The following is a 72089-nucleotide window of genomic DNA, read 5'->3' on the forward strand; positions in this document are numbered from 1 at the left end:
GGTATGGTGCCGGTATCAGTTTATTTTTGGCTAGGGCCCTTTCCACCCCATCACAACAAGGCAGATAACAATGGTGAGCAAATAATCTCATCTTGCTACATGAAGCCAGAGAGCAGGGCGGAGCTAGCCTCAAGTTCTTAAATTAACCCTCTCGTGAGATCGACCTTAGTCACTTATAAGAGCAGGGCTCCTAATGACCTGAGGTTGTCCCCCTAGGCCCCATCTCTCCAACATTTCATCAGCTCACACATCTTCACACTGGAAACCAAGCCTCCAACAAATGAGCCCCCAGGAGCCACTCAAACAAGATCCCACCAACCAGAGCAGCTCATGAATCCCCCTTCACCACCTAACTACTTTAGAGGCAGCTGTTAAATATGTTTGCTCCACCTCCAGGACTCAGATTTTCCTGCAACCCATCTTCTCCCTAAGGGAATGCTGAAGCCTTATTTGATTTTCCATCCTCGTGTGCAGTTTCAGTTACAAGTACCAGGTCATCTTTTGTCAGATCTCTGAGGCAAGTATCAAACATAGAAGCTAGCAACAGACTGAACTGTTAAGAACCAGAAAGTGAAAGAAACCCTAGCCAATCCATCAGTTCCCAAGGAGATTCCATACTTGCAAGCATCTCTTGGAGGCCCGAGAGAAAAAGTTTTTGTAGATAAAAAAAAAAAAAAAAGATCAATAGAAACAACTTTAAAGATGTTTAAATATTTAGCATAAAAAGAACAAAGTCAATTTTTTCAACCACAAGAAGTCACTCCAATTTTCTTGATAGTGCTTATTGAATAATTTGAGCTAAAGGGGTGGAGGGAGAGGGATACAACATTTTCCCTCTCTTGCCCCCGCTCTTTGGGCAGTACATTAATCAGCTTCAGTTGACTGTCTGTCTCATTTCTCTTTTAAATAATACCTGTACCCAAACCCGAGATGATGCATGCGTTTAATTCCTAGAAGAGATGGCTGTAGATATGGAGTTCAAGGGAGAAAGGATGCAATTATAAAAGTGTGGTCTAGGAAAGATTGAGGTGGGTATGAAGATGCTGAATTTTATTCTCTTGTTTTAACTGATTTCTTGAAACTCTTGAAACATCAATTCTTAACTAGAATAGGCTTTACAGAGAACTCAGTTTAAACCCCTGATATTACAAATAAGAATCTCGGTCCCAGAAAGATAAATGATGCTGACAGCATAAAGGGCCTCAGACCTTCTGATTCTCATCCCGGCAAACAATCAACTAAGCCACATCATTTGTGAGAAATAATAGAATTCTATTAATAATGATGTTTTTTTTTTTTTCATCATAGAATCTTTGTTCCATTCTTCGCCATTTGGCTAGTACTTCATTGGTAGTCTTTGTTACCTTTAGAACACATCCATAGTTGCCAAAGTCAGTCACACCTCTCAGACATCCTAAACCATTTGCTTACTAGATACCCTGTTATTTATTTATAGATTTATCTATCTATCTATCTATCTATCTATCTATCTATCTATCTATTTATAATAAAGATTGAACTCAGGGGCACTTAATTAATCACTGGGCCACATCCCCAGCTGTTTTATAATATTTCATTTTGAGACTGGGTCTCACTAAGTTGCTCAGGAGCTTTGTTAAGTTGCTGAGGCTGGTTTTAAACTCTAAATCCTTTTGCTTCAGCCTCCCAAGACACTGGGATTACAGGCATGCACACCATGTGTGGTGGAAACACGTATTTTTTTTGTGTGTCAATTTCTTCTCTGGCAATCAACCAGAGAAGAAATGTTTTAGTAAACCACTCTGGTTCCCTCTGTTCAGTATTCTAGGTTAACAACTGGCTCTCTGAGGTGCTGGAGGACTTTGGCCTGATTTCTTGTTTACTGATATCCATGGTTTATATACCCTCCCTGTGGCCTTGGTCAAGCCACTGATCTTCGAATTTAGGAAACACCGAGTTAGGAAGAAACATGTAAAATCTACTCAGGGCAGCCTGGGCAGGACAGGTCCTCTATGCCCTGTTCTTCATTCTCTAGGTTTAATCCCTAGATTTCTCATGTCTTTCTGTTTCCACAAATATGTCTATTTTCATACTCTGGCATTTAAATATTAATTTTATTTAAATGACTACCAGATACTTCACTGCAGGTCAGAATTTCTCTTTTGTTTCTTTCCATCATTTCCACCCTTCCCGTTGTATTTGCATCTGACTCAAATCATTATCCTTCCCCCAATGACTCTGCCTCCTCAATTGACAGACTGTGGTTCTTTACTCAGGGTATCACAAGGCTGAAAGTAAAATTTCACCAGATTGAGTTCTATTCTGGAACTTGTAGATAAAAATAAATTTAAATTAAAAAAAATTTAAAATACCTCTGTTCCAATCTTGTTCTTGTTGACAAAATCAGTTCCTTGCAGTTGCAGGACTGAGGTTCCTGTTTGATAGCTTGTTATCAAAAAGGTATTGCTCTGAGGTTGATGCCACACAGCCACCTGGGTCTTCCATTCAGCAGTTCTTCTCACGGCTCAACATCATTGGCTTTCTCTTCTGCCACCAACTAGCTCTGGACCATTGGGGCGATCTCTGAATCTCTAGGTCAATTGATTCGGGTCATTAATATATTTGAAAAATACCTTCACCTATCAAGAGTAAGCTTTGATTGAACAATGAAGACAAGTTGTGGAACTATCAGAGACCACGAAGCTTGAGAGAATATCCTCGATTCCTCTCTATCAGATTTCCAATAATGTTCGTTCAGTTCCTCTTTTGTTTTCTTCACAGTTAATTATTGAAACTCATTATAATTTTGTTTGCTTGATTCTAATTTGTTTTGCTTGATCCATGAGGCAAAGAAAAGTTTTTGTCTTGTACAGCAACACATCTGTACAGTGGACTCTTAACATATATATTTTTGCATAAATTATTAATGAAATAATAGCAATTTAAGATAAATCATTTCATTGACACATTTAATGCTAGGTGATCATATGTGAAGGACTGAGAAAGCACTGGCAGGATACTACCCCTCCTCATTGAAAATTTTCCATATGGCCATCTGAAATCCGTCATTCAAAGGAGGTAGGCGTTATCTCCCTTTTCCCGCTTTATTTTTCTATTTTCATTATGAAAAGCTTCACATATACCCCAAAGTAGATGAATGAACCTTAAAATGCCCATAATTCATCTTTACTAATTACTGATATTTCATCAATCTTGTACCATCTAAAATTTTATTTTCTACTTTCCAAAGTATTTTACAACAAATCCTGGGCATTATATCATTTCTATTGGAAATACTTTGCTTTAGTTTTCTAAGCAACAAGGTCTAATAGAGAATTTCCCTATATTATCAGTTATTATCTAATATTCAATGAACATTAAAATTTTCTTTTTTTTGGTATGTTTCACTCAAGATACAAATAAGATCTACATTTAGAATTTTGCATTTATCATGTCTTTTGAATCTATTTTACTCTATACTTGAAACTTTTATTTTTAAATGTAATTGATTTGCTATTGTTCTATATAATATCTCACCTTCTAAATATGTCTTACATATTTGTTTACCTTATTTGTTTCCCTCTCTACAATGTCATTGCTCTTAGGTTTTTATATAGATATAACATGGAGTTTTTATAAGAAAAAAATATCATGATTTTACATTTCCAATTCAACTTTAATATTAAGAGCTTTAACATAATGTCTTTGTTTTTAAATATCCATCATATATCTGCAATGGTGACAATCTTTTTTTCTGAATAAAAATGATATTACTTAATTACTTCCTTATATTTTAATACATAAGCATATGTATGTGGGTATAAAATCACTTCAAAAGATCAGCATCAATATTTCTTCTAATGAGACTAACAAATGTGGTTCAAAGATTACTTTCTACAGTTTGCTTTAATTATATATACATCAGAAAAAAGATGAATCAAAATTCTATATTATAAAATTACTTGAGTAACTTTTATTTTTTGTTGCAGTGCTACCAACTTGATAAGCAATTTGGTTCATTTGTTAAAATATGTTTTTATTTATTTCATTTTCAAATTCAATTTTGTTTTGTTTTACATCTGTATTGAGATAAACTTGCCAAATTTTTAAAATTACCCATATTTATGGTATACAACTTGAAGATTTGATATATGCATACATTATGCAAAGATTGACACAATTAAGCTAATGAATATTTCTACCCCATCATATAGTAGCCATTTTCTTTCTTCTCTTTCTTTCTTCCTTCCTTCCTTCCTTCCTTCCTTCCTTCCTTCCTTCCTTCCTTCCTTCCTTCCTTCCTTCCTTCCTTCCTTCCTTCCTTCCTTCCTTCCTTCCTTCCTTCCTTCCTTTCTTTCTTTCTTTCTTTCTTTCTTTCTTTCTTTCTTTTTGTGTGTGTGTGTCATGAGAATTCTTAAGATTAACCCTTTAACAAATTTCAAATATGTAGTATACTACTCTTAACTACAATCACCTTGCTGAGCATTGTATTTTCAAAACTCGATTACACCATGTAGCTGTGACTGTATGCCTCTTGGACAACAACTCTCTGTTTCTCTTCCTCCTTGCACCAGGCAAAGGTAACTCTACTCTCTTCTTCTTTGAATAAGACCATTTTAAATTCCAACTGTAGAAAATTTACCTAGTTTATTTCATTTAATACAATAAATTTTGGGCTCATCCACTCTGTTGTGAATGAAGAATTTCCATTTTTATTACACACACGTACACACAAACACACACGCACGCACACACACATCTTGGCTATTGCAAATAATGTTGGAATGCAGCAAGAGCATGGGGGAACAGATGTCTCTTCAACATTCAAATTTAGTTCCTTAATAAATACACAACATTGAGATCATATGGTAGTACTACTTTTAGTTTCTTGGTAACTTCTGCTTCCCATAAGGGCTGTACCAATTTACATTCCCAATATTCATGTGCAAGGGCTGTCTTTTCTTTACATCCTCACCAACACTTGTCATTGTGTCTTTTTTGATAAACAATAATCTTGACAGGTGTGAGGTGGTAATCATGGTGCTTTGATTTGCATTTCCCTGATGATTGGTGATGTTGAAGTTCGCTTCATGTTCTTGTTAACCCTTTGTATATCTTCTTCTAAGAAATGTCCATTCTGGTGTTTTGCCCATTTTTCAAATGGGTTATTTTGTCATTGAATCATATGAATTCTTTTTTTCCTTTGGATATTGACTCATTAAATATATGGGATTGCAAGTATCCCAATACTGTTGAGCAAAGTATTTTATTATTTAGATAGTATCATTTTCTTCTCTGTCCCCCTGTCCAATCTGTTTCCTCACTGATCCTACAGTTATCTTTTTTATTAGATTTGGGTTATCCTTCATCATTTCTGTGTGGGTGTGCAAGCACCTGTCCACATGTGCAGGAATATATGTTTCCCTAGCAGACATATAGATAGCGACACACTCAAAATACTGATCAGCATCTCCCTTCTATCCAAGTTAACCATATTTCTTGGAACTATGACTTACTCTGTATAAAAAGATCATGTTTATCTTTTTGTACACTTTAGTAGTATCTAATTGTAGTAATATGGAATAGTGTATTTAGGAAGAGCATTGTTGAGGAATGTGTGGTTTCTTTTCAGCCTCTTCTAATTATCTGAAGAATAAATTAAGGTGCAATAAAAAAAAACGGAAGCATGTGTCATTTCTTATTTCAACAGTTTCACTAACTTTTGAGAAGTTGCTGTGAATGGTAGCATAACTCACTGAGTTTTCTCTTCCTCTAACTTTTCAACAGTGCTTTCCTCCCCAGGGAGGGATGTTTTTCTGCTATTCTGTGTGAGCTCTATGAAAGTCCTACTTCAGAATCTTTAATATGGACAAAAATTATTTTATTTCACACATCTGTCTAGCCATCTTTAATTCTTCATGCAGGTCACATATTGAACTCCAGCTTTTCCATATAGTGTTCCATGACCAATTCATCTACTATTGCATTCTCTCTGCTTTGAAATTGCATAACAGGATTACTTCTCTTGGAACATAATCAGTAACCATCCTAGAATTTTATTGAGATGTGGCATATGTCAGCATCATATTATTACCATGAAATATTACATTCTTGTAAGGCAGAAACCATCACATTTTTTTCTGTATCTCTCATAACTCTATCATTGGATTGATTACAAGATAAGCATGCAATAAAGATACTTATTGAATTGAATTAAATCAAATTGGATTGATTCTCCTGGACCATCAGAATTTTCTGAGGCATGCTGTGGAGTTATTTTACTCTGAGAAAACATACTTTTCTGATGCATAGAGTGGAATTTAAAAAAAATATTTTCAAGATGTATCATCCCCAACAAAGAAAAACAATGAGCATATAAACAGAAATGGGTTAGAACACAGCCAGAGGTGAATGTTACTGTGCGTTTTATTTAAAATCATAGGCACTGTTTTGTATCGATGATATAATAAACTCAAAAACAAACTTTTAAAGTTGCTAGATAACATATCATACTTAAAGTGAGTAGAATCAATGTATAAGAACAAATGAGAAACATATACTTTTTGACCATTAGATCTTTTTCTAAATTGTGGCTTTTTTCCTTCTAGGTATGCTACACTGGAAAAATAACTGAATCTAACGGATATGGAAAGGATACTAAAAGAGTCCTACATACCAGATAAAATAATTGGATATCACAAAATATCAAGATGTTTTACTGACAATGCATATGCTAATTATAATAATGTAAATAAAGAATTAAAATAAAGAAAGATGAAAAAACTTGAATAAAATTAGAGAGTTGATGATGCTTTAGGAACTGGAATGCAATGTCCTTATTTTATGTGCGATTGTACTTCACTCTTTTCTAGGACCTAATATTGATGGTGTACACTTGCATTACCTTCCTCCAATAATTTAGGCAGACTCATAAACAATATCTAAACACTTTGGACTTGTCAACTACATTTTAACCTAAAATTAGCATAACATCTTTGCTTTTTGAGCTACCTGATGTGCATTTTTTTTTCCTATTAGAATCTGAGCTTTGGCCTATAGCTTCATTGGATATGAACTAAAATGATCACTTTCAGAGTCATGACTTGCAATCACTTCAGGCTGTCAGCCCCAGAAGGGAAAAGCTCTTCCTTATAACTTATTCTTGAACTCGAATGGTCTTCCCAAATATATTTTTTAAATTATTTTTAAGACACTGGTATAGAATTCCCAAGTCTCTTTGGCTCCTAAGGCTCCTATGTCAGTTACTGAAGTAACTGGAAAACCTGCCAAATCTGACCTTCTTTAAACAACATCTCTCTCTTTTTTTCCAGAGGAAAACTGTAAAGATCAAGTCACAGCTGCACGTAGTACCTAATTAAACAAGTGTAAGAAAGCTGAGAAAGGTCAGGTTGTCAAAAATCATTGCTGTATCTTTACCAGATTGTATTTAAAGACTGATTGCAGCAAAGAAAATAACTCAATAAGGTGATTGAGACCAGAATAACAAATGAACTCAAGGGGCAGACTTGTGCCCAGCATATAAGGAAAGATTTCAAGATAAAAATTCAGGAAACAAACAAAGGAAAATGAAAGAGAGACAGTGGTGAGTAAAATAGCAACATTAATATGGAAAAGAGGTTTCATAAGCCAAGTTCAAAGAGGAAACAAGATAAAATTACAGATGATAGTTCTCTCAATTTAGTTTTTTTAAATTTTCGTTTTTAAATCAAGGAATAAAAAGAATAGGTATGTGAGAGATAGTGCAATAAGAATATAGGATCAAGATAAAACAAAATATAGGGGACATTAAATATTTTAAATCACTGACACATTTCATCAGTTTTGTAGTATATTTTTAATCACCTGCACATACTCAGACTTTCTAGGTTGCATGTTGGTTATCTGAGGGGACACACAGGCATCTAGTTTCTTTTCCACCTACTCTTTAAAAATGAGTTGAAGTCAGAGAGACCCCTAAAGATTTCACCCCAAGGAAAACAAGGTATACAAGCATTGCTCCAAATAGTCAGCTTGTGTCTTGAGAAAGAAAGAAGTGGAAATATTATTTTCTTCCTCAACTCTACTTTAGTTTTGAAATTTTGTAGACATAGACCCACTGGGAAATTCTGTGGGGTGCTAGTTAGCATCTGAGTGTAATTTCCAGTTCAGTAAACTTTAGTCTGTTTTTAAGCTCTTTCCTAAACCTCTGAGGACATCGTGTAATCTGAAGAATAGGCTCTGTGGCCTGTGGGAATGAACTGCCTGTGTTATTCTAAGTGAGCTAGAGTATACAGTTTAGAAGTTTTGTAAGAAAGAAGAGATATCTATTCAGGGGAGAAAATACACAAAATCAAAACTGTCTAAAAATAGTTGTGTGTGTGGGTATGCATGTGTGTTTGGGTATGCATGTGTATAATTAATACATTTCTTCGTGCAGTCTACTACAGGTCCTTTGGTCTCCTCTCTCCACACATAATTTGAATATTTATGAACTAAGCTATAATAGAATCTGTAACTTGCAAGAACAAAACACTTTTATTACTGTGACAGATGAGAATTCAACCTTTTCTCTCAACCTGCAGAGTGGCATGGATGCCTTCTTGCCACGAACAACTGACAATGCATTTAAATAGTGCACCATTGCAAGTATAATTGCAATTTGTTGTAATTTCTGCTTAAATTCCTCCCTGACACAGTTGATTTATTTTGCAAATCAGTGCATCTAGAGGGTGTACTGTGTCGCATTATGGGCCTTTGATATAGAACCTTTGTTTTATAACAGGGAAAATAATTAGCTTTTGGATAAGCTTGAGTTGTGATGTCAGGCGCTATCCGTGGTGCTGAAAGAAGTTATTAGCGCTGAGCTAATGAAGGCTCTCAGCCAGGCTCTGCCACCTTACTAATTTGTCTCTCTGGGATTTTAGTAAAATTAAAAATGAGATAAGCACAAAATGGGATGAACTTCACAGAAAAAAAACAGTAAATTTTTTGATAGAATCTATTGAGACACGGGTAAGGCCAAAATTGATGGAAATTTTCATTTACCAAATAGTTCATTTGCCATTCAAATACTAGCTCTCTTAGAGAACTGTTGATGATGAAATTGTTTAGGCACATATTAATTAACATTTGTATAAATTTTCGTATGTGTGATTTCAAAGTTTCTTTGAAATTATCAGAGAGTCTCAATGCCAGCATGCATCCTGTTTTAAACAAGGGTCTAAACTTATATCCTTTTTAAGACTACAAAGTGGATATGTATTGAAGGCAAATATATCATGAAAAGTAGAGTTAACAAGAGATCATTGGGTTTTAAAGGCAATATTTCACCCAAGGATAACCCATAGTTGCTTTTATCCACAGAAATCATTAAAATAAAATCTAATATTTGAAAGCCCCCTACTGCTTTTGACAGGATGCATTGAAACTTGTTTGCATTGCAACTAGTAGCATGTTTAAGTTTATGCTGGTTGGGGGGCATTTAGACTCAGTTCTAAACAAAATCATCACCAGCTGGTTATGTTATACATTTATTAGGTGATAAAAAAGCACTAAGGTATACAACAGTAATCACAAAGCTGTGATGTTGGGAAAAAATAATCACGTTAAATTGACCTTCATGAATAACAAGTGAGGTTCCATTTCACTTCATTTCTGTTCATTTTAAAACCAGCATTAGCTTTTCTGGCACATAATTTTTCATTGTTTGCTGAACACAGCTCTATTAGAATGATTCACTGTCTTTAATATTAGTGATTATGGTCCATTTCAATTACACAGTGTGTTATATGGTTTGTTGTATTACTTTCCAGATCCCTGCTATTTAACTGTGCTGGAAAGGATTAAAAGTGGCTGTAGAGGTAAGAAGTTGGGGTTCTGTGAATGGGAAAGAACCCTATAAACATTTATAAGGTAACATGGAAAAATTTCATATGTTAGTAAGCTTTTGAAACGCAAGTGTATCAAGATGAAATTAAGTCAATTTTTTATGTCATTTGATACTTATACTTTGGTTATTCTAGAATTTGTGTATATAATTTTGCATAAATTTCATGGCGATATAACTTACATACAATAAAATCATCCATTTCAAATATATATTCTGAAGGGTTTGACAAAAGTATACACCCTGAAAACCACCCTACCAATCAACAAAATACTTCCATCAACCCCAAAGTATTGCTTCATGTACTCTTCCAGTCCATTTTTCCTACAAATAACCCCAGGTAAAATGATATTATTCTTGTTGCAAATAATTTTGACAATTTTATAAGTTTAAATAAATGGAATAATAGATAATGCATAACTTATGTATGGCATACTTATGAAGTTAATTCAGTTGTAGAAATAGTTTTAAATAATTTATTTTATAGTTTAGTTGTGCACCATTGTATAAATATGCCATAATTACCATAGTCTGACTATACATTCTTGAGTGATAAAAATTGACTATTTTAATTTTGTAGCTATTTTCATAGAGTGGATATGAACATTTGTGGGGGGGGTTTGTGTATAAATATATATTCTCATTTGCTGTAATTCACAGGATTTATTTTATTTTTCTTTCCTTTCTTTCTTTTCCTCTCTCTCTCTCTCTCTCTCTCTCTCTCTCTCTCTCTCTCTCTCTCTCTCTCTCTCTCTCTTCTCTCTCTCTCTCTTGTAACAAGGATTGAACCCAGGGGTGCTCAATCACTAAGTCATACCCCTAGCTCTAGCTCTTTTTATATTTTATTTAGAGACAGGGTATCACTGAGTTGCTAAGGTCTCATTAAGTTGCTTAGGCTGGCTTTGAACTCACTATCCTCCTGCCTCAGCCTTCCAAGTTGCCCAGAAAATGATATTTACCCCTAGGTAAAATTATATTATTCCTGTTGTGTGTGTCACCACTCCTGGCAGTACATAGAATTTCAATTGTTGATTCATATATGAGTATGTTTGTCTATTCGAGAAATTACAAAACAGAACTATCTAAAATATCTTTTTTAATTCTATCAGCTTCATACAGCATTTCTATTTATTGCTCATAATAATCAACACTTGGTATAGACAGACTCTTAAATTTTGGTTATTTCGGAAGGAGATGGTACATTTTTGTGATTTTTAAAATAAATTCCCTTAAAACTAATGATGTTGATTTTTTATATGCTTATTAGCAATTATGTTATCTTCTTATTTCCAAATTTGGGCTTAAATTAATTTCCCATTGCATCGGGTAGTTTATGTATATTTTGGAGTTGTAGAATTTTTAAAAATATTTTCTGCATAAAATCCATTGTCAAACATATGGGATTACAATATTTTCCACAAATATTCAACTATTTAAAATTTCATTAACAGTATTATATATGAGGTTCTCATTTACTATTTGTTCTTTATGTGCGCTAATGAATTTTGTGTATCTCAAAGTCATTACGTTATTTTTAAAAATTTTATTCCATTATGATTTATGTTTCCACTTGTGAATTATCACCACAAACAACAATGAACATACTCATTGCCTCTTTCACACCTTTTTGCATACTTTTGGTTATGACTCTCCCAAAATCTACCTGTCTGGGTACCAGACAAGAGATGACCTGCATATTGTAGCTATGAATTAACTTGTATGTTCTAAAAATCTACACAAATAGAATTACTCTTTTTTGACTGATTTCTTTTACTCAGTTTATCTATTTTGAGATTGATTCATGTTTCTGTGTGTGTCAATAGTTTGTTCTTGCTGAGTGTTATTGATTATACTATTGCATAGTACTCTAGTCATGAATGACCCACATCTTGTGTATCCAGCTACCTGTTGGTAAACATAGATGTTGCTATCACAAATTAATATGCTGTGGATATGTGTATATAAGTCCTTAATTGACAAATTGTTTGTGTTTTCTTGGGTAAATATCTAGGTGTATGGCATTTGGATTAGATGGTACATATATTTTAACCATTTTTAAGAAATTGACAAGCTGTTTTTCAAAATGGTTGTACTATTTTATTTTCTGCTTAACAATGTAGGAGAATTATATTTTGTCCACACCTTTACCATGATAGCTAATCTTTATTATATTTAGCTATTCTAATTAATTGGTAATAGTATCAGATTATGATTTTGTTTTGTAATTCCCCAATAACTTACAGCCTTAAAGGTTTTTCTTTTTTTTTTTTTTTTGTGTGTGTGTGTGTGTGTTAACTTACTATTCGTTTATCTTGTTTGAATTATTATTTTTTTCTAATCAGTCACCCAAAGTATTAGATCATCAGGTTTTCCTACTTGGTTGGCTTGGAACCAGAGCTATACTTGCTTCTGCATGAACACTATGTTCTTCCAGTCCTTTAGTTTGATTCCTCTCTTGGATTCAGGCCGTATCCTCATGTACCTGCTCTGATAACATCTTACTGAATGCTCAAGGGAGAACTCAGCAAATTTCCAGGAGTCTATTTCAATACTACTGTCTCTTTTATGTTACTACATCCAGCTGACTCTGCCACTGTATTCTACTTCTACTGGTATCCCAGGAAGTGAAGGTGTTCTGCCTATTTATGTGTCCTAGGCTTCATTTGTTCTCCTGCTCTCTTCTCTCCTTCCTGAGTATAACTAGGCCCAGGAACAGATGGGCTGAAGGGGTCAAGGTGGAGTGATCTGGGCAGGAAATGTCAGTGAACACCAGGAAGATGAGAGAAGCCAGTAATCTCTTACCAGGATGTGAAAGAACTGAGAAGTTGTCCCCACATAGCAAGGCCAGAGAGGGCAAGGCCTTTATTAGGTAATGTAAATCTTTAACAAGGCCAGAGCTACCAGGAATGTAAACACAACATTTAACTTTTGATGTCACAGATGTCCATTCCCATAAGATATAGTTAATCTATTTAATTTCATCTGATTTGTTAAAATCTTTCTAATGTATAGCATCAATTTCTGAGTAAAGTCTGCTTACATCTGAAAATATAGCAGTAGATTTTTGTTTTCCTTCAGTGTACAGTATTTTTATTTTATGTTTATAAAAGTTCCTTCATTTGATGACTTTCCATAATTTTTTGATAAATTGTAACACTATGAAATGCTGTTCTTGTCTGTGACAATGTTCCTCAATCCAAGTCTCTTTTCCCAGATTTATACATCCATTCCAGCATACTTACATTTAAAGTGTTTCTGATAATCTGACTTTTAAATTGCCTGTAGATTCATAGCTTAAATGCCTTCTTGTAGAAAGCATACAGTTGAGACTTATCATTTCAGAATTGTCTGATTTTAAACTAGTGTTTTAGACCACTTTTATTTAATGCAATTATTGTGATTATTATGTTTTGAGTCTGTGATATTACTATTTTTCTAGATAAAAGTCTATATAGTCTTCATTTATTCCCCCTATTTTCTTGTCTTCTAATGATTTGAGTGTTTTAGTTATGATTTTGCACTTACACTATTATTTTATTTGACATAGATAAGTCAATAAATAACCTGATATAACTGTTTATTTTCATTTTTTCTCTAGGATTTACAATGTGCATTTTTGCCTTATCACAATATATTTTGAAATAGTATTATATAAATTAATACATTAGAAACTTCAGTCAGCAAATTTCCATTTCTTTCTTCTTGTGCTTTGTGCTATCATTTTCAAACATTAACTTTTGGATGTGATAAATCACTCAATACCTTATTATTAGTTTATCCCCACATGGCAAATTATCTTTTAAAGATATCAGAAATGACCACATTATTTTATATCCACTTAGATACTCATTATTTTTTTGCATACTTCATTCATTTGCTTAAACCTGTTTTTTTTAAATATCTTTATTTTTTAATACCTTTATTTTATTTATTTATTTTTATGTAGTGCTGAGGATTGAATCCAGGGCCTCCCACATGCAAGGTGAGTGCTCTATAGCTGAGCAACAACCCCAGTCCCTAAACCTGTGTTTCTATCTGACATCTTTTTCTTTAACCAGAGGTGTTTTTTTTTTTTTGTTGTTGTTTGTTTGTTTTGTTTTGTTTTTGTACTGAGGATTGAACTCAGAGTTGCTTAACTACTTAGCCACATTCCCAGCCCCTTTTATTTTTTAATGTAGAGACAGGGTCTTGCTAAGTTACTTAGAGCTTCGCTGCTAAGTTGCCGAAGAACTTGCAATCCTCCTGCTTCAGCCTGCCGAGGTGCTGGGATTACAGGCATGGGCCACAATACCCAGCTGAGAATTTTCTTTTTAACTTAAAAAATATTACCATTCTGTTTGGAAACAAATATTTCTCATTTTTTGATGTCTGAAAAAATCTCCATTTAATCTTCACTTTTGGTAAGTGATTTTAAAGAATCTTTTGGAAGGCAATATCTTAAGTTATATATTTTTATTTTATTTTATTTTAGTTCTTCTAATTAGTTATACATGGTAGTAGAATGTATTTTGACATGTCATACATCAATGGTATATAACTTTTCATTCTTCTAGTTACACATGATGTAGAATCACACTGGTTATATAGTCATATATGTACATAGGGTAATAATGTCAGATTCATTCTACTATTCTTCCTACCCCCATATTCTTCCCCTCCCTTCACTCCTCTCTACCTAATCTCTATTCTTCCCTAGTCCCCCATCCCTTATTATGAATTAACATCCACATATCAAAGAAAACATTTGGTCTTTGGTTTTGGGGGGATTGGTTTATTTTGCTTACCATGATATTCTCCAGTTCCATTCATTTACTCATAAATTACATAACTTCTGGAAAAATTTCTTTTGTTCCTTTAACATTGAAAAGGCTTGACCCTTTAACATTGATTAATTACCTATGGGCTTGCACTGATTGTAATTTAAATTTTTCTCTTAAATACCTTTTTATCCTATATAATAAGTCCTTATTCTCTGAAATAATTTAATATTTTCTAAGTATTACTCATTTAATAAATTGTAAACTGGTATGAGTGTTTTGTTTTTTGTCCGTGTACATATATTTTTTTTGCATGTGTCTTCACTGATATACATGTTTCCTTGTTCTAGGTATTGATATTTTCACCAAATATGAAATATTTAATCTCTTGCATCTTTAAATATTTTATGCAAATTTCCTCTTTCTAGAATTCCAATTAAATTATCTAATATTGGTTAATGTTTATGTCATAAATATCTACAGCATAACAATAATAATGCAGCATATAATGAATACAAATATACTCTCTAGAGTTTTGTTTTCTTGTTTTCAGACATATTTTTCTCTCTGATACCTTTGAATTGCATTTGTTACCCTATAGTAAATTTACTGACCATTTCTTTGTTGTTTTAAAATATTGTATAAAATCTTCCCTTTGACATTTTCAATTCAGATTTTATATTTTCTTTTCTTCTTTTTTTCCTCTTATTTTCAGTGCTATGAATTGAACCCAAGGTCTTAATTATGCTAAGTGTGCACTCTACCAATGAGCAATATGATCTCCAGCTTCATGATTTCATATTTTTCTCTTCTACAATTTCCATCTGGATTTCTTTGAATTTTCATTTTCCCAACAATTTTTCTCATCTCTTTACTCATAATATGTGCATTTTCCTTTAAGTCCTTATTTATCTGTATCTTATCTGTGTAATAGTATTTTAAAGTCTTCTTTAGTTTAAACATCTCTAACACTTCTGTATTTGTTTTTATTGCTACTTTACATGTCTAGATATTTTTGACTATCTAAAGGACATCAGAGAAGTCCATCATTTTGTTTTTTTTTTGCTATTCTGAATTTTTTTGCTTGTTTTCTTTCAAAGAATGTTAAATTTTCATCAAACAGAATATTTTCTCATTTCAGAGCTTTATCCTTTGTTAATTGAATACAATAAACTTTTTTAGGTCTAAAGTGTTCTTGATCCATGGTTATATTTTCCTCATTTCTCCATTGCGGCCATTGTGTTGTCTTAATTGAAAACCTAGACTATTTAGTGAGGTTCATGCACTCTGACCAGAATGCCTTTTTTTTTTCAAATCTGTGTTACCTCTGAACTTCTGATCAAATTACTAACTTCCCAGTATTTATTCTCTTATCTGCTTCATAAGTTCTGGTCTTCTACACTACAGTCTCCTATATATATTTTTGGGATGTCTCTGTTTATGTCTATTTTCCCTCCTGCCCTGTCCCACAAATTCCAGCCAACTCAGCAGTCTCACACTGTGTCCTGTTTCTCCTAGCATCAGTGAGTGTGAATCCATCTATTCCTGCTCTGCCTCCTTTCAAGCCATACTTAAAGTTTTCTCTGGGCAACTTTTGTTCCTGGATAATAAGCTTGTGCATTGTTTTGTACAGTATATAAAAGTTATAATTTCATATATCCCATATAGCTTTATAGCTGTTTTTGACAAGAGCACTAGTTAGTACTAGGTACTTCACCATGGTTCAAAGTGAAAGTGACTATAAGAGTTTTCAATGTGTTGGAACATTTCACCAGTTGGATGTGTATAGTCTCTAAAGATAATTTCTCCTACTCTTCCTTCTTTTTGCTTTAAGCATTATTATATTTGGATATGACAATAATGTCCAATTAGCTTTATTCTGGTAATGCAATTGTTGATATTATATAAACTATATATAGTTTGTAAAAAGATGAATTAACCCTTGAGAAGCAAAGCTGAAGATAGATGTTGAGAAAGAGTAAGGGACAGGAAATTTTTTTGTGCTCTTTAAATGACATACATAATTATTACCTATGTTATCTTACAGGTGGAGAAATTGAGTGCTAGACATCCAAGTTTCATAAAGCCAATAAGTAAAAGAAGTAGGTCTTTTCAAATATCTCATGTATCCTACTTCAAGAATCTTTCTACTGTTATTTGGCTCAATAAGACATTAATTTGTGTACAATTGAAATCCCATTTTTGATTTCTACAAATAGGCTTAAATTCAGAAGGTTTTGGATCAGCTTTGTTCTTTGAACTAAGTGATCACTAAATGATTGATGAAACACATATTTAATGGATTTGAGCATGTGAGTCACTAAGAAGGTCAGAAGCTTATGCAAACCTTACTCTGACCTTTCAGTCTATGAACCTTGACATTAAATCTTGTTAGAACAAATTGTCTCTTGAGCTTTTTACTCAATTCAATTCCCTCCATTTTAAACAATAAAATGACAGTGTTTCTTGGGATAATACAGTTATTCTCATCCAATTAGGAATGTGAAATTAATAGCCAAACTTAGAATGAGAAATAAACTCATATGAAATCCAATAATTTCCTCACTTTCACACACACACAAACATTCATACATACACATTATGGGCCTTTCCATTATTTGCTAGTAAAAACTTGACATTTTTTAAAAATAAAAATTCTAGGTTTTATTATCTTTGTTAGACCTAAATCACATATAAGTTAATCCAGTGGGAAAATGATAACGTTGTTTTCATTTTTTAACATAACTGGCTAACACTAGAATTGTCAACATGGGACCTATGAACCAGTTGGGAGTATATTGTGCTATGCAAATTTAACATTACTTTGTTACTGTGCACACTAGGTTATAAAGAAACTTCTTTGGTAATTCATTTTACTCTCCCAACAGTCTTGTTAGTAATTATGACTATCTACATGTTATAGACCAGTTATATTAAGAAAATTGGCCTAACTTATACAACTAGTAAATGGTTAAAAATGAGATTGGGAAATGAGTACTCAGTTGCCAAGATATTGACTACAATGAAGCTACATAAGAGTTAATGAACAGTATTATTTATGGATAATTCATAACTTCCTGGTCTTGATAAATTCTGCATTATATAATAATATATTAGATCAAATTTTGAGTAAAGCATTGTATGTTCACTAATGATGTTTGGGATAGTCCAACATTGGTATTGAATGATGTAATGGTTATACAATTAAGAAAGGTTACATTGATATTTTATTTAGCCACTATTCACCTGCATAAGCCCCCCCAAAGATAAACACATAAGAAATAACAGTAGTTGAATATAAGCTACTTTTAATTACTTGTTGATCTTAAACCTAAAATGCCAATGGAAATTATCATAGCAATCTTTGTAGTCACATGCAATTTAACCTAAATGCCTAAGATTTGACATGGAGCAGACATGAGGAAATCTCTTTTCCCTCACGTGAAATTCCAAATGCACACCTATAAATTCCACTGGGTACTCATAAAACAACCCAAGACAAATGGGTACATGCTGTGATGTGTCCACTCAAAATTCATGTTAAAATTTAACCTTCAAGATGATGATATTAGAGACCCTGGAAAGCTCATTAACTCCATCCACCACATGAGGACAACAGTGAGAAGATGCTGTCTATGAGACATAGGTCCCATCTTCAAGTAAAGGTGCTGAGAGAATGCCCAGATACTGAATGTTCTGATCTTGATCTTTGACTTCCTAGACTACAGAACAGTGAAAACCAGATTCATATGGTTTACACATCATCAAGTGTATGGCATTTTGTTATAACAGCCCAAATGCCCTAATAGAGTGCTTGAACACATACTTGCTAAGTTAAGAAAAATAATATAAGACTAGTGAGTAACTGAAAGAAAGATCTTTGGGGATTCACACACCTTACTGGATACATAGAAAAGACTAGTCTCATGTGAATAAATAGTGACACTTCTCTTCATTGATATGGCTGAATCCCTTTCTTGGAATATGATACACATATTAACTGTCCCCTTTTCCCAAGTTAGAGAAGCAGGCTAAATTACAGATTTGATATATGTTTGGAAGACTTTAATTTGTTTTCCCTTCTATTGCATTCAGAATTTGATATGAGAATAAGAATTAATAAAAATACTGATGTTTCCAAACAGAATTCACAAACTATGTCAGTTTCATTAAAAAAATAAAAGAAATTATACACCAAATATTCCACTTAAATATTGTGGAAAAATCAGTCCATATATGAACAGATTAATTAATGTTAAGCTTATATTACATAAAATGTAATCAAGGACCACTATTACTTAACTATTTCTAGGGATACTTATTTTAATAAGCCATATACATATATTGTTATGGTCTGATGTCTCCCAAAATTCATATGTTGAAACTTAATTGTTAATGTGATAGTATTAAGAGGTAAGTCAATTAGGAGAAGGTTATGTTAAAAGGAAAGAGTGCTCATGAATGAAATCAGTAGCCTTATAAAGGAGGTATTTGCACCTTCAGACATTCTAAGAAGCAGAGTGGACCTTCACCAGACATCAAATTTGTTGACTCCTGAATGTTGGATTTCACAGATTTCAGAATCATAAGATATTATTTACATATTGCCCACTTTAAGGTTATACACATACACACACACACACACACTATTTTTGAATTGCACCATTTTGAATGTATATATATATATATACATATATTACATATACATTCACATGTAATACACATATATAGTATATATAGTATATGTGTATATGTAATATATATATAATTTGTAATATATGTATATTACATATATACACATATTATACATATATGTAATTTAGATATATACATGTACACCATTCTTATGGACAGTAGAATATTGTTTTGAAATAGCATCAATATCTAGTTTAACAGCAAATGAGGAAGGTTCTACTTTTATTTAGATTATTTTAAAATAACTAAATAGATAAGAATGACTGGTGTGACTATACAAAGGTAATTTGGATTAGGAAAGAGAGAGAATGCCAGGGAGTCATTGTTCGAAGACACACCCAGTGGCCTGGAATCTCCATAAGCTTCTGAGTCTTAGATTATGTATCTCTCCAAATAAGACTAAAAACTTTATACTGATTATCAAAACAGAAAATAAGTATGGCAGAACTTCAAAAGGTAAAGATATTACAACTATATTGACAGCAAGATGGTGCCAAAATGACAATGAAGAAGCTGATACAGAACAAGAAAAGGATAAAGTGTGCTGTATGGGTACTACCTGAACGTTGTCGAGATCACCTAGGATCCTTTGTGCAGGTTCTACAGGCTCTCTCCTGGCTTCTGTATGGTTTGTTGCGAGCAGATTCTACCTGTGGCTCACTTAAGTTACAGGAGCACATAGCTAGGAAGTGCCCATTCTCAAAAGTGATAGGAAATCTCTAACAGGCAGTAATGATTCTAACAAATGACTGATCTGTTTCAAAGGTCAGTCATTTGTTTCAAAGCCTAGCTTCTTGGACATGAACACACAAATCCTGATAATATATATCCTGATAATAACTTAACACTGGAAGTAGGCTACTCTTTTGAATTTTTACCTAAAATTGTCCCATTTCTTTGCATCCTCTCCAGCTTCAAACTAATCTCCTATATCCTTTCTAGATATTTTTGGAAGTATTTCCTTAGAATATCACTGGTAAAGAGATGGCTTTCTCAGTGTCTTCTTCTGAGAAAGCCTACCCAGCACAGATTATGATGCCTTCTATCATATATAAATTTATGGTTGTCTTTATTATGTTATTTTATCTTCAATCCATCCTGAAAAGTTTCACTTCAAAATAGGGTAAAAAAATGAACCTTTAGAGATTAATTAACCTGGAATCATGCAGTCATTCAAGTACAAAGTCAAAACTTAACTCTGAGCTTTACTCAGAATGTTAGAAGATATTTTATTGAATCACTTCCATTCAAATGTGTATTACTAAGAAACATTTGGTTTGTAAGATAGTTTCTCTTGTTTGATGGGGGAAATATTGGCTTAATTACAAACATCATGAAGTTCTCAGATAAAAGTAGTAATTTTTGACAAATAAGTTTATTTTACTTCTCTATAATATTTGGATACATAGACCTTGTGAAATAAATTTAAATTTTTTTTATCTTTCTGTCTACTGACATTAAGCATCACTTTGAATGACAGTAAAATTTAAAAATTGATGTATTGATGGCTGTAGCCAAAGAAAGAAATCATGTCCCTCCTCTCAAGGAGAAGATAAGACAAAGATATCCTTCCACTTTAAATATCTACCATGCTATCCAATCTAATGAATATTAGGAGAAAGCATCTAAGTTAAGATTTCCTTTTGCAAAAATTTACTCCACTTATTAACCAATGACTCCAGTTTTTAAGTTTATAATTTGTAAATTCATTAAACATTAGAATTTTGAAGCCAGTATTCTTATCTATGACAGAAAAAAAGCTCAACATGAGAATGCTCCACTTCTACCAAATGTTCTTTATTTTTCATTTAAAATTTTTTTTTCTCTTTTTGATTATGTGTGACAATATAATCTATTGTGATATATTTATACAGGCATGGAATATATCTTATTCAAATTAGGTCCAATTCTTGTGAGACTCACTGTGATATATTTATACATGTGCATTGGAAAGGTATGTCAGATTCATTCCACTGTTTTTTTCTATTCAACTTTTCTTCATTCCCCTTATTCTAATTCACTGAACTTCTATTTTTCCCTGTACAAAAATTCTTAACTCAGCATGAGTGTGGCAGTCTAATTAAGATGAAAAAATAGGAGTGAATTTGGAGAAACTGAGACAGCCAGAATTTGTGGTATAACGTATCAAAGTGGAAATCACACAAACACTTGCATTAGAATCCTTTAAGTTTAGCACTAAATATCAATCCCTATATGTCTTGGGTTAAAATCAAGGATATCATGGGAGAAGAAATCTTTCTGGAGAAGAGTCTGAGGAGTTTCCAGAGAGAAGAGGAATTTATAGTTTATTATATAAGTGATTTCCCCTAAAAGCTCATCTGTGAGAAAATGAAAGTTTAGCAGTAAAATGATTGGATTATGAGAGCATTGGCCTAATTCCTTGACCTAATTGGTGAATTAACTTGAATGAATTAACTGGGTGGTAACTATAGTCAGGTGGGGTGTTATTGGAGGAGGTGGGTCACTGGGGATATGCCTTTGAGGTTCATATTTTGTCCTTGTTGAGCAAAATGCGCTCTCTCTCTCCCTCTCCCCTCCCCTTCTTGATCACCATGTTCATAGCTACTCTCCTCTTCTAAATTCTTCCACCATGATGTTCTGTCTCACCTCAGGTCCACAGCAATGGAGTTAGCTGTCTATTGACTGAAACTTCAGAAACAGTGAGTCCTAAATAAACTTTCCTCTTCTACTTTGTTCTTGTCAGGCCTTTGATCACAGTAATGAAAAAACTGACTAAAAGAGAGGAATTCAATGCAGGACATGTAGGATTCTTGGTATATGTGATAGAAAAAAAATTCAGCATGCTCCAGTCTGAGAGACACAGAAAAGGGATTATTTAGGAAAGTAATCATACATGGAATGGAAAATGAGGGCATTCTCACAACAGATACCTTTGGGATGAAAGCGAGAAGTATGCATTCAAGGGAGAATGTGGACAATCTTGAGATTGAGAGGCTTTGTTTGGGGTTCCTGGTTTTTCCTTTAAAGAAAGTTTGATAAGGTGTGGGGATGGGAAGGTGTACAAATGATATCAGTTCAATGATCTCAAGTTTCTGATGGATTGGTCAATCTCAGGATCCTCAGACTGACATGATCTTCATCATCTTATTAATAGACAGCAATAAAAAGTCCCCTAAATTATAGACGCCTCAAAATATTGCATCTTTCTTTGCTTAAGATATCTATTGGTGATGATGGTGGTGGTGGAGTTAAAAGTACTCAGTAGATTCACAGATTTTTCCAAGAGTTTAGGAGTAACAGGTTGTGAAAAGAGACTGGTTTGGGAAAAAAATATGCTTGGAAAAATATGTAAAACTTTTGAATTAAAATATTCTTTTTTTGTCCTCCCATTGTGTCTGTTTCTTCTCATTTCTTCTACCTTACTTCAAGAAGATAGGACAAAGAACAATTATGGTTTACATAACAAGTACCTATGAGTTGAAACAATCCAGTAGCTTACAAACATTTAGGACAATCGAGTTCTGACTGTGCAAAAAGGAGGGACCTTTATGTAAATCTGGAACATTCTGTAAGGAATTCAGAAAAATAATACTTAAAAATAAGGATAAATGATACTTGAGTATAGGTTACCTTAGACATGCTAACAAAACTGAACATCATGCATGAGAGATCAAGGGCATCTAAAATAAATTGACTTCCTTCTTGTAAAATCAACATTTGTTAAAGAGCAAAACAAAATCTAGCAAAATCAGTCAGCTGAAAAAGAAATATTAACAATGATGGGATTAGTAGACAAGACCTTGAAAACAGGCATCATACAGGTTGTGTATTCTCTATCTAAAATAGTTGAGGCCAGACATGCTTTAGATTTAAGATTTTTTTTTGAATTATGAAATATTTGTATATACCTAAAGAGATATATTAAAATAGACTCAAGTCTAACACTAAATTCACATCTGTTTTATGTGCATCTAATGCACATCATTTGAAAGTAATTTTATGCAATGGTTTAAATAAATTCTGGCATAAAACAGCTTCCTAATGTAGAATGTTTCACTTGTGGTGTCACATTGACCCTCAAAGAACTGAGTGTTACAGAAAATATGAGTAACTTGATGGTATTGCAGTTAAAACACTCCAAATTAAAGCACGAAGAGAAGAATAACTGGAGTAAATTCACACACCTTCCGTAACCACTGGCACACATCAAAAAAATTAACAAAGATGTAAATGGAATATGAACAGAAGATTGGAGGAAACGAAAGAACCTGAAACATGGCCCATGTTTTTCAATTATAATGAAAACATATGTAAGTAGAATAGTGAAGTAAGAGAAACAAAGAAATCACACTCATGAATGCAATGACCAAATTGATGAGCCCTAATTATAATGAAAATAATAGCTGGTGATGCACACTTGTAATTCCGCCAACTTGGGAAGCTGGAGCAGGAGGATCACAAGTTCAAAGCCAGTCTCAGCAAAAGCAAGGCTTTAAGAAACTCAGTGAGACCTTGTCTCTAAATAAAATACAAAATATGGCTGGGAATGTAGATCAGTGGTCGAATGCCCCTGAGTTCAATCCCTGGTCCCCAAAAATAAAAAGAAATATTGTAAATAGTTACAAAATAAAGCTGAACCCTTAAAGATCTATTTAGAGTACTAGGGAAGAGCAATGAACAAGATTTCCCAAAAGCAAGGAAACTGTAGACAGGGGCAGTTTCTTCAAATATATATATATCAGGTTTTTGGCTAACCAACAAATAACCCAGGCTCGTATAAAGTTCATAGAAGAGTCTGGGGGTGGAGCAGCTGGAATTCACATGCACAGAACAGAAATACAAGCAAATGAATGTGGGGAAGATTACATTCAGAGTTTTCATTTTGAAATATTAACTGCCTGTTGAGAGCCACAGCCAAAGGGGCCCCAGCAAATTTCCAGCTGATTGGCTCACCTGGCCCCAGCAAACTTCCAGCTGCCACCTGATTGGCTCCTCTGTGGTGATGCTCTTTGGGCTGTTTCCCTGCCCTTTCACACCATGGAGCTGCTCATTGGGGGACTCTTTTGGCTCCACCCATGCGACCCAGCCAATCAGCCTCAAGAGCGGGAGGAGTGGGGGTTGTGAGGCTTGCCAGAAGCTGGTGGTGGCAGTTGGGCTCTGAGGGAATTCCTGAAGAGCTTATGTGGTCAGCGTGTGTGTGTTCTAAAAATAAAGTTCATTTCTATTGACAAGTGGCTCATGAATTGTGCCCAGCCAGACTGCAGCATTTGGTGGCCCGCACAGGGAACAGCTGAGGGTAAGTGATAAGGTAAACTGCTCGTCCTTGAGGGCAGGGTGAGAGGATGGGGAGCCATTTTAAGATTCTTCTTTCATTTTTTTTTTTTTGCTTTTAAGTTGCCTGTCCCTGGAGATGGGTGAGACGGAAGAAAAACTGCTCACATCTGAGGAAAAACTATTTGTGTCTGAGGAACAGATAGGGAGAAAGGATGGATGGACATTTTAGGAGGATAGAAAGGCTGATACAATGAATTTTTGTTCCATTTTTGTTTCATTCGGTTTCAGTTTTGTTTGGTGTTATTTTGTTTGGTTGTGTTATAGTTATAGTAGAAATATGGGATCAGAAATTAGTAAAAAACAAACCAAAAGAGTGTTAAGTAAATTGTTAGAGGAAGGAGGCATCTCAATAAAATCAAGAGCAGTCAGGGCATATGTTAATACAATACAAAAATGTAGCCAATGGCATTTTAAGGAGGAGTTGTTAAATATATCACAATGGAACCATCATGGTGAAGATTTAAAAAGAATAGAAAAGAAAAGCCCAGGAACTCTGCCAGTTGGCACATTACCATTGTGGATGTTGGTATCTTGTTTGCTTAGTCCAAAGCCTTCAGTTCAGATAATGGTAGAGGAAGGAGAAGACATATTGATTCAAGTAAAAGAGAAGGTCTCTCAAGCTAGTCAGACAGAGGAAGAAAGTTTAGAGCAGAAAAAGCCATCAGGGGAAAAGTTACAACAGGAGACTGCTACTAACACCTTTCTATCACCAGAGGACGTAATTGTCCAACCAACAGTGCTACACCAGCGGCGGCAGGTGGCTGCAGTTGTGGTGGTGGCTGCAGTGGCAGCTGGAGGCAGTCAGATTCCCCAACAATGACCTCAGGCTCCCACCCTCCCCTCAGACCCCAGCATCAGCCCCAGCCCCAGCCTGGCTGCACTGGGAGGGTCTGTTTGTGTGTTTCCTTCCATAGGGAGAACAGCAGCTGATTGGGATTCCAGAGAGATTAACTAAAGAAATTTCTACAGACCAAAAAGAAGATGATTTGGCTCATATCCATAACAGCTGATATCCAGAACTCCAGTTTGGCTATCCTTACATCTGCGATAGTGGTTCTCCCACACCTATAGGCTAATGAAACCAGAATGGTTTTTCTTTTTTCAATATCTATTTTATTATTGCCCTTTCCCACATGATAAAGTTCTATTTTGTTTTTGAGCTCATACAGACCTAGGTTAATGTTTTGCTGATCAGTTCTATTTTTTGACTATAGAGTTTTTAAACATTGCAATGGAGATTTCACCTGTAAAAAGTTATAAGGCCTTTACTATTATGTTATGTGTTGTAAGCATTATATTATGTGTGCACACTTGTGTTTTGTGTTGTATGTTTGTATGTGCATATGTCCATATATCCTCATGAAAAAATGGATCCAAATTTTTTTTTCTTATTCACGTGATTTAAATGGTTTAATTTAAATTGGGGAAACAGCTGTTGAGGATTGTTTTAATATGTAAACAAAAAAGGAGGTTAACATATCTGTTTGTTTACTTTCACCTTTCCTTTTCATTATATTTAATAATTCTGTTCAGGATAATGTAAATTGTTCAGAAAATTGTTTTATTTTAGTGCCTGCTGGAATGTTACATAATTTTTTCTTTAGCCATTATTGCCAGAATTCCTATCTTCATCCCAGTGCTGGTGAAGACAAAGATAAAACCAAACTACAGCTTCTGCAATAGCTATCACTGAACTGCTTGCAGAACTTGCCTGGACTATGTATCACTTGTATGCATTATGAACTATCTGTTGGTGCAGTGACTTGTGGTAGTGTTGGGGTATTTTTGCTGATGGTGTTATCAGTGGTACAATTTTTCCAAAAGGAGCCGTCAATTGACTTGGTGTATCCTCCTCCCTGCTGCTTGTGATGGTCGTTCAGCTAAAATTTGGGGGCCAACAGAGATGAGGCAAAGAACCTTACCCCCCCACTGGTACAAAGGCCTATCCACAGGTGTGGCTGTATGCTGGACCTGTGGTCAATGACGGGTAAGATCCAATTGCAATGGTACCAACCTAAGACAGGAAGTTGATGCCTTGAGGTCAGCTCATCTGATGATGGGTAAGGACCATATGTAGTATTGGACAACCTAAGGCAGGCACAGTCCCTAAGCCACATGCTTGTTGTTTAAACAGAGAGGGGGAGATGTTGAGAGCCACAGCTGAAGGGGCCCCAGCAAACTTCCAGCTGATTGGCTCAGAGCAACCCCAGCAAACTTCCAGCTGCCAGCTGATTGGCTCCTCTGCTGTGATACTTTGGGCTGTTTCCCTGCCCTTTCAGACCACGGAGCTGCTCACTGGGGGAATCTTTTGGCTCCACCCATGTGACCCAGCCAATCGGCCTCAAGAGCGGGAGGAGTGGGGGTTGTGAGGCTCGAGGGAAGGCGGTGGTGGCAGTTGGGCTCTGAGGGAATTCCTGAAGAGCTCATGTGGTGAGATGTGTGTGTTCTAAAAATAAAGTTTGTTTCTGTTTGACAAGTGGCTCGTGAATTGTGCCCAGCCAGACTGTGGCAACTGCCCATTAAAATAAAAGCAGTTTCAAGAATCTTCAGAAAAACATAACAGAATACAGATTCACCGTAATTTATTTTATATAATGTCCAGTTGTCAACCTAAAAGAGGAGACACGAAAAATTCTGGACAGTGTGACTTATTCAAATTCAGTCAATAAATTAGACCAGAGATTAGAATGATAAAACAAATAAATTTAAAAGATATTTAAAGTAAAAATGTAATTTTTACTAATGAGTGACTGTATAAAACTTCTTAGCAAAAACAAAAAAGTAAATTTAAACTATGAGAATTATTGAGCTAAAAGAAGTAGCTAAAGTTAAATTAAATATTAATTTGCATGAGTTCATCAGCATATTATATAATATACATATATATGCATATATACATAAACATTAGTACATTTGAGTAAAAAATTAATTAAAAAATTAAAATTAGAATAATGGATAAAAATTATAGAAAAATTCTAAGAGCCCACAACCTTATGGAGAAGTCCAAGATATATAGAACTGCATTCCCAGGAGGAAAGAAGAGGAAAATGTTATGAGAACACACACACACACACACACACACACACACACACACACATACAAATAACCCAATAAATAAATGGGCTAAGGAACAGACACTTCACAGAAGAAGAAATGCAATCAATGCACAAATATATATATATATATATATATATATATATATATATATATATATATATATATAAAGTGTTCATCTCTATCAATTAAGAAAATGCAAATCAAAATTACTCTAAGATTTCCTGTAAAAATGGTAATTTTCAAGAATACAGGTAACAACATTTATTGGAGAGGGAGTGTTGTAAAGGTACACTCATATATTGCTGGTGGAAAGCAATATGGAGATTCCTCAGAAAATTGAGAATGGAACCACCATTTGACCCAGCTATCTCACTCCTTCATTTATACCCAAAGGTCTTAAAATCAGCATGCTACAGTGATACAGACACATCAATGTTTCTAGAAGCTCAATTCACAATAGCTACACTGTGGAACCAACCTAGTTGTACCTCAATAGATGAGTGGATAAAGAAAATGTGATATATATACTCAATGCAATATTACTCAGCTTTAAAGAAGTGTGAAATCATGACATTTGCAAGTAAATGGCTGGAGTTGGAGAATATCATGCTAAGTGAAATAAGCCAATCCCACAAAATCAAAGGCTGAATTTTTTCTCTAATTCGAATGCTAATTCACAATAAGGCAGAGAGAAGTCAGAAAGAATAGATTAGGTAGGGAAGTTATGGGAGAGGAGGGGAGGGGATGTGGGGATAGGAAATATAGCAGAATGAAACAGACATTTATTACTGTATGTATATATATGACTACAGGACCAATATGATTCTGCAACATGTACATTCAGAAAAATATATTTTTTACAAATATATACTACTACAAACATATAGTTATATCCCATCTATGTATGATATATCAAATTGCACAAATGCATTCTACTGCCATGTATAACTAATTAAAACAAATTTAAAAATTTAAAAAGTGATATATACTTTGTAACTGTCTTGGAAAATCTTTAATATGCATGTTTAAGGAGCTCAACAAATTCCAAGGAGGAAAAACTCAAAGCAATACTTTTGCGACAAATCAAGTTAAAATAAAAATTATAAGAATAACAAAGATAAAAAGATAGAGTAAAATCCAAAGAGAATATCTGGAATATTCTTAAAAAATACATTATTTACAAGGAACTACAATATGATTGAGGCCAGGCGCCTTGGCCCATGCCTATAATCCCAGAGCTCTGGAGACTGAGGCAGAAGGACTGAGGGTCTAAAGCCAGCCTCAGCAAAAATGAGGCACTAAGAAACTCGGTGACACCTTGTCTCTAAATAAAATACAAAATAGGGCTGGGGATATGGCTCGGTGGTAGAGTGCCTCTGAGTTCAATCCCTGGTACCAAACAACAACAGCAACAACAAAACTATATGATTGATAGGTGATGCTAATAATTATATTAGTGATTATAGACATCAGAAAACATTTGTAAAACCAAATTTAAAACAATGAAACAAAGATGAGAAAATGTGCATACATAAACCTATAAGGAAGGAAAAATAAAATATTTTGAGGCAAACAAAATCAATTTTATGGTTTTTGTCAGCAGATCTTCAAGTAAAAATCTTGAAAAGATCTAGTAAAGAAGGAAAATATTTCCACAAGGAAACTCAGATATTCAGGAAAGAACTAAGTTGAGCATGATGGTGTTCCTAAGGTCCCAGCTACTCAAAGAGAGGGGAGATTGCTTGTGTCTGGGAGCTTGAGATGAGAATGGGCAACATAACAAGAGCTTTCCTAAAGAAAGAAAATAAACAAATAGAGAGTTGGAGAGAGCAAATATGAGAGTGAATAGAACACACACACACCCACACCCACACACACATAAGAAAAAAAAAAAAGCTTAAAACCTTTTGTATAAATTAAGGGAAGAAAAATATATGTCTGTTTAAAGCAAAGCTTACAGCTTTTAAAATAATGTTTTAAAATTTAATATATATGATAATAGTGCTAAGGATCAGGTGGGTTACGGAGGTTCACTGTATCAAGACTAATATATTTTATTTGCAGTAATTCAATATTAACTCTAAATATGCTGGGATAACTTAAAAACGCAAATTACAATTTATAAAACAATTACTGAAACATGATGTGAAGAGAAATAGCTCCATGAACAACTGGAAGATATTAAAACTACTACGTATAATAAGGATAAACACATAAAAATAAATGTAATTTAAAAATCTTTAAATGGAAATTTATTTATTTATTTATTTATTTATTTATTTATTTATTTATTGGAACAAGGAAAACTCAGGAGCATTTAACAACTGAGTCAGATCCTCAGCTTTCTTTGTGATTGTCTTTAGAGACGGGGCTTGCTAAGGTTCTGAGGCTGGCTTTGAATTTGAGATTCTGCTACCTCAGTCTCCCAAGCCACAGGGATTATAGGTGTGTACCACCGCACCCAGCTAAAATTTTAAAAACAAAACTAAGAAAGGAAAAATAGACCCAAAATAAATAAGGAAAATATATAAAAATATGTAACTTAAAAGACTTGATATTGGAGTTCTTTCCCCAGATTGTCAATAGATTAATAACAATTATCGACAAAATTCCAGTAAAACTTGTTTGGAAGACTCATTCTATGTGGTTCTGTGTCTTACTAGAAAACTTCTTTAATCAGCACAGCATAGTTTTCTAAACAGTATACTCCAAAAATGTAACCATGCATGAATGGTCAATAAATTTTTGACAAAGTTACCAAAAATTGAATGGGATGAAGAAGTTTTTAAGAAATTGCACTAGAGAAAGTGAACTTCCATGAGATAAAAATGAATTTTGATAAGTTCCTCACAGGGTATGCAAACAATAACTTGCTGGGTCATGGACTTCCTTCTCATTGAATGTGGGTTGGAAAAGGACTGGAAAATTATATGTTTGTCTTTTTTTTTTTTGCTTGATAAACTGCAAAAAAAAAAAAATGCTTCTCTTATGTTTGGGGCTATTGAAGCAGAGGACCTGGAACAAACCCTGATACTTAGTGCTATTATCAGTCCAACAGTCCATGAATTGCTAAGTACTGCTGAAATCAACAGCAGTGCCTTAGTTGAGACTTGAAATAACTGCAGCCCCATCAGACCCCTGAATGGGAATCTTGTTTAAAAACAAAAACCCTGAATCGTACTAAAGATCCCCTACCCTAGGAAGCTCTCTATAATAATCATGTTGTTAATAATGACACATTTATTTTAATAAATATTAACTGAAAGATAATGGAGATAATACATATTTGCTATTTAAGATATTAAATTTTAGTGTAGTCATGTAGTATAATGAATCTAAATGTGAAGAATAAGCAACTTAGACATAATACCAATACATAAAACATTAAAGCAAAATAAAAGCATAGATTTCATTAAAATTAAGAACTCTGCTCCTCAGGTCTCCATTGAAAAAATAAATAGCTAAACCACAAACTGCAAGGAATTAAAACTACACGGAGAAGCCACTGCTATTCACCAGTGTGATTTTTAAAAATTAAATGACAATATTAGGGTTGAGGGTGTAGCTCAGTGACAGAGTTCATTCCTGCCGAGCCTGACCTGAGGCTTAAGGTTGCATCTCCAGCATGTGAAAACAAACAAACAAATGAAAGAGGAAGGAAGAAAAAGTAAAAAATATAACAAAATTTCAAATATCAAAGAGGTGAAATAAGCTGTGCTCACATATGCTGCTTTTGGAATGGTGTCATATGTTACAAGTACATTAGAAAATGGTTTGGCAACTCATTAAAGGGTCAACAGATACCTAACAGACCTACCAGTTCTACTCTGTAATGGACTGAGTCATATTCATGTTCACCTGAGATTTCAGAATGTGACCTTATTCAGAAATGGAAGCTGTGCTGTTGTAATTAGTTAAGGATCTTGAGATAAAACCACACTTTATTTAGTCAGTCCAATAACATATCTTGATAAGGGAAAGAAGATGAAGAATATGAAAGCAAATACATAGGAAAGAAGTCATGTGAATAGGGAGAGAGGTCAGAGTAACATGCTTACATGCCAAGAAACGTCAAGAATAGTTGGGAACTCCCTGTAGCTAGGAAGGGGCCAGAAAGGATTCTTCCCTAGAATCTTCCAAAGGGGCATGGCTTTATTGACACCTGATTTTAGACTTTTGGTCTTTAACACAGTGAGAATAAATTTCTAATGCTTTAAACCATCTTAGAAAACTATCATGAACTCCCAGGCATTTACCCAAGTGAAAGAAAAATAAAATATATGTCCAACACAAACTGAAACATAAATGTTCATTAGAGTTTTATTTATTGCTCCCCAAACTGTAAGCAATCTGGATGTTCCTTGACAGGAGAATTGATAACCAAATTGTAGCATGTACATGTGATGAAATACCACTCAACATTTAAAAGAAGAAAAAAAATTCATTATGGACACATGCAACAACATGAAATAACCTCTAAATATACTCTAAGTGTAAACTGGGAACATCTATACATACATCATACATGCCCTGCAGAGCATAATGCATTAAATAAAACAACCTATGTAAAGTGCTCAGTGAATTGAGAACATTATACTGCAAAAAAGCTTCACTGATTCTCAGATTTCCCCTGAGCAATGGAGTACTGCTAGTGGAAATCAAAATTAATTTTCACCTATAGCACTGCAATGAAGATACTGAGTGAATAGTCTTGAGAAGGGGAAAAAGAAGGAAATGGATAATTCAGTCATCAAAAGAAAAAGATTATCACCAAACAATGTAGGTAGAATATTCTCCCACATGAATGATACCAAACTCATGATTTTATTTGGGAATGTACCTGTAATACAGAGAAAGAGAATTATAAGTAATTTCTCTCTCAAAAACTGTTTGTTGGAGTCATTGTATGTTTCATAAACTATCCCAAGCACTTAGGGCTATAGCAGTAGGTACAATGGACAAGGTTCCAACAAACGCAGAGCTTATGTGCCAGTAGTGGTAGAGAAAAGCTACACATAAATATACAAACCAAAATAAAACCAAACAAACAAAACTCAGGTAGTAAAAAGTTCTGAGATACTAATAAAAATGTACTGAGCTAGAATGGAGGTTGAAAATAAATAGAATATTCTGATGATGGCTTCTATTTAAAAAGGTGCTATTTATGCAGAGATCTTTACAAAAAGAGCTGACCATTTGAAAATTACATATTGGAGTATTCTTAGGTCCTGTAACAAACACAATTTAAGATTCCAGTGGCTTAATAGAATAGAAATTCATTTCTGGGTTAAATAATAGTCTGATATGGATAATTTTGGTAACTTGTTTCTGTGAGTTAATTCAGGAATATAAGTTTCTTTTATCATAGTGCCTCAGAATCTGCTAATTCTGAAAGGTTGAAAGGAAATAAAGCAATGATAACAATAATGATTCAGTTACTTCTTAAACTCCCTGGTCAAAATGGCATATTAATCACGTCTGCTCACATTTTATTGACCATAACTGGCCAATCATCAGGCTAACTTAGTTACAGTGGGAACGAGAACTTTCATTCTCTGATTGAACAGCCACATCCTGTAGGAATGTCATACCATGGAAAGAGCATGGAATTTGGATAGGCAGAGTCCCATCTACTGAGACTCTATTATTTTGGGCAACAAGTTTCTACATGACCCTTTTTTCAAACTTTTACCCTATATTCCCATATTTTCCTCAAGGATAAGAACACAATGTTCTATGCAGCTAGTTTAATCAATTTAATGTCAAAGATCTTGGGTTGACATGTACCCCTCTCTGAATGACCAAGATATTAAGCATTAATTGACCAGCTATCCATGAACCAAAAGGCAGATGATGACCCTCCCCCTATCACCACACATACATGCAGAACCAGCAAATACTGGGGATACAAGGACAGATGTGTGACAATAAAAATCCCATTTTAGGATGGAGGAAGACAAAACATTTGCTAATCAGTCACGGAGAAAAACAAATCTGTCCAGTCAGGTACTTGAAGACCTGCTCTATCAAAGGGGGAAATTTCTTGACTAAATCCTGATTTTGCTCTCTGGCAGTAGTTCTTTTTATTGTTCCTATTAGTTCCATACCACCCTCCTTGGTGTCTTTGGATGCTGTGCTCCATGTTCACTTCTTAATGGGTATTAGGAGTGATGTATTCCCAGTAGGCTAGGTACAACCTTCACAGCCAGCTTCTTTTCAAAAAAGTTTGGAGGCTGTTTTAATCAGCTTTTCTGCAACTGTGACCAAAAGAACTGACCAGAATAAATATAGAGATGGAAATATTTATTTGGGGGTTCACAGTTTCAGGGGTCTCTGTCCATAGACTGTAGACTCCATTCTTTGGGGCTCAAGATGAGGCAGAACATTATGGCAGAATAATGTGGTGGAAGGAAGCAGTCCACTTGATGATCAACAAGCAGACAGAGACTCCACACCACCAGATATAAAATATATATCCAAAGGCACACCCCCAATGTCCCACCTCCTCCAGCCACAACCTAATTGCCTCAGTTACCCCTCAGTTAATTCCATCAGGAGACCGATGGTTAAGGATCTCATAACCCAATCCTTTCACCTCTGAATGATCTTGCATTGTCTCACACATGAGCTTTTGGGGATACCTACTATCTAATCCATAACAGGGGCTTTAGGGGTTAGAATTACAAGCTTTAAAGAGAGAAGTATAGTTGTTGCGAGGATAAAATTTCCTGACAGTGATCTACTAATCCATTTGCTTCTAGAGAAAAGCCCAGGTGGTATATTGGTAAAGGGCACAAGTCCTTCCGTTGAATTGACTGGAATTAAATCCATATTCTGGAGCACAATAATTGTATTAGTTCAAGGTCCCTTGAGACTCTGTGATAACTTGAGACACTGGAATAACTATCTGAGTACAGATAACCCATATAGGAAATAATCACATGAAAGACTAAGTAATTGGGAAGTGAGATAGGAATGTGAATATGGCTGGTAACTGGTAGGCTGTCCATTAAGTTACTAATGTGAGAGGGAGAAAAACTTAATCCCATTTGGGAACTCTGGAAATGAATATAGAATGCCCACCTCAATTATTGGTCCCATCTGAGGAACAGGTAATCTGGACAATGACCCATTACATTTTGGTGAATATGGCTAGAGAGTTCTAAAGTCCATTTCCAAACATTATGATCTGCTGTATGCTTAGATGAAGTTCCTAGAACTAGGAAAATCTCCCAGATGAGGTGATTTCAATGATGATAGCTGTAATTGGGGATACCAGAGGGATTATAGATACAATATCTATAACATCCACTAAATTGTGTCTCATTGAGCGAGGTAGTTAATTTGGGGGCACCCTAGGCACCCCAGTTTTCTCACCTATATAATGGGAATAATAATACTTACCAAATTACTTTGTTATGAAGATGAGTAAATAGATACTTACAGTGCTTGTTGGCAGTTTCTGGTACAAAATAATGCATATGTTAAAGATTTTCAACAAGCAAATATTTTGTTTTAAATGAGGCCATACAGTGAAAAGCACTAAGGTGGGAGACAGGTGGAATTCCAAAGAAGAGAGACAAGATTGTGTGGGTTGGAAATCTAGCCAAAGGAGAGCATGGTCAAGCAGGAGTTCAGAAAGGCAGTCTGGGGATGAATCACAAAATAGTTTGTCTCCAGCCCAAGCTTCAATAGGCTTCTGTGATTTTCTGTGCTTGGAGGATCATATTTCCATAGCAAAGGCACATAAAGGATCAGAAAACATTTTCAGAATTTTCAGAAGCATTTAGTGGAAAAAAAAATATTAATTCTATCCATAGTAATGGCAATTCTGTGGGGATAGGGTGGACACTTACAGAAGTCTGACTCAAGTGCAGTTATTTCCACCTCCAATGAAAGATGGGTAGTTTAGAAACCAGCACAATTTTCTAGAGTTGAAAACTTCTACTCTAGAGATGGTTCTTTACTGAGGACACTCATGAGATTAATATAGTACTGCCTTTCTCTAATCTTAACATCAATTCTCCATAAGAAACTAAATCTATTTACAAAGTAATATAGGCTATTATGCAAAAATTATCCATTTGGCTGAAAACAATGGAAATTAGACAGATCTAAAAGTAATTTGACTCCAGATTTGTGGTGGATGTTCTTTGGAATGTATACAGTATGTCATTAAAAGTAACACTTAATACTTATTAGAGAGACTATTGAAATCCATCTTCAGAATTACATAGATAAGCTACATCCTTATCTTTCACCATGCAAAGATGTCAACTCAAAGTAAATCAAAGACCTAGGAATTAGACTAGAAACACTACAACTGCAAAAAGAAAGCATAGAGTCAACATTTGAACATATTGGCACAGACACTGATGTCCTTAATAAGATTCTTACAGCTCAAGAAATTAAACCAAGAATCAATATGTGGAATGGCATTAAATTAAAAGGCTTCTTCATAGCAATGGAAACAATTAAGAACATGAGGAGAGAGACAACAGAATGGGAGAAAATCTTTGCCAGTTATTCTTCTAACAGGAGATTAATATCCAGATTATATAAGAAATTAAAAAAAACCAAACACTCAAAACCCAATTAATCCAATTAATAAATGGACAAATGATATAAACAGTCATTTCTCAAAAGAATAAATACAGATGATCAACAAATATATGAAAAAAGTTCAATATACTAAGGAATCTAGGAAATGCAAATCAAAACTACAATGAGATTTCATCTTGCTCCAGTTAGAAAGACAATCATCAAGAATACAAATAGCAATAATTGCTGGTGAGGGTGCAGAGATAAAAGTATACTCCTACATTGTTAGTAAGACTGCAAATTAGTACAACCATTTTGGAAAGCAGTATGGAGATTTACTAAAGGGCTAGGAATGGAATCACCACATGAACCTCCTATCCCACTCTTTAGTATTTATCAAAAATAATTAAATTCACCATACTGTAGTGATACATGCAAACAAATGTTTATAGCAGTGCAATTCACAATAGCCAAGTTATGGAACTAGCCCTGGTGTCCATCAGTAGATGAATGTATAAAGAAAACATGCTTCACATACATAATAGAGTTTTACTCAATCATAAATAAGAATGAAATTACATCATTTGCTGGTAAATGGATGAAATGGAGAATATCATGCTAAGTAAAGCCAGACTCAGAAAGACAAAGAAGGTAGAGAGAAGTGAGGGGGAAAGTAAGGGGGGAAAATGATAGAGGGATATCATGAAAACAAAAAGAAAGTAGAGTAGAAGAAAAGGATTAATGAGAAAGAAAAAGATTGCAGATAAGGAGAGCAATGTGGAATGGAATTGACCGACTTATGCTGTAGGCATATATAAATGCATTAATATGAATTTTATTTTCATATATAATGCACCAATAAAAAATAAATATATAAAAAGAAAGAAGACCAGTAGAGTAGGGGGAATATATAAGGGGAGGGGAGGAAGGGGGAAAGAACAAGGGAAATATTGGGGAAACTAAGAATGAGTAAACTATGCTACATATATTTACAATTATGCCACAATAAACCCCACTATTATGTAAAACTATCACTCACTAATAAAAGCATTTTTAAAATTACATTGATATGCAACACACTTTTGTCCTAGAATTGTAAAAACAAGTGTCCTAGAATTCTGTAGTTTGCTTTTGTCCTAACACCTCTAACACCTTCTGTTCCATCCTCATTCTAGGTGATGATCTTCTTTCCTACTTCACAGAGAAGATGAATCTGAAGACATTTGCACCAAATCACTTGCTTCACTTGTATACACATGTTTTTATCCATATAGGTAGTATTCCTTCCTGTTACCTCAGATGGATACTCTTTCCATCTAAGCTTGCTTCATCCACAGCCTTCCTTGAGTAAGAAGGGAATCTAGCCTTTTTTTTTCCCTCAGAGCAAAATATTTAGAGCCAAGTCTAATCCTTCCATCATATCACACATCCTGTTTATTACCAGCCTTCAAAATCACTTGGCTGTACCTTCAAAATATCTAGAATGCTACCCATTGTGACTCAAGTTGTTATTTCTAGCCAGAATCATTAAAATGACTTCCAAGACGATCATTTTGTTTTTCCTCTGCCTAACCTAAAATAGTGGTTCTCTTCTGAAAGTAATTTATCCTCCTGTAGAAGATGTGGCAATATTGAGAGAAAAGCTTTGGTTGTTACAATCAGCGGATAGGGAACTATAAGCATCCAGTGGGTAGATGGCAGGGATGCTATTAAATTGCTTACAAGACACAGGGCAGGTCCTATGATAAAGAATCTCGTGATCCACAATGTCAACAGTGCCAAAGTTGAGAAACAGTGACTTACAGTCTATTCTTAGGCAGTAGGCTGAGTAAGAATTTGGAGGAGTCATTCTGATCAGGTCATTCCTCTGGCTCTCAATTCCCTTCAAGTATAAACCAATTCCTTTTACCCACCAGGCCGACATAGATTCAATACCAGTCTATATCCCTGGCCACATCACGATTGCCTTATAGTCACAGTGCTCACCCCCACTGAACCTTGGACATCCCAGGTCCCTCCTTCTTCAGCACACTTAGATTGACTCTTCCTCCAGTGGATCACATTCTTAACAGATAGCCACAGTGCCCACTCCCTCTGCTCCTTCAGAGTTTGTGCCAATGTCACCATTTCAGTCAAGTCTATGCTCAATGTTGCTATGAAAGCTGAACCACTTCCAGAACTCCTTGTATACTTATAGACATTTTTTCATGATAGTTCCCAAGGATCAAATAGTGTTCTCTGAAAATTTACATGCTAAAATGCTAATCCCAAGCACCTCTGAAAGTGACTATATTTGGAAACAAGGTATGTAAATAAATAATTATGATAAATGATGTCATTAGATTGGCCTTAATCAAATATAACTTGTCTTATGAGCAGCGGGGATTAGTACCCGAAGAGCTACAGAGGGAAGATAATCTGAGGAAACTGGACACTGGTTATCTAAAAGTCAAGGCCATAGAAGAAATCAAACCTGCTGTCAATTTGATTTTAGAGTTATAGCCTCCAGAATTGTGAGAAAACAAATTTCTACTGTTTAAGCCACCCAGTGTATAATCCTTTACTACAGGAGTTTGGAAAAACTAATATAATAACTATTACCTTCTAACATGCAATGCAATTGAGATATATTTCTTGCTTAGCTGTTGTCCTCCTATACTTGACTATAGTCTCCACAAACGCAGGAATTTTGTTTGCTTTTACTTATTTGTTTCAGCTGTGTAAACTTGTTCTTTCCAAAGACTTCTATTTTGAACATGAGGAAAGTGTGATGCAGGGAATTGAAATGGTTTCCTGAGACTATAATGGCAGTGAACGAATGGCAGAGGCATTATGAACTCCAGAATTCCTAACTCAAACCACACAGTTACCTGGACACAGAGGAGGGAGCCATACTAGAGGAGGGCTACCATTGTAACAGAAAATCCCAGGTTCACGGTCAAGTGCATACACTTACACCTCGACACAACATGAAATGGGGCACGAAACCGTCTGTTGGCTTCATAAATGCACTTACATTGCTTATGAAGAATGAATTACAGAGACTGTTCACATTACAGTACTTTTTCAGCAAATGATGAGTGACGGAAAAAATAAATAAATATAATCCTTAAAAAAAAGCTGCAATATGGAAAAGAAGAAGCCACAAGCAAAAGGCATTAAGAAATGGAAGGCGTAGATCAGTAATGTAATTTTGTATGCACTTGTTTGCACAGAAGAAAAAACTTTAGTTACAAATAAAAATATTCACTCCTTTTCTCGACCCTGTACAACATTCTAATTCGCCACATTAGCCCCTGTCTCTGTCACCCTGTCTATGAGCTTGGCAAATCAACCAGTTTATGTACAATTAGCAGAGAGGCTGCCAATACAAGGAAAGCTTTGTTCTCATGGAAGAACACCCCTGAGTGCTCATCGCTCACAATGATTTCCCCTTGCCAGAATCAACAGCCAAAAACATAAATAAATAAATAATAAATGAAATAAGATAAAATAAGTAAATAGGAAGAGGTAGGGAGGAAAACATGCTCTCTGATTGAATCTATTTTCAACTCATGAAAAATATCTTAATTTTCACTTATATTCCATGCCTGTAGCTGAGGGCCATTAAAACTAATAAAAGTAAATCATTTGTGACAGATCTTAGAAAACAGTTTCTGCAATCCACTGCGCTCTCAAATGCTCATTAGAAATAGTGGTTTTCTTTTCAGGAGAATGCCTGCTGAATGCTTAAAATGTGTTCGCTCCAACTTTTGACAAGTAAAACTGGCAATGGGGTGTTTGAAGCAAAGCCTTGACATAAAAAAGATGTTGCGCGGCTATATCAAATATGACCAGGAATGGCGCATCAAAGCAGAAAGCGTTAGAATGCAAGGCATTTGGAGGAGGGAGAGAATCAACACATTTGTTTCTGCTTTTGACATCTTTTGGCATCAGAATAAACAGAGCATTTGCATTTCATGCAAGCAGAATATTCTACATGAGTTTGAGTTCTCAGATTCAAGGCCAATATATCGGGTCACTTCATTCCTTGAAAGTCAAAACATATTTCTTTTTATATTTTTCATTTATTTTTGAGGCAAGTACTCCCTATGTTGCCCTGGATGACCTCAAAGTTGTAATCCTCCCACCTCAGTTTCTCAAACCAGTTGGGCTTGCAGATGCATGCCACTATGCATTCTGTGTATATTTTTGTATGTTTTAAAATGGAAGCAACAGCTGGGCATGATGGAGCCCACCTGTAATCCCCAGGGAGGCTGAGGTAGGATGGTTGCAAGTTCCAAGCCAGCCTCCGCAAAAGTGAGGTGGCTAAACAGCTCAGTGAGATCCCATCTCTAAATAAAATAGAAAATATGGCTGGGGATCTGGCTCAATGTTTGAGTGCCCCTGGTATGCTAAGAACCTTTTAGAAGTTTTAATTATTAAACAAATACTAATGTTTGTTATGTGTAATAATGATTCCTATCACTACTGAGCACTTACTGAGTGTAATACACTTTATATTTATGATTTATATTTTCGCAATGAGTCCTTAAGTAGCTAAAAGAATCTCCATGTTACAAAAGTAGGTCCTGAGAGTCAGAGCAATTAGTAAATGTTAATTTTATATTAATAATATATGCTATTACTATTGCCAAAGAAGCATTGCACAAAAACACAGAAAATAAAAGTATGGTTAAGACTTCATCAAAAGACCTTTATCAATCTTCTGTGTAGACTATAAAAGCACATATACATACACACACACACACACACACACACACACACAGATATACATGTAAACATATACATATATACATATACAACCCTGGTCGTGAATTCCTTCTTTACCAAGAAGGAAAACAGCAGGTGTGTGTGTGTGTGTGTGTGTGTGTGTCTGTGTGTGTGTGTGTGTCTGTGTGTGTGTGTGTGTATGTATATATATATATATATATATATATATATATCCATGTATATATCTCTGTGAGTGTATGTGTGTGTGCATATATATATGTATATGCTACATCACTTTGCCCTTCAAATCATGTTTAAAATCTCTTTTGGATTACCTTAACTACCAACAGACAAAGAACAAAATTCTGGGAACCTGTTCTGCCTATTACAGTTGTTATATCATAACGCCATCAAGTTCACCCTTGTCATTTATCTTACTGCGTAACATCAGAGGACTGCCCTCTATTGTTCACCTATTCGGATTCTTTCTGCAAGTGAAGATACAAAGTTCTTCATTTTGGGGTGACAATCATTGTTCTTCAAGTTGATTCACACTCTCCCTTTGGTATACTGTAACTTAAATCATAATGAGATAAAGCATATCTTGTTGCATGGAAGGGATGTGGGAGACAGATGAAAATGCTATGCATATCCATATATACATAATGTAAATCTATATATTCAAACCATAATCCTCATCTCTGTGACTGGCTATATGGTAATCTCTGGTGTTTATACAGCAATCTTTATCCACTACCCATTCCATATTTTATTTGTCTTTAGGAAGCACCTGAATTTATTCCCTGGATATGTGAGTGATCCAAACTCTGAAGAGTCTGAGCCACTAACAGTTCTGTCTGAACCGGGTTATTGTAACTTTTTATTTTTTAATTTCGCCACAAACACTAGAATTCTAAAAGTTGACCCCAGGGTTCTTCTACATTCCAAACATATTCCTTCTTCCTCCTCTTCTATAACAACCCAATCTCTTGTGATAGGCAGGATCAATCACCCCAGCCTTTACACACCCCTTCTTCTTTTTGCTTATCGATTCACTGGTGTGAGAAGCCCCAACTGGCCAGTGAGAGGCTCTGCATGCAGGCCAATGGTGTCACTGTTAGCAAAGTCAGTCATCTGGTGTGCAGCCTGAGGGCTTGTGAGTCACTCTTTGCTTCATTCTCTAGGGCTTGTGGACAGACCTGCATACACTCAGAGATTTACAGGCAAAGAGTTGTGGCCGAGGAAGTTCCTGAGTGGCCTTAGCAATCTCTTACAAATCATTACACAGTTACTTCAGGGAGGAGGGGCACAGTTCCTTCTATTGTCGAAGAAGACTCCGTAAAGTACAGAGGCTCAAAATCTAAGGCTTTATTGAAATCTTCTTATGTGCCCCCTTGCAAATTTCAGGCTCTTTTACCTTCCCAATTACTTCCTAAACTTTAATCATAGAGCCCTCATGTGGTCTACAAATCATTTTGCATTGTAATTCAGCCCTGGAATGATTAGATTTTGGGTTTGAGTTTTAGAAATTGGTACCTTGTGGTCACAAAAAATAAAGTTCTTTCCCCCCCCCCTTAGGACATACATAGACAACTTCAGAACTGTGACAAGAACATTTGCTGGCGTGCTAGAGTCCCATGATTATCATTTTTCCTCCTAAATTTCTAGTACATGTAGAGGGAATCAACCAACACTATTATGTGCCTTATTTGGACTAACATATTCTATGGTTACACATACTTAGTCATTTGGGGCCTTGTTTTCTGTCAAGATTTGATTATGGGTCTCTGAAAGTGATGATTTGTATAACAACTTTGCCATTACATGACATGGATTACTAGTCTCTCCTAAACCACTCTAAAGCAGGGTGGTTAGGATCTTTAGATGCAATCAGATCAGAACAAAAGAGAACCAGTTCAGAAAACATGCCCTTAAGATATGTACCTCTGGAATCTTGATACCCGTTTATGTATCAGGCAGGGTTCAATCAGAGAAGCAGTACTACAGAGATTCATTTGTATTAGAGATTTGAGTTTTCCCAGTTTGGGAGCTGGTTAGAAAAATGCTCCTTTGAGCATATTGTCTCAGGAAGATGAAATAGATGGCATCTGCAAAGGACAAAGACCAGCTGGAACCTTTGAATAGGAAGTAGAACCCATGAGAAAGATCACTTCTCAATGCCTCTGGTGGTGAGAGTGGATTACTACGGGAGCTGGTGGGAGACACGTGTGCCCTTTAACATCTGATGCAGAGGTGGGAGAAATCAAAAGAGGATCCAGGAAAAGTTAGAAAGTACCAGCCTGATTGTGACCTCATGCCATGAAGGAAAACAACAGGTGAGTGTCAGCTTGAGTGACCCAAGAAGTACTTTTTCATACTGTTGTTGTATAAAGACCAAAATGATTCTGCTTCAATTCTAATTTCCAAATCTCAAGTGATAATGCCTTTGTGGTACATTCTAATCTAAAACACAAAGGGAGAGAACTTTCTAGAAAAAGCAGTTCAGCCTGGCCAAGTTGGCATGTTACAAAACAACCCCAAGTCCCATTTTTTAAATGAACCTCTTATTTATATTTGGAAAAACTTTCATTTTTTTAAACTGTTGGCAATTCTTTGATGTTAATAATCAATGGTGAGGCATGATACTCTCAGTTGGAGTGGCCCCTGAATAGATTAGGTGGAGAAATTCGAGTCTGAATTATAAGGTTCAAATGAGATAGCATATATTATATATTCATCCACAGTTATTTGGCATGAAATGTATTCTGCTCAAATATTACTTTCTACATTGCTGAAATATGTGCTCTGACTCTTTGACTTCTAACTTTGTGAGTTGTATTAATACATTTTTCTTATTTCCATCTTGGTGTTTTGTACCCATATTATGGGTATTGGTAGGCCTCACTGGATTTTTCCGCAAAAACAAAACAAAATAATCTATTTGAAAGAGTATTATAGAATAAATGACACTTCATAAATGGAAAAATGATGCCATCATTTTGTAATTATTTCAATGTTAATTCGATAAACATTTGAAAACTATCTTCACCTCACCAATGGATAGAAGTTTTCCTTTGTGATCTTTTAGGATGATACTGAACATATGCAGAAATATAGTTCTTATTCTTATCTCTCCAAAGGAAATGGGAACATGTGAAAAACAAAGTATAAACTACTGTGTGAGGTAGCTTATGAAAATGGTTGACAAAGTATTTCCTTAATCTTTGAAACAGAACTGGAAGGTAATAAAAATTAACAATTGCATTGTTTCTACAAAACTGGTTTTAAAAATTTATTTATTTTTCCAAAACTATCAATGCATGTAAAGTTGCCATCTGCTAGAAACACTGAGAGCATTTAATTTTCCTTCATTCACCCAGAGAATAATGTTTAAATCTGCACAGGTGTGGCCTGAAATACCTCTCCCACTACTCCAATATTAATGATTTAGGTGGGTTCTAGAATTATTGCCCCTCTCTATGCAGTAAAAACTGGTCTTTGCAGAGGGACAGTTATCTGTCTGCACATCTGGTAGGCTGTGTAGCATAGGCAGGTAGGCATGAGTTTGGGTGAGTATGGGAAGGGAAGTTGTGTCTAACATACATTTAAGAAGAAAACTGGAACAGATTGTTGAAGAATAATGCCTGATTTAATGCCAGGCTAGCACTAGAAGTGATAGAAATAGAAACATGCTTTCCTTTCCAGAAGTTTATAATCAATATGGAAGATGAGACTTACTTTCCAGAAAAAAAACAAAAACAAGAGAAATCAAAAGTTCATATTTTGGCTTGTGATTTTTATATGAAGGGTATAGACAATGTTAAATATCCTGTGCAGGACTGATACTAATTATAAATCTATGTTCAGCAAAGTATAATTTGTATACTAGCTCTGTTGTTTATTATAATATAATCTTGAATTTCTTAATTTCAAAGTGGCAGTACAGTTTTACCTTATAATGTATATTTTATAATGTATTATAAAAGGTAACATGTTTAAGTTTGTATATCTAGACCATTTATTATTATAAAATACTTTTTAAAAACCTTTAGATCTATTTTTCTTAAAAACATTGGCATACCAAAATCTTCAAAGATAGACACACACACACACACACACACACACACACATGAATATATACCTACACAATCATCTTTCAAGTCTTACTATTAGTGTCTTTTCAAACATGAAACTGCATGTACAGAAATCATGTGAATCTCATGCTCCACCACTGAGAGAAGTGGTTTAAAAAGATGTTATGGTTTGGATGTAAAGTATTCCCCCAAAGCTCATGTGTGAGACATGAAAGAAGGTTTAGATGAGAAATGATTGGGTTATGAGAGCTGTTAGACAACCAGTGAATTAATCACCTGATGGGATTAATTGAGTGCTAATTAAAGGCAGGCAGAGTGTGGCTAGAGGAAGTGGAGTATTGGGGGTATGGCTTTGGGTATATATATTTGTATTTGGCAAGTGGAGATCTCTCCTTCTGCTTTCTGATCACCATGTCAGACGATTGCTTCCACCATACTCTTTCACCATGATATTCTACCTCATCTCAAGCCCCGAGGCTTGGAGCAGGCTGTCTATGAACTGAGAACTCTGAGACCATGAGCTCCAAAATAAACTTTTCCTCCCCTACAATTGTACTGGTCAAGTCTTTTGGTCACAGCAGCAAAAAAAAAAAAGCTGACTAAAACAAAGGCTAAGAACTATTTTATAGATTCATTAAAAGTAACCCTCTATGATAGGCTTGTAGAGATAATTTTCCTCATTTCATTGATGAAAAATTTAACGTTCAGATGGATTAAATCGCATGTATACATTTACCCCAAGTCAGGGTTCTGTGTTCCAATCCAAATCTCCTAGACCTGTTCCACAGGCATTCTGAACCAAGGATTCACAAATTGTTAGGGTAAGATTGTAGCAGAATTTTGGTACCTCAGCAAGACCTCCAGGCACAGAGAGCAATAGATGTGGACTCTGTAGAGTTACCATAGGTGAAAAAGTGGCAAAGGTATAAAATTTATTTGCTGGCTTAATTCTTGTGCAAAAAGAAGGAGAGATATCGAAGCTTTTATTCGATGCATTTAATTTGTGGTTTTGTTGTCCCCTTGTTTTACTTGCATACTGAATGGAAATTCTGGGAAAGCTCTGAAACTGTATGTAAAGCCAGACACTAGGAGAGCCGGGAAGTTTCAAATGGGAAATAAATCCAATCACTATTTTCTCAATCGTTCACAGAAATTCATGGTTCAGCAAAGTACCATAACAAACAGAAAGAATCAGTACAGCTTCTAGTTCCTCAATGATCACAGAGCCATGAGCCATAAGCAGGCTGGCAATATAGAGAATAAATCATTCAAGGGAAACCTGATTACTTTTGTGATAGAATTAGAAGATTAGTTGTCAGAGGAATGATGTTGATGCAATATATCCCGAATTTTAGGAATCTATGTCCACTGGGAATTTTACATGAAAAATTAATTTTAGTTGCATTGAATATAAGCCTTGTCAAAAAAAAGTGAAAACCACACTGATACCTTTCAAATTATATGTGATAAAAATGAGGGAGAGAGGGAGGAAGGGATGGGAAGAAAGAGAGGTTAGTTGAACTGAAGAATGTATCAAGAAACCACAGGATTTTTAAAGCAAAGACAGTAAGTACATCCTGTTGCTGAAACCTTTTTATGATTTCTACCAAAAATGCAATTCCTGAAGATTCTAGTACTTAGAAACATACAAGGAACATTTATATAGAGACCTTAAGAGCTAATTGGACTAGAACTCCAACTTCAGTTATCAAGTGTTTAGTGGACAAGTGTTTTTAAGACAATCTTCAGCAGAACTCTTATGAAAGAGTGGCCAGCAGGGCTAAGAAAGGATTCAGGAAGACCTAGGTTCAAACTGAAGTCTTAGCACAGACTCACGAGATTCTACTCTCATCAAGAAGTCAAGTCTTATTTTCTTCCCTTGAGAATGGCTGATCTCAATGACCACTTTCCTAGGAATAAAGTGTGATGGAAGCTGACACCCTGTGACCTCTGAGGATAGGCATTAGGAGATACAGGCTGCAGGCAACTCCCTCCCTCTGGGCACCTCTAAGTCCCAGAGTCTCAGGAGGGAGGTGTGACTACCCCAAAGACCAAAAAGAGACACCAGATAAAACCAGAGAGAGACAGGCCCTAGGAATTTCCTTTGTTCCAGTCCTCAGTTGATTGAGTCTTCCCAGCTCAAGAAGCTGACAAGGAAATGAAAAACCTTAGAGATGGTTATAGCCTGAGCCAATATCTGGTTTAAACTGCAGGCAAAACCCAAGGGAAAAACCATGTAGAAGATGAGTCCAGACAACCATCAGTTCCAGGAGAGGTGACACAACAAGAATTCTTGTTAAATCCCACTGTGTGTGGGACAACTGGCTATGTAGCAGAGACAGATAATTAATACAGTGTGACCATGGACAGTCTTAGCAAATTAACATTGCAATAATGTCTACTTAGTGGGTGGCTACAAGTACTAATTTAGATAATCCTAGAACAGTGCCTACTTACTAGTGCTAGTAGAATATTTGTAGGTAGCAAACCAATTAGTATGAATCCTATTATTAAAAGTAGCATTAAAGTGAACATAGAAGGAAAGCTGTGAAAATTACAATAAGGAAATTAGGAAACCCTTTTAGAGGTTATTCCATAAAGCAAGGAGATGTCATTAACAGACAAACTCAATCCAACATGCCTAAAGACTACTGTATTCCAGATGCTTCCAATGTAAATCAATGTATTCTCCCCCGTTTTTCCTGTAGAAATTTTACACTCTTATGAGCCATCACAATGGGACAACTTTATTCTCTGAGGACAAACAAATGGGTAAAATGACATGAGGATCATGGATTCAGACATCTCAAGCGATTAATAATCACCATTATATAATCCCTAAAGTTTATATTTTTCTCAGAGAATAAAGTTGGCATATTATCATAAGAGAAAACTTCTCAATCCATTGATACCACTAGCTCCAGGCCATGAAAGGGAAAGATATAAGAGGAGCAATCTGCCCCAGGAGCAAAACATAACAAAGGCCGATAAAGAAATGTAATAATAGGAAAGTGGGATTCTTCATTTAAAGAGGAATAAACCTGCCTTCTAAGGCATAGCCCAGTGTACATCCTGGGCTCATTCTAAGCTGAAAAGCAATAGCTCTTCCCTAAGGGGAGGGGTGGGAATATCTGGCCCTGGTATAGGAAAAGGAAGAAAATATTTCACTCCTCAAGAATGTAACCTGGTAATTCTCTCTGAATTAGATTGAAGAAGCCTGGGCTGTTTGTATTAGATGAAATCAACTCTGTTTTCCTGCTCACAACTTAATTGTCCAAGGGATCAATATAGCCTATCCAGGCTGCACATAAAAGACGACAAATACATCTGCGGTGACTTACTACGAAACTGTTCCCAGTGGTGGCACTCCCAGTTCAATGTGGCAAAGTGATCTAATGAGGCTTTCTCTGCAGGCACAAAGATGCTAAGTAGAAGAGGGACTCAATTTAAGTCCAGATCTCTCCCCTACCAAGAAGTTACTCTTCTGATCCCCACAACATTGTTTGTAGTTCACAGTCTTAGACTGAATGCAGTGCCAAAAATATGATATCTATGGCATCATTTTTTTGTGTATTTTAAAAATAATTTGCAACACCCTAAGTAAAGATTCCTTTAGCCCTACTCTTTCATAGAAGCTTTAAAGTCCCAGCAAATATATTTATGAGCTCATATGTCTCTCTAAAGAATGAAAAGACTAGAAGTGAGGTATCATGTATTTTTGGCTATATCTCCATGACCCATTGTACAAAATTTATTGCTTAGTATATGTTTTGTAAATCGCTTTGAAGTCCTCTTGTTCATTCCCCAAAAAGCTGAAGGCTACCTCCTTCATTTATATATATTTCCTCCTATGTATTTTCTCTCATAGGAAGTGTAGGGGCAAGTCATGATAGCAGGTAGAAATCTCAAACTTCTTCTTCTTTTTTAATTTTAATAGACTTATTTCCTGTATTTCAAGTTACCCACATTCTACTTGGCTTCCTCTAGTTGGTTTTGATCCTTCTAAGAATAGAGTGAAAAAATCAAGATACAATTATTTAATAACAATCTGGCAGAACTATAACAAATGACAAGACTGTCATTTTATTACATTTGAATATCATTTTGTTTGTATAATTTTAGTATTGTTTTAGATATTTTTACCAAAAAAACCATTACATTGTAATATGTAAATTTTATTGTACTTCAATGATCTAGAAATTAATAGACTGACCAATCACAGATTATTCAATCGATTTAATTCTTTCTGAATAAGTAGGCAACCATAACTTCTTTTGTAGAAGATAAGTATGAGTAAGATTCTCATGAGTGCACACTTAGTGCCATAGATAAATTACTTCTTTTGATGAAGTGTATTAAAGCTGATCACTTTTTGAGTGATCTTTTGGAAATTTGTGAATAAAACAATATAAATGCCTTAAATGAGTCCTATCCTGATTGGACATCATCATATCCTCTCCTAGTAAAAGAGAGTTGTAAAGGTCTAAATTTATAAAATGGGAATGAACCTTTTATTTTTCCTGTTGGTAATGAAGACTGCACCTGGGATGCATGGCCACTGAACTATATTCCGGGATTTCTCATTTTTATTTTGAGATTGGATCTTGCTATGTTGCCCAGGCTAATCCCAAACTTGGCAATCCTCCTGCCTCAGTTGTCTGAGTTACTGATCTTACAGGTATGCACACCAGTCCTGGTTCCAAATTGTCATTCTAAAAAGTAATTCACGTATCCAACATGCTAGTGCCTCTAACAGAAAACAGAAAAATGCAGAAGTGATGTTGTTTGGAGATCACAGATAAGGCTCAAGACATTGCTGAAACATGGGGCATAGGGACAGTAACAATTCAATGACCTTATTTAGGAGATGAGGAAACACAATTGCAAAGGAATTACTTCATATTGGAAATGGGTAGCAGTGTGGTAGATAAAACTAATTGTATTGTCTTGAGTCTAGAGCTTCTTTTTCCATGACCCATTGCCATAGTAACCCATAAGCAGTATTCCTATATGTCCATAACATGATCCAGATGGACGTCCAAAGGAATCTGATTACTCGTCCTGGTCCTCATTACCACCTCCAGTTCCATGGCTTTGTTTTCATTTTGTTCTCCGTCATTCCCCTGCCCCCGGATTTTATAGTGATCAGTCATATTAGGGTCCAAGAGAAAATCAGGACATCTCATTCCTTATCTGCCTTGGCTGGTGGAAATGAGGTCTGCCTCTCCAGATGCTGAGGTCCACTGATGTTTTCTGGAGCCCTGCTATAACTCTGCTATCTATTTTCTGGATAAATCTTCTTGAACAAATATTGCTTTAAAGTCCCTCCTTTCCATTAGCCCTGCTTTAGTCTTTTTCCCCTTTATCTTTTGTCTTCTGGATCCTATCTCTTTGCATTTTAAAGACAATGGACATTATCATTTATTGAATCTGCATAAAAAAGTAGGGACTGACTATCATTTATGCAAGCATATTCCTCTGGTGCAGTCTGTAATGTAGCAGGGATCCCAGGATAACACATTTCCATTTCTGCCACTCTGCATATTTCCCTTGGGGCCAAGCAGAAAGCTATGCTGTCTTTCAGTATATGATAGACCTGGATTCTATTTTGGGTGCATAAAAATAAGAAATACTCTCTTGGGATTTATTTATGTCATTACTGTGCCAAACTCTAAAAGGGAAATGGCACTTGATATCCATCCCTTACAGACATCAGGGGAATTTATTTTTCAGGGGCGAACACCCTAGGTATGGGAAGTGATTATATCCAGATACGAATGCTCTTAAAAGGAAATTTATCCAGTATATTATACACCAAAACACTTTCCCGGGCTTCCTATTTCTTCTCTAGAAGGAGTGTTTTAACAGAGAACGTGGTCTATGAGTAACAGTGCATTTTTCCGCTGCCATCTACACACTCCTTCTTCCTACCTTGGCCCATAGACTAGCCCCATGCCTGATTGGTTTTCATGGTCATTCCATTCAGTGGAGTGATTTGTTCAGATAAAATAGAAAATTGAAATGGAACTGGTGCTAGATACAACACTGCCACTTTTTCTACTTTGTCAAAATGCCTCGGCTGCTCATTTTTTTCATGGCCATGAGTTGAAATAAATTAAACTTCCCAGCGGCAAAACTTCTCTGAGATCAGATTGGAATATATTGATTAGCTCTTTGAGGGCTGATGGATTGGAGGTTCTCGCTTTATAAACACATTTACAAACATGCCTTAAGAAACACTGGCTTAGCCCTAGATAGACGGATTGTGTTTATTTAGAACTGCAGGGAAGGGTGTACCTGCAAACCCTGACTTTAACCCATCAATGTTTTCATCCTTGATCAATGGTGACAAGTGAAGTGTTGCTCACTTTCGTCACTTCTAAGACCAGCTCAAGGCCAGTGTACCCAATGGCATGTCAAGTAATATATCAAAATCTCAGGAACAACTTAGCTTGTCAAAGAATGCTAGAATATTAGAGCTCAAAGGGGATTAAGACATCATCTCCTACAGCCCATGAACCAGTCCTTCTAATGATTTCACATATTCAGCTTACAATGTACAGGTCTTTGGAGTCAATTTTAGAGTTAGAAAGGATCTTAATAATTTTCAGTTTCAAGGTTTAAAATTCAAATAACTAGGTTGCCAAATACATAGCCTATGCAATTGAAGTGGTTCTCTCCAGCAGGGTGGTAAGTGGCATATATGAGCTGGATCTAAATGGGGCAGCAGAACCTCTCCTCTGCATGACAGTGTCATCAAAGAATGTAGGCTCAGTATTGCCCAAAAGATTGATTTTTCAAAATAGAACCTAGATATGAGATAGGAATTTGGGATAAAGAGAGAGATATAATGAGTCTCAAAGGTAATACCCATGAGCTATTGAGATGCAAAAAGTGTTCAGGAACAATTGCAATTCTTGAGCAATAAGCCCTTGGCCTGTATCCTTGTAAAATGAGGGAAACACCCAAGCACAGGGAAAAGCTGTGAGACATTGTCCAGCTTCACCTTGGTCCACTCTCCCATCCATCCCTAAACTACTGCCCGTCAATCAATTTTAAAGCCCCAACTGGAGGAGGGGCATCTCACTTTGTAGATAGCCCACATTCTCCCTGAAATAAATAACTTCCTAAATAAACCTCTGTCTATTCCTTTGTCTGGCATGTACTGAATGAAATTCGTTTCTGTCACTGTATGCAAGAGCTTCACTGGTTCCTAGTTGAATTCCCCCTCCCCTCTGGGAACTCTTCTTTGGGTCCATCTCTTCTCCCATGACGGACAGACGGATATTATGAGACTAATTCCATTTCTTTTAAAGAAAATAAAACAAACAAAACAGTAACACAGCCATAAAAAAAATCTCTTAAAAAAAAACAGATTGCAGAATGAATTTGTCTAAAAGCCATAGAAATATGATCTCTGATTTATTTAACCATGAACTCATGCTGTTGAGAAAAATTAGCTGGAGAAAAATGAATACCATGAATGAAAGGCATTAACAACACTAACATAAACTTGTAGATACCAGTGGGCTGTTTTGCATACTCACTTACTGTTAGGTGGAAGTTCAAGGACACTGAAATGGTAGAGGCTGGGTGTAAGAAAATGCCTACGGAGGACAAGACAAGGAGATGAGTCATCATGTCTCTGTTTATGAGAAGTCTCATTACCATGACAACTCCCTTCTCTGAGGACTCATCACCGATAATAACTCCGCCACAGAGTTGGTATTCTAAAATGACCAATAGAGGATAAAGTAGATTATATTCTAATTAGGTTTTCTAAAGTGAACAATGGGGGAAAATTGGACACTCTTAGTGTCAGGTATGGGAGCAAATGGGGTAATGTCTTCAATCCAGGCTGTATAGAGAAGAGAATACCTCACAGCTCAGCATATGACACTAATTTCTAGACATTGGGTCCTTGAGCCTCTCTCTCTTGCTCGTCCCACTCTGCTGTATCTTAAGGAGGGCTACTGCCACCTTCACCTTCAATGTACTTTGCCTGTGACTTTTGTGTGTTCTACTTAATTCTTTCTTCAGGACACCAAGGACCCTAGGCCTCACCTGGACACCCTGATGATAACATTGCCATGGGGAATATCTAGTAATTATAATCTCCTAACGAACTCTAGGTGCTCAGATGAAATTGTCAAACTTCAGTACCAAGAGGTTATGTAACTAGAATTCAGACTTAACTTTAAATTTCTTTTTTTTCTCTCTCTCTCTTTCTTTTTTTCTGAGCAGCAGGTTGAATCTATTGAAGAGTTGGGAAGAGGGAAAAGAGATCACCCTCAAGGGAGAAAGTGGTTTTTTTCAGAGAGGAGAAGAACAGTACATAACTTCTGCCCTCCAGTTTTACTGGGAGTCTAGGGACGTTTCCAGAGAGTTCTGCCCAGGTTCACCTCTTGACTGACAACAGGGTAACATCAGACTTCCAAGTCTGCACTGCTCATGACAACTCTAGGTCACTTTGGCCCATGGTAACTGCTTCTAATTGGAACCTGATCTTACAGAGTTTAAGATTAGGAGGAATCATCCTTATTGTCCTGAGATCTAAAGTCTATATAAGAGTCATAAAATCCTCACCACCACCACCCCCACTTTGATTGCAGAGCTAGCTTTAAAATTTCTGATATCCCAGTATCTGAGTTAGTTCTCCAAATCACACTGAGTGAAGAAAGCAGAGACGTCACCGGTCTAAAACTATTTTTACTTCATTCCTTCCTGAGATACTGGGTCTTATGATTTACTGAGGCTTCCCCAGTCCTGTATCAAGCCAAGGTGTTTGGAATAATGCATTTAAAGACCTTGAAAATCCTCAGATTTTAAGCCAATCTGTTCAACTCAAGAAGGCATGATAGTTGTAACAAATACTTTTCATTGAAGTTAATAAAATGAGTCAAAAAATGGTGCACCTGGCTTAAGAAAATTATATTATATTATATTATTTATTTATATTTCCTTTTATAACAAAACATCAGAAGGAGGCAGTTGTCATTGTGTGTTTTTTTTTCCATTTCAACAATATCAGGGCACTGGTCAACAATGACCTTGGTCTTCCTCTTAAGATCAGTGAGGGCATTGAAACCTTCTTGGCTTTAGACATTTCGGAAACATTTTCACTATTAAAGGGTGGTATCTTTCTATGTTTTTTTTTCTCTTCTTTTATCAAAAAAGCAAAATCTTTCCAAAATATTTTCTTAACAGACCACCCCTAGTTGCAAAAGAAGTTGATGAAAAGGGTTCACCTCTACTAAAGTTTGAGAGACATGGTATTTTAGAGGGCCGGTGAGGTAAATTAAACAGCAAATCCTTCTCTAGAAAGGAATCCAAATTGAAACTGTTATGACCAGGCTTGAAATGAGAAGGTACACCTACATTATGGCCAGAATGCTCCATACTGCAAGAATTTGTAGGGAAAATCTTGATTGTGCAGCTTCCTAATCCTTTGGGTGGTGCCTCTTAGGCTATTGTGCAACTACTTGCTAGATCATCTCTGGCTCTGCCCTAGTGAGCTACTTCCACCCTTCATTGAAAAGTACCCTTTTCTAATGGCTTGGAGATGGTTATTGGATTCACAGAAGAGAGAGTTATGAAGCACATCAGGAACACCGGGGGAAAGGAGATGTGATTCTGCTCAGATTCTATTAGAGCAGAAAACATACTGGATATCAAAGGGAAATTTATGTAATGTATTCCAGCATTGTTCGAGGGAGAGCATCATGTTTTATGCAAGCAGAAGCAGTCAGGGCATGCAGTGTGAGAACTCTCCTACATGTACTGAAACAAACAATAAAACAGTGAACAGGCAATGGGCAGAAAATAAACCTTGGTTTTTATAGAGAGGGTTCACAATCCCCATTCGATACCAAGACTTCTGAGTCTAACTCAGTAAGTCTTTTTAAAAGCCGGTAAGAAGTTTCTTCTTTTGTTTACTTAGATGGATTCTAAGTGAACAAGTACCTTATCCTTTTGAAAATTGAGGCCATCCGATTTAAACAAACAGGGTAGCTTTGAATAAATGAATGAGAAGCACTGCAGTAGAGAGATAAAACAGTATTATATTCATCCCCTTTAGAAGAAATTTTGGTGCATTCAGAAGCAAGGAAATGACAGAGAAGTCTCAGAAGACTAGGATTTTTCAGGTGAAAGTCTATGGGATTGAAATAGGGAAATGAAAAGCAAGCAGAGAAATGTAATTCTTAGAAGGATCAAGGAAGTTATAAACAGGTATTAACACCTGTAGCTGACACAGGGGTCTCTCATCTTAAGGGACCTGAGCAAAGCCAAGACTTGTGCAGAGAGCCTTTCCAGAGGTGGTGAATAAGCTGCTGGACAGACAGGAAGTTACAGAAATTTGATCTTAGTTTGTCAGTGTGATCTCTTCCTTCCTGAAAGTGTGCTTTGTGTAAGGTAAATGTTCTTGGATTTTTGGCCAGTTTGGAGAGAATGTGTTGGGCAACATTAGCATCTCCCGAAAAGGATATGATCAGATCTTAAAATGAATTAGAGCTTACATTTAGCTTATGCAGTATTATTCTCTGCAAGAGTAATGATATAAACTTGTGCTCACAAAAAGATCCATCACTGAATTTCAAGTAAATTAGTCTATGCACTGATTCAATCAATTAGAAGTCAAAGATATTGTGATCCCATCTGGGTCTTACAAAGAAGCTTATATTTTCATCCCTGATCATAAATGCCTGACACGCTAGTCATGTCATTTAATGTGGCACATAGGGAACAACATGAACTAATTTAAAAATTGAATTGACTAATAAAGAATACAATCTTGTATACTATTACTCATTAACTACTATTTACAAAGGGAAAGAAATGAAAAGACATGTGAGGGCATAATATTTGGGAGTAGCTTACTATGTCCTTACCATATTTCTAAATAGTTAAATATGTAATGTATTTTATCCTCACAATAAAATATTATAAAATGGATAATTTTATCCACATATTATAAATGAACAATATGAGACATGGTGATTATGTATCTTGCTTAAGTTTACATACATTATAAAGTCTAGACTTCAGTTTTTATGACTCTAAACCATGAATTACAATGCCTTGCTATACATAACCAATATATATTTTAAAATATTGCACTAGCATATTCCAAAAGATAAATGGAATTGGCTTTCGAGCTTTTAAGTTTTTTTTTTCTGTATAATTTTTACATATATAGTCTTACCTGTTTTAAACTTAACTCTGCTAACATATAGATAAAAACACAAGGAACTTGCATACATAAAGTGGGTTTCAAGTAGTGTTAATAATAACAATAACTACTAATTGAGTGACTAGTATGAACTCTGTGTTAAACTTCTCTTTTATATCTCATTGAATCTTCAGTATAGCCTTATATATTTATCTGCATGGTACACATGAGACGACTAAGGAACAGATAAATTAAATGATTTACTCATGCAGTTCATAGTGGGTGGACTAGGAATTTCACACATATCTGATTTGAAAGCCACCAAGTCTTAACCATAAACTATGTGCCAGACACTGTGTTGAGTCCTTGGAATGCATTGTTAAAATTTATCACTCTGAATCTCCATACGCAGTAGGTATAATCATTCCTCATTGCACAGATAAACATCTTGAGACATTAGGTGGAAGACAAGGAAAAATAAGTTTTAGAGAAGTCCTCTAAATATATTAAACTAATAGGAAAGTATAGATTTTGTACTTTGCAAACTTACCTCTACTTTCTAATGGAAAAGTATTTCTGAATAAATAAGTCATATCCTAAGAAAGAAAACAAACAAACAAACAAACAAAAAGAAATAAAATACCAATGTTCTTTCATTTGACTTACTTATGAAGAAAACATAATATATATTTTTGACCTTTATCCATCCTCCCTAGTTTTTACCAAGGGAGGAAGTGTTACTAATCTTATTAACATGTCCAAGATTTTAATGACCAGCAGTGAAGATTTATGCTGTCTTCTGTTTGACATGCTTTTTTGTTTCTGGTTTTCCAGGCCCGGAGCAGATTCTTCCTCTTTGGACTTGTCCTGGGCAGGTCAGATCTTGCCATGTCTGCCACAGAGTTCTAATGGAACTAAGGTTGCTATATTCATCAAGGGAGATGCAGAAAGCTTTCCCACTTAGGCTTTGGGTCTGGGCTGAGTGTTTGAAAACCTCTTTAGCCAAAGAACACTTCAATAGAGTTGGAGAGAACTTTGGAGTCACTAAGAAAGAGGGCACCTGCGTCATCATTCTGTTTTCTTGCTTTTCTCTTTTTCTCACTTCAGAATCCCTTGGTGGGGGTTTTCTTTCATGGTTAATGACATCAAATCTTCCACCAGGAACTTTCATGGGGCACAGTTTTATTATCCATATGTGCAGTGAGTCAACAGTATGTAATCTTGCATCATAGACTCCCCTTGAGACAGCTCTAGGGAGGAAATCAGCGTACTCTTAAAGGAGGAGAACCTTCTATATGCCTGTATCCATCAAACTTATTAAGGCAGGCTTTCTGAGAGATTGAAAAATCTTTCCTAAGTTTTCTGTTTACTTTTTTTTTTCACTGCAATTGGTTTAAGTGTCAGAATTTTACAGCAGGACATGAACCATCCATGAAAGGATAAATTAAGAGTCTGGAGTCCTGCAAGGGAGCTGCAAGTCCAAGGGAGGTGGTTGCATCCTGGATGTCAGAAACCTTCTCTGACTGTCTTAATGATCTGAAAATGGGATGAAAATCTGCTGGAGAGGAGCAACGGAGCAGGTGCAGCAATCTTTCCTGGGGTGAATGGTAACCAGGAATTCCCTTTGTTGTTGGACCAAGTACGGCTCACCATCATCTGTCACTGAAGGGTTAGTTTATCTTGCCTCACTCTTGCTAACTTCAAATGCAATCCCCTTTATTTTCTCCTTTTTCTTCTTTTCAAATAATTAAGTTTGAGCAGTCTAAAACCCCTTTCTGACAAAATATTTCTTCTCTCTTCATCTGGCTGAAAATAGTCTTAGAAAGTTCCACATTTCACACTTCATTGGAGCAGTGTTTGTGGCCCTCCTTAAAATGCAGACTCCCAGGTGGAAAACTTATGAAACCATCATTATTCATTCACTCCTTGGTATGAATTAACTCATCAGAACCATTACCTAGCAACACTAGGATAGCCTGGTGATTTATGATCCGAGGTGAAGGAGAACTTGGTATTGATTAATAGTAATGGCCTAGAGAATGGAAGAATGTTGAGAAGGTCATTGGACCCCTCAGAGATCAAGGGCAAAGCAAAGGGAAAGTTTCATAGCAGAGGCCTGAAGTTGGTGCTCTGGAAGCCAGTCCTCTGGTTATGAATTTCATTTTACTCTTTATCTTACCTGCTTACTGTATGTGATGAAGTTACTGTTGTTCCTGCTGTCATAAGGCCACTCTTATTGTCACTTTAGTATTATGTGAGCAAACTCCAAAATAAAAAAAAATATGCAATGCATATAGTTCAAGAAAAGTGAGTAAGCTTTTTAAATAGAGAATATCCATCCATCCATCCATCCATTCATTCATTCATTCAGTTCTGGAGATTGAACCCAGAACTCTGTGCAAGCTAAACATGTGTTCTATTGATGAGCAATAGTCACAATCTCCAAATAGAGAATTATTAGATATCCATATCCAGGTCTATGAAAAATAGCAACTTAGATTTAGTGACTATACTCAAGATATCAAATTTCTGAATCTCAGTGTTTCAGCTCTAATGTGAAACTGATGATATATGTCCCAAAAGTGGAGAAGTGGAGATTTAATATAATACATTTTGTAAAAATCTTTATGAAACCAACAAGATTACATTATTTAACAATGGTATAGAAAAAAAGACCTAAAACAGAATCTGTTGCTAGATATTGATATTTTTGAGTCTTAGTTATTAATCAGACCTGAGTAAAATTATGTAAATGGAAACACTTTACAATACTCCTTCATTCTCCTGTCTATTCATTTTTTAAGGAATTGCCAGGTACTGTGACTGGCATCCAAGTCAGAGAATCTGTGTGGGTCTTGGCTGGCTGGATTCACTCATCAGCCCACATAAGGAATAAGCAAATAATGTAAACAGAAATGTTAGTTTAATGCAGTTTGATCAACTGAAGAGAACCAGCTACATTGTTTCTCCACCCATTTTTACATCAGTGGTTATAATTTATAGAATCAAAAGCCAGGAAATATGCATATGCAGATTTAGCTAAACTATATTAGCCAGAGAATGTATCACAGTTCAGTTCTTTGGACCCGCCTTGGGCCAGAGTATAGCTTTTTAGTTTCCATTCTCAGCATGAGGAAGTTCAAGAGCTAAAAACAATTTGCAGGTTTTACTTTCAAAGAGGTTTTGCTTCATTTCCATGAGATGGAACAGCTTGAATGCCCATGTAAGGACTTTTCCTTTTGACTTCTGTTTGGGCCAGTTAACTATTTTAGGATAGGTGATTTATCTCTCCATGTAATTTGTGGCTAAGTTCATGTCATAGGCTAAACTGTCTTTGAGCCCATACAAATATTTAGAATTCTCAAATTTGGCTGTAGGAAGTTTGAGATTGTTGGAAAAATTCCAAAGCCACAGTTTCTTCTGGATGCAGTTATAAACTAAAAGGGCTTCCAGAGAAACTAAGGCTAATAAACTTTCTTCCCACTAACTCTGGAAAGATAAAGGATGCTGTGGTATATATGATCCAGAGTCATAAATGTAAACCTGGAGATGTGCTTGAAAAGTCAAATTACCATCTTCTAAGAAGGGATTGATTTCAGAAGAATAAAATTATTCATTTAATACCATATGCTTTTAATGTTTTTCAAGGGTATCTTGAAATCTTCAAGAAACTAGCACACAAGTTCTGTCTTAGTCTGTTCAGGTGGCTGTAAGTAATAAAAGTATCATCCACTGGGTGGCTGATAAAACTCAAAACTTTATTTCTCACAGTGCTGGAGGCTGGAAAGTCCAAGATTAAGATACCAGTGGATTCATTTCCCAACTCATAAACTGCCTTCTTGCTGTTACTCACAGCAGGGGAATTGGCAAGGAGTCTCTCTTATGGCTCTTTTAGAAAAAAGAAGACCAATCTCACGCCTGAAGGCCTTCTCCTCATGACTTCTCAAAGGTCCCACAATCCTGATCCCATAACATTGGGATTGGAATTTCAACATACGAACTTGGGGTGAGAGACATGAATATTCAGCCTATAACTGGTTCTAAATGACAAGGTCACTTATCAGAATGGAGAAGAAATCAGGCCTATCCTTATACCATAGTCAGAACGTGAAACCTCACACTGACTCCAGTCATTGATCTAATCATGTGACATTGGCTCCAACAGTAATATGGAAGATGGAAGGGCAAGAGAGAGACTGAAGGGGAGGGAGTATAACCTGAAGCCCATAAAGGCCAGGAAATGGTCTGAATTTAGTGGGAAGAGGGTGAACAAGGTGTTCCTTCAGAGGTCAAATGGATAGATTCCAATGTCCTAAAATGTAAGATACAAGTTTCTAGATGTGAGAAACTAGTTTATTGCATGTGAGTCCTTCTGAATTTTGATACTTAAATATAATATAAATACAGCAATAACACAAACATCCACTAGACTGCACATTGGGTGGGTGCCATAGGAGGCAGGGTTTTGGAGCTAATATCTCAAGAAGAAGGGAGACACTGTTATTTGAAGCTGCTTCATCCCCCAAGGCATGTTCAGATTAAAATAACATGGACAGAACTGGGGAAGGTGGGAAGAAAGCAGTACTACTAGGCAGCTGAGTCCACATTTTACCTTTGCCTCAGAGGTAAGGAAATGCAAATCTGTGTTAAGAGTTACTAAGAAGCTGGGATTTGAGGGGACAAAATTCCAGAGAACAAGGAGTACAGAGAAGTCAGTCTAAATGATGATAAGTCTAAATGATGAAAAACAAAACATGGCCATAAGATAAATGAAGCCACTGAACACAGACAGGAAGAGGACAGAAACAAACACAGAACTTTTAGTAATTACCTAAATATAAGTGCAATACCATTCAAAATGTAAGAACAAGTCTCAGAAGGGACTAAAACATACATGCTTCTTGTAACAGAAACTATTAACCAAAGGGCATGACACATTGAAAATGATGAGACAAAACCATATAAAATGCAACTATGAACTGAAGAAAATTACATAACTCTTCTAATATCTGAAAAGTAGATTAAAGAAGAACAGAAAAGTTCACGTTCTTCGTGAAACAATTATAACACATCTCTCAGAAATGACAGAACAAATATGCAAATCAAAAATCAGTAAGGGTTCAAAAGATTTAAAGAATGAAATTAACAAACACAGTAAATTTACAAAAAAGAATACTAGACTGAATAATTGAAAAATGAATACTTTTTTAAGAGCAGAAGAAATATTTCGAAATATCAACCACACAGTAGACAACAAACTCTCAAAAAGTTTCAATGGATTCAAATAATATGCATTCTATTTGTTTGCCCACAGTCAACTTAAACTTAATATTAATGTTTTAGTCAGCTTTTTTGCCACTGTGACTGAAAGACCTGAACAGAACAACTATAGAGGAGGAAAGTTTATTTGAGGGCTCATGGTTTCAGATATCTTAAGGTTGGCTGTATTTCTCACCTCCATTGAGGTGAACATCATGGCGGTACAGTATGGCGGAGGGAAGCAGCTTACATCTTGATCAGTAATCAGAAAGAGAAAGTCCCACTTGCTACATACAAATATATACCCCCAAACCAAGCCCCAATCCCACATCTTCCAGCCATACCTTACTGCTTCAGTTACCATTCAGTTAATCTCTATCAGGAAATATATTCACTGACTGGGAAAAGACTCTTACAACCCAATAATTTCTGTCTGAACCTTCTTGCATTCTCTCACACATTAACTTTTGGGGGACTCCTTACATCCAAACCATAACAAATAAAACGTAACTAAAATTACTAAATTACTTAAATATTTGTCTCTGCAGTTCCTTAGCCCATTTATTGATAAGGTTATTTGCTTTTATGGTGTTAAGGTTTTTTGAGTCCTTTATATATCCTGGAGATTAGTGCTCTATCTGATGTGCGTGTGGTAAAAATTTACTTCCATTCTGTAGGCTCTCTCTGCACCACATTGATTGTTTCTTTTGTTGAGAAGAAGCTTTCCAGTTTGAATTTGTCCCATTTATTGATTCTTGATTTTATTTCTTGTGCTATAGAAGTCTTGCTAAGGAAGTTGCGGCCTACTCTGACATGATGAAGATTTGGGCCTGATATTTCTTTTATTGATAAACAATCAGTAAGAAAATATATGAGAAATGTTCAACATCTCTAGCAATTAGAGAAATGTAAACCAAAACTCAAATTTCATCTCACTCAAGTCATAATGGCAGTTATTAAGAATACAAGCAACAGTAAGTGTTTATGAGGATGTGGGGGAAAAGGTACACTCATACACTGCTGGTGGGACTGCAAATCTGGAAGCAGTATGGAGATTCCTTGGAAAAGTTAGAATGGCCCCACCATTTGATGCAGCTATACCACTCCTTGGTCTGTACCCAAAGGGATTAAAAACAGAACACTACAGTGACACAGCCAGATCAATGTTTATAGCAGCACAATTCACAATAGATAAATGATGAAACCAAACTGATGCCCTTCAATAGATGAATGGTTAAAGAAACTGTTGTATATATACACAATGATATATTACTCAGCATTAACAGAGAATAAAATCATGGCATTTGCAGGTAAATAGGTGGAATTGGAGAATAACATGCTAAATGTAAGCCAATCCCAGAAAGCCAAAGGCCAAATGTTTTCTCTGATAAGTAGATGCTGATCCAAAAAGGAATTTTGGGGGGAGTATTGGAGGAATGGAGGAACTTTGGATAGGGCAAAGGGGGTGAGAGGAAGGGAGGAAAAATGGTGGAATGAGATGGATATTGTTACCCTAGGTACATGTATGAAGACACAAATGGTGTGACTGTACTTTGTGTACAACCAGAGAAATGAAAAATTTTGCTCCGTTTGTGTACTGTGAATCAAAATGCATTCTGCTGTCATGTATAACAAATTAGAACAAATTAATTAATTATTCAATTTTAAAAAACACAAAAATATTTGTAAATTAAATATTAACCTTTAAAATAACTACATATAAAAGAAAAGTGCTTGATGGAAATTAAAATTCACAAAGTCCTACCTCCAAATTTGATGAGATATATCTCATTACATTGAAAGAGATAAATATTTTAACAATATCAATTTTCCATAAAACAGTCTGTACCTTAAATGCTCTTCTAAATACTGGTAATATTTTTTGGATAATGGATAAGTAGAATTTAAAATTTATGTAAAATCCAAAGGACGAAAAGAAAATTGAAGAATAAGAACAAAATTAAAGAACTTGGATTATCTAACTACCATATGTCAAGACTCAGTATTTATGAGTCAATTTAAAATTAAGTATTATATTTAATATAGCATGATATTGAGACAAAAATCAAATAATAGAAAATAAAAGAATGAATTCAATTGTGGCCATGCATAATTATTTAGGATAAATAAATGACCACAATGCAGTAGTAAAAAGTGTTCATTCCATAACAATAGGTTTATTCAGTTGATATTATTAGTGGGACACAGGGAAGGAATCTTTGTCTCACTTCAAAATGTGAAAAAAGTAATCATTTTCAGGTGGATTATGGATAGAAATATGAAAGATAAATCAAAAAGTGTCTAAAACATGACCTGGAAACAAATTTTCATGAATCTGGAGAAGGTAGGGATGTTTTTATGGTAAACAAAAGACATTAACCTTGAGTTAAAAAGTAAATTATACTATGAAAATTAAAAACACATTTTTATTAAAATACATAATAAGAGTCAAAAGGTACGCCACTATGTGAAAAAAGACTTTGCAGCACATCTATTTGAAATACATAAATAGAAAAATAAATAAATAAACTTGTAACCAAAATAAAATAAAAAATATTAAACACAGAAAACCAAATATCAAAGTGGTGCATAGACTTAAAGAAGCATTCTATAAGGTAAGATATTGAAATCAATATGTGCTAAATTTCATTAGTCATGAAAAATGCAAAAAAATTGCACTGATATTTTATTAGATACCAACTGTTATAGTTTGAATGTGAGGTGACCCCCTACACCCCCTATCCCTGCCACCACCAAAAACCTCCCATGTTAATTCAGGAATGTTCCAAGGTGAGACAATCGAATCATAGAGCTGTAACCTAATGAGCCCCTCCTAGTTTGAATGGACTGGGTGGTAATTACAGGCAGGTGAGCGATGCTGGAAGTGGTGGGTCCTGGAAAAGTTCATCTTCCCTGTGTCCCTCTGGCCTCTCTGCTTCTTAACCCTACCATGAACTGAACTACTTTCTTCTGCTGGGCCCTTCCCTCATGGGTCTCATCTTGGGCCCACAGCAATGGATTCAGCCATCTAAGGACTGAGAACTCTGAAACCAATATCCCCAATAAACTTTTTCTCTTCTAAGCTGTTCTTGTCAGGAATTTGGATCACAACAATGCAAACCTGTCTAACACATCAACCGTGTTCATTAAATGGTAAGGTCACAATGTTGGTGAGGATGTGGACCAAGTAGAACTCTCATACTCTACTATTGTAAGTATATATTTAGCAGATCAATAAAGCTGGTAATATGCAAAATGTATGAGGTACTATTCTATTCTTGGCTATATTCCTAACAGAAATGGGTAAACACATTTACTTACAGATAGGTACAGAAATACTCTCGGTAATATTATAGAAACCCCAAACTGTGAACAACCCAAAAAAGCCATAAAAGAAAGGATAAAGTATGATATAATTATGCAAATGGATAACTATTTTATGCAAAAAAAGGTGAGTTACTCTCACCACGTAACTTTGGGTAAGAAAAGACAGACACAGAAAAAAATACTATATTGTTCTATTAAAGACTGACCTAAATGACTGTGATACAAACAAAACCATTGTTAGCAGTTGTAACTGGGAAGAGCCACAGAGGTGGTTTTTGGAATATTGGTAGTATTTTGCTTAATCAGATTGACAGTCATATAAGTGCATTTGTGAATATTTATTGGGACCATACCCATGATTTGTATATTTTTCTATATGCAAGCCTATATCATGCAAAAATTATGAAAATACCTATGGAGTAGCATACAAAATATTTATAGATATACAAAAAGCATGACTGCAAGAAACAACAGGACTGGTACTACTTAGAAGAATGTTTCAATTGTTTTCTCACATCCTAGATCCATGTTTCTACACAGGATTCACAAAACAAGATAACTAACCATTGTTTTGATTTGGGATCTTATAACTTGTAAGACTTCTGAACTCCCACTGCATCTTAGCTCATCTCAAAACTTGGTTAATCTCTTATTTTAAATTGACAATTTATTAATTTATTTTATTTATTTATATTTATGAGCTTTATTATTATTATTATTTGCATTGCAATTCTTAATACACCTTTATACCACAATTTATTATATCTCTGTACATAAGATATGTTGATGCCAAATTCACATCTTCATACACGTATTTTGTATAATGATGAGGGTCTCCTTCCACCATCCATGCTATTCCCTTCTCCTTCCCTTTCCCTCTCACCCCTCTTCCCTATCTAGAGGTAATCTTCCTCCCATGCTCTCTCTCCATACCCCATTTTGAGTCACCCCCTTATATCAGAGAAGACATTCAGCATTTGTTTTTTTTGGGATTGGCTCATTTCACTTAATATAATCGGTTCTAATGCCATCCATTTCCCTGCAAATGCCATGATCTTATTCTTTTTTAGTGCTGAGTAATATTTCATTGTGTATAAATGTCATATTTTTTTCTTTTTTTAATATTTATTGTTTAGTTGTACTTGGACACAATACCTTTATTTTATTTATTTTTATGTGGTTCTGAGGATCAAACCCAGGGCCTCCCAGGTGCTAGGTGAGCACTCTACTGCTGAGCCACAACCCCAGCCCAAACAATACTTGTTTTCAAACAAAATTAAACTCTATTTGAACTTAACCCCCAAAGAATAAATAACATAAACTAGTGGCATTACATAGTGTTTAGTTAAAATTCCAGGATATTTTTTAGCTACAAGAGTTAGTAGATATTAAACTACACACTCAAGTGTGGTTTGCTTATGAGATTATTGCTTTTTTTTTTGGATTTTATGCTGTTTGACTTTTTATTTATTTATTTATTTTTATTTTGTCTTCTTTGATATAAGGAGAGTAACTAAGAACAGAGTAGGGACGAAGAGCATGAGAAGAAGATTAACATTAAACAGGGATGAGAAGTGGGAGGGAAAGCGAGAGAGAAGGGAAATTGCATGGAAATGGAAGGAGACCCTCAGGGTTATACAAAATTACATACAAGAGGAAGTGAGGGGAAAGGGAAAAATAATACAAGGGGGAGAAATGAATTACAGTAGAGGGGGTAGAGAGAGAAGAGGGGAGGGGAGGGGAGGGAAGGGGGGATAGTAGAGGATAGGAAAGGCAGCAGAATACAACAGACACTAGTATGGCAATATGTAAATCAATGGAAGTGTAACTGATGTGATTCTGCAATCTGTATACGGGGTAAAAATGGGAGTTCACAACCCACTTGAGTCAAAGTGTGAAATATGATATGTCAAGAACTATGTAATGTTTTGAACAACCAACAATAAAAAAATTAAATAAATAAATAAATAAAAAGTCACATTTTTTTTTTTTATCCATTCATCTATTGAAGGGCATCTAGGTTGTCTCCACAGTTTAGCTATTGTGAATTGTGCTGCTATGAACATTGATGTGGCTGTGTCCCTGTAATATGCTGTTTTTAGGTCCTTTGGGCATAGTCCAAGAAGAGGAATAGCTGGGTCAAATGGTGGTTCCATTCCCAGCTTTCCAAGGAATCTTCATACTGCTTTCTAAATTGGCTGCACCAATTTGCAGTCCCACCAGCAGTGTATAAAATGTACCTTTTCTCCCAAAACCTCGCCAGCACTTGTTGTTGTTTGTCTTCAGAATGGCTGCCATTCTTACTGGAGTGAGATGGTATCTTAAATTAGTTTTAATTTGCATTTCTCTGATTGCTAGAGATGATTAGCATTTTTTTTGTATATTTGCTGATTGATTATATATCCTCTTCTGAAAAGTGTCTGTTCAGGTTCTTGGCCCATTTATTGATTGGATTATTATTATTATTATTTTTGGTGCTTATCTTGTTGAGCTCTTTATATACCCTAGAAATTAGAGCTCTATCTGATGTGTGAAGGGTAAAAATTTGTTCCCAGGATGTAGGCTCCCTATTCACCTCACATATTATTTCTTTTGCTGAGGAAAACTTTTTAGTTTGAATCCATCCCATTTGTTGATTTTTGGTTTTAATTCTTGTGCTAAAGGCGTCTTATTAAGGAAGTTGGGGCCTAGCCCCATGTGATGGAGATTAGGGCCTACTTTTTCTTCTATTAGACACAAAGTCTCTGGTTTAATTCCTAGGCCCTTGATGCATTTTGAGTTAACTTTTGTGCATGGTGAGAGAGGGATTCAATTTCATTTTGTTGCATATGGATTTCCAGTTTTCCCAGCACCATTTGTTGAAGATGCTATCCTTTCTCCAGTGCATGTGTATTTGCTGATTATATGATTCTATACCTAGAAGACCCAAAAAACTCTACCAAGAAACTTCTAGAACTAGTAAATGAATTCAGCAAAGTGGTAGGATATAAAATCAACACCCATAAATCAAAGGCATTTCTGTATACCAGTGACAAATCCTCTGAAAAGGAAATGAAGAAAACTACCCCATTCACAAGATCCTCAAAAAAATTAAAATACTTGGGAATCAACTTAACAAAAAAGGTGAAAGATCTATACAAGGAAAACTATAGAATCCTAAAGAGAGAAATAGAAGAAGGCTTTAGAAGATGGAAAGATCTACCTTGCTCATGGATAGGCAGGATTAATATTATTAAAATGACCATATTACCAAAAGCACTATACAGGTTCAATGCAATTCCAATCAAAATACCAATGACATTCCTCATAGAAATAGAAAAAGCAATCATAGAATTCAGCTGGAAAAATAAGAGACCCCCAAATAGCTAAAGCAATTCTAAGCAGGAAGAGTGAAACAGGTGGTATCGCTATACCAGACCTTAAACTATACTACAGAGCAATAATAACAAAAACAGCATGGTACTGGCACCAAAACAGGCTGGTAGACCAATGGTACAGAATAGAGGACACAGAGACCAACCCACAAAATTACAACTACCTTATATTAAATTGGCAATTTAAACCATTTCCTTGGATAAAAGGTTAAACTTGATATTTATTGGAATCATGCTTGATTCATAAACTTGAGGTATATAATTAAACAGTTGAGGATATCAATTTCTTTTTTAAAATTTCCCCAGGCTTGTTTTAATTCTTATTCTGCCTGGTGTTTGTCCTTATCAACACCTTATTTTCCTTCTGTGAATTGTTTAAACATTTCAATTAAAATAAATAAATAAAAATTAAAAAGTCAAGAGTATTTAAGGCATTCTGGATGCAGGCTCTTAATAGACCTCTCCTTTGTGGCCTGGACTTAACAATTTCCATACCACTTGGAGTCCTAGAGATGCAGACATATTTCCAAGACCCATAAGTAGCATTTTTAATTCATCTATCAGATCTCAATTTTAAAGTCATTTTTCTCTTGGAAGTTTTTTTTTTTCCTGTTAGGTTGTCCCCTAACTTATTTTAAAGACCAAAGAATAAAAATAAGAACAAAAAGCTTACTTTCCCTACATGGTGCTGACTATAACATCGATTTAATTAAGCATTTGCTTATTATATTTATTTCCTGCTAGACTAGGAGACCAATGAGAGCAGAACACCTTTGCTTCATTTACTATTTAATTTTCAGACTTAGTCAAGTGCCCATGATTTATTGAAAAAAGAAAAAAAAAGTATTCAATGAATAACTGGGAATGGTGGTGCATACCTGTAATCCCAGAGGCTTGAGAGGCTGATGCAGGAGGATGGCAAGTTCAAAGCCAGTCTTAGCAACTTAGGGAGCTTCTAAGAAACTTAGTGATACCCTGTCTCAATTTTTTTTAAAAGGGCTGGAGATGTGGCTCAGTGATTATGGAATGAATAAATATGCTCAACTGTCTCGTGGATTTCTGAATGTCTGGCTCTATATGCCTGTTTGGAGACCTAACACTCAATGTTTTCAGAATTTAGGATATATTTTTGAAGCTCTTCAATGCCAATGAACTGCCTCACTTGGTTACCTGATTTCAATTTAATTCTGGAAGGCAAATCTGTCCCCAATGATTGACCCACAGTCCCTATGTCTCCAGCATCTTATCAAAGGCAGGATTTGTCAGATTCAGCACTACTGTAGGATCATTTTGCTCCACATCATTCTCTGCTGTGGGGAGCTGACCTAAGTTCCACAGGATGTTTTAAAGCAGCCTAGCCACCTACCTACTGGGTATCGATTGTGAAGCATCTGTCTCTTTTGTTCTCCCCCTATTTATGTCAAGCCAAAGGGTCCACGCGGATCCTAATAGATGTTACAAGGAAGATAAAGTCGCCATGTTTGAGAATCAGTACTACAATGATAGTTCCACTTTTAAATAATGACATAAAATCACACTTCTATCCCAATATTCAAAGGCTTGGTTTATATGTGCACGTGGAGCTGAGCAGCCCTGATCATGTATCAGTTTCTTTGGGTTGAAAGATGGCTGACTAAACTGCCCATCCCTGACTTTGTAACAGTTTTTTGTTTTGTTTTGTTTTGTTTTTAAATTGGGGACAAAGTGCTATTTGAGGGCATGGGTGTGGGCTCCAGAGAATCTGGGGTTATTGGGTATTATGCAGAGTATTCTGTTATCCTGAAATGCCTATATATATATATATGTCTAAATACTAGGATTTCTCCAGCTCCCATATTGACACTGTGTTTGATGCATCCCTTAAAAAGCTCAACAGTCTCCCCAGGCTAGTAAGCTGTATGAAGTGGGAAAATAACTGAGAGACTGAAGCCTTTTATGTTACTTTATTTTTTTTTGACCCAAACTGCCTGTCTGTGAGTGTGAATACCCACACACAACAAAGGGAAGCAACATTAGGAGACAAAAGGAAATTTCCATTTTCTGAAATTATCACAATGTAAGAAAGCTTGTATTACCATGGAAACAGTCTAGTCATATCATATTGAATGGTTATTTTTCCAAAGGAGTCCTTGAGACACCTTTTGTTTCTTTAAAACTGGGTGGGGGTGGGTCATGTGTGTCAGAGAAGTAGAGGATGAGGGATTTTCAGTCTCTGACATCCAGAAGGCGGGCATCTGCTGAGCGGGTATGAATTCATGGGCTTCTGTCTCAGTAACTCTTTGACCCCAGAATGATTTGAATAGATGTTTTCCAGGGGAGAATGGTGAGAGGTGGAAAAGAGCAGAATGCCTTTGAAAGTAAAGATATTTTGTTTAAAGTACGTCATTGCAGTCATTTGTGCAAGGAAAGAAGAGATTCAGAGGGAATCCAAATACTTCACAATCCTTCCATCCTCGGCTGTGCTTTTAATTCAGCCTGAGCCCCTGTGCACTATGAATCTAAAGCCCGTTCTCATGGCCAAAGCTTGGGTCTAGGTCAACATCAACTCCCTTTTGGATTACTGAAAAGAAACTTCCAATTTAGGTGAAGCATATTCAGATTCACTACTCCCCAATTATTTCTCCAACAGGCAAGAAAGGGCTTTTAAAACTGTAACATCGTATTCTTGCTCAGTTGTAGACGGCCCACTGCCTGAACTACAGAGACGGTGATTCCTCATCTCTCTCACAATATGGTCCCACTCAGACGGGTCATTTCAGCTTTATCTCTGATTCCTAGGTTCTCTAAATTTCAGTAAGGCCAAACTGTCTTTAAAAATAAAACAAAACTTCATCACTTTGTCTCACCTTTATGCTATTTTCATTTCTCTTCTCCAGAAAAAAGACTTTGTGCATTTCTTGCTCCTCTCCCCTTACATATACCTTACATATCCCATTCTGAGCTACCACCTACTCCTGGCCTCCCCTTCTCCAAACAGACTCCTCTCCACCCACTAGACACAAAATTAAGTGAGGACTTCCTGTGCTTTCACATCCTATTGAATGGTTATTTTCCCAAGAGTCCTTGAGACATCCTTTGTTTCTTTGACATTGGGTGGAGATGGGTCATGTGTTTCAGAGAAGTGGGGGATGAGGGATTGTCCATCACCACCCCTCTGACAGCTGAGGGGTATATATCCATCTGCTTCTTCCTGAATATCTATTTTACCATGTACTTGTCTTATACTGTATTGAATTTGTAATGTTTACTTTTCCATAGGACATGGAGAGGTCCTTGAAGGTAGTTCAAATTTTATCCACCTCTTCGTCTTTAGTTTCTAGTGTCAAGGTATGAAACGGATGCTCGGTAATTGATTGCTGAATGAATAAATATATGAATAAGTGAATGAATTTATGAATCACTACATAAGTTTCTATTCTAGTCACAGATGAAGTTGTACATTTTTTTGCCCCACTTCTGCTGTGCTACTTATGACTCTATTTCTAAATTTAAAGATTTCTTGATTATTAGGCTGTATCCCTTACTTTATTTTCTGTCTTCTACCTTGCTCTTTCTCTGCCTTCTTTCTTCTCTCTCTCTCTCTCTCTCCTCTCTCTCTCTCTTCCCCTCACTTCTTATTAAACACATGTATACTAAAGATTTCTTTTATGCTGGGGTCTCTACTCGGCCCTGAAGAAATGTGGATATGGCTTAAATTTCAGTAGGTGAACAGAAAAAAGTAACTACACTATTGAACAAGAGTGACAAATGCACTAAAAAAAAAATCATCATGTGTCAGAAGATGATGAATAAGTGGGAGTCATTTTATTTCATATGACTAAGGAAGACTTTTCTGAGCAATGAGAGGACATTTGAATTTTCCTTTGAAAGATGAGAAGTTTCTGGATATGTGGAAGAAGGAAGCCCAAGGAACAGGCAAAG

Source organism: Ictidomys tridecemlineatus, chromosome 4, assembly GCF_052094955.1.
Source record: "Ictidomys tridecemlineatus isolate mIctTri1 chromosome 4, mIctTri1.hap1, whole genome shotgun sequence".
Taxonomy (NCBI): domain Eukaryota; kingdom Metazoa; phylum Chordata; class Mammalia; order Rodentia; family Sciuridae; genus Ictidomys; species Ictidomys tridecemlineatus.